Here is a 71549-nt window from a genome sequence, read left to right as displayed (position 1 = left end):
CAAGCTAGGTGAAGGACGGCTTTCACACACACTTATCTCTCAGAACTGAGCATGTGGAGAGACTTTCGTTCATCTATCACAAAGGGAACGGGTTGCAGGACAAACCCTTACTCTGGTTTCTCAGTCTGTTTCCTAGTGCCGGGTTGAAGTGCCTGCCGTTTTCACTGTAAAACCGAGTTGGAGCTTGTACCTCCCCATATATATGTATGGAGTGGAGTTTGCTTCTAAAAAGAAACTTTGTGTTCCCTTCAATCTAGTTGAAGGACGGCTTTCACACACACTTATCTCTCAGAACTGAGCATGTGGAGAGACGTTCGTTCATGCAGCACAAAGGGAACGGGTTGCAGGAGAAACCCTTACTCTGGTTTCTCAGTCTGTTTCCTAGTGCCGGTTTGAAGTGCCTGCCGTTTTCACTGTAAAACCGAGTTGGAGCTTGGACCTCCCCATTTATATGTATGGAGTGGAGTTGGCAACTGAAAAGAAACTTTGTGTTCCCTTCGAGCTAGGTGAAGGACGGCTTTCACACACATTTATCTCTCAGAACTGAGCATGTGGAGAGACGTTCGTTCATCCAGCACAAAGGGAACGGGTTGCAGGAGTAACCCTTACTCTGGTTTCTCAGTCTGTTTCCTAGTGCCGGTTTGAAGTGCCTGCCGTTTTCACTGTAAAATCGATTTGGAGCTTGTACCTCCCCATATATATGTATGGAGTGGTGTTGGCAACTGAAAAGAAACTTTGTGTTCCCTTCAAGCTAGGTGAAGGACGGCTTTCACACACACTTATCTCTCAGAACTTAGCATGTGGAGAGACGTTCATTCATCCAGCACAAAGGGAACGGGTTGCAGGAGAAACCCTTACTCTGGTTTCTCAGTCTGTTTCCTAGTGCCGGTTTGAAGTGCCTGCCGTTTTCACTGTAAAACCGAGTTGGAGCTTGGACCTCCCCATATATATGTATGGAGTGGAGTTGGCAAATGAAAAGAAACTTTGTGTTCCCTTCAAGCGAGGTGAAGGACGGCTTTCACACACACTTATCTCTCAGAACTGAGCATGTGGAGAGACGTTCGTTCATCCAGCACAAAGGGAACGGGTTGCAGGACAAACCCTTACTCTGGTTTCTCAGTCTGTTTCCTAGTGCCGGTTTGAAGTGCCTGCCGTTTTCACTGTAAAATCGAGATGGAGCTTGAACCTCCCCATATATATGTATGGAGTGGAGTTGGCAACTGAAAAGAAACTTTGTGTTCCCTTCAAGCTAGGTGAAGTACGGCTTTCACACACACTTATCTCTCAGAACTGAGCATGTGGAGAGACGTTCGTTCATCCAGCACAAAGGGAACGGGTTGCAGGAGAAACCCTTACTCTGGTTTCTCAGTCTGTTTCCTAGTGCCGGTTTGAAGTGCCTGCCGTTTTCACTGTAAAACCGAGTTGGAGCTTGGACCTCCCCATATATATGTATGGAGTGGAGTTGGCAACTGTAAAGAAACTTTGTGTTCCCTTCAAGCTAGGTGAAGGACGGCTTTCACACACACTTATCTCTCAGAACTGAGCATGTGGAGAGACGTTCGTTCATCCAGCACAAAGGGAACGGGTTGCAGGAGAAACCCTTACTCTGGTTTCTCAGTCTGTTTCCTAGTGCCGGTTTGAAGTGCCTGCCGTTTTCACTGTAAAACCGAGTTGGAGCTTGTACCTCCCCATATATATGTATGGAGTGGAGTTGGCAACTGAAAAGAAACTTTGTGTTCCCTTCAAGCTAGGTGAAGGACGGCTTTCACACACACTTATCTCTCAGAACTGAGCATGTGGAGAGACGTTCGTTCATCCAGCACAAAGGGAACGGGTTGCAGGAGAAACCCTTACTCTGGTTTCTCAGTCTGTTTCCTAGTGCCGGTTTGAAGTGCCTGCCGTTTTCACTGTAAAACCGAGTTGGAGCTTGAACCTCCCCATATATATGTATGGAGCGGAGTTTGCAACTGAAAAGAAACTTTGTGTTCCCTTCAAGCTAGGTGAAGGACGGCTTTCACACACACTTATCTCTCAGAACTGAGCATGTGGAGAGACGTTCGTTCATCCAGCACAAAGGGAACGGGTTGCAGGAGAAACCCTTACTCTGGTTTCTCAGTCTGTTTCCTAGTGCCGGTTTGAAGTGCCTGCCGTTTTCACTGTAAAACCGAGTTGGAGCTTGAACCTCCCCATATATATGTATGGAGCGGAGTTTGCAACTGAAAAGAAACTTTGTGTTCCCTTCAAGCTAGGTGAAGGACGGCTTTCACACACACTTATCTCTCAGAACTGAGCATGTGGAGAGACGTTCGTTCATCCAGCACAAAGGGAACGGGTTGCAGGAGAAACCCTTACTCTGGTTTCTCAGTCTGTTTCCTAGTGCCGGTTTGAAGTGCCTGCCGTTTTCACTGTAAAACCGAGTTGGAGCTTGTACCTCCCCATATATATGTATGGAGTGGAGTTGGCATCTGAAAAGAAACTTTGTGTTCCCTTCAAGCTAGGTGAAGGACGGCTTTCACACACACTTATCTCTCAGAACTGAGCATGTGCAGAAACGTTCGTTCATCCAGCACAAAGGGAACGGGTTGCAGGAGAAACCCTTACTCTGGTTTCTCAGTCTGTTTCCTAGTGCCGGTTTGAAGTGCCTGCCGTTTTCACTGTAAAACCGAGTTGGAGCTTGGACCTCCCCATATATATGTATGGAGCGGAGTTTGCAACTGAAAAGAAACTTTGTGTTCCCTTCAAGCTAGGTGAAGGACGGCTTTCACACACACTTATCTCTCAGAACTGAGCATGTGGAGAGACGTTCGTTCATCCAGCACAAAGGGAACGGGTTGCAGGAGAAACCCTTACTCTGGTTTCTCAGTCTGTTTCCTAGTGCCGGTTTGAAGTGCCTGCCGTTTTCACTGTAAAACCGAGTTGGAGCTTGGACCTCCCCATATATATGTATGGAGTGGAGTTTGCAACTGAAAAGAAACTTTGTGTTCCCTTCAAGCTAGGTGAAGGACGGCTTTCACACACACTTATCTCTCAGAACTGAGCATGTGGAGAGAAGTTCGTTCATCCAGCAAAAAGGGAACGGGTTGCAGGAGAAACCCTTACTCTGGTTTCTCAGTCTGTTTCCTAGTGCCGGTTTGAAGTGCCTGCCGTTTTCACTGTAAAACCGAGTTGGAGCTTGAACCTCCCCATATATATGTATGGAGTGGAGTTGGCAACTGAAAAGAAACTTTGTGTTCCCTTCAAGCTAGGTGAAGGACGGCTTTCACACACACTTATCTCTCAGAACTGAGCATGTGGAGAGACGTTCGTTCATCCAGCACAAAGGGAACGGGTTGCAGGAGAAACCCTTACTCTGGTTTCTCAGTCTCTTTCCTAGTGCCGGTTTGAAGTGCCTGCCGTTTTCACTGTAAAACCGAGTTGGAGCTTGGACCTCCCCATATATATGTATGGAGTGGAGTTGGCAACTGTAAAGAAACTTTGTGTTCCCTTCAAGCTAGGTGAAGGACGGCTTTCACACACACTTATCTCTCAGAACTGAGCATGTGGAGAGACGTTCGTTCATCCAGCACAAAGGGAACGGGTTGCAGGAGAAACCCTTACTCTGGTTTCTCAGTCTGTTTCCTAGTGCCGGTTTGAAGTGCCTGCCGTTTTCACTGTAAAACCGAGTTGGAGCTTGTACCTCCCCATATATATGTATGGAGTGGAGTTGGCAACTGAAAAGAAACTTTGTGTTCCCTTCAAGCTAGGTGAAGGACGGCTTTCACACACACTTATCTCTCAGAACTGAGCATGTGGAGAGACGTTCGTTCATCCAGCACAAAGGGAACGGGTTGCAGGAAAAACCCTTACTCTGGTTTCTCAGTCTGTTTCCTAGTGCCGGTTTGAAGTGCCTGCCGTTTTCACTGTAAAACCGAGTTGGAGCTTGGACCTCCCCATATATATGTATGGAGTGGAGTTGGCAACTGAAAAGAAACTTTGTGTTCCCTTCAAGCTAGGTGAAGGACGGCTTTCACACACACTTATCTCTCAGAACTGAGCATGTGGAGAGACGTTAGTTCATCCAGCACAAAGGGAACGGGTTGCAGGAGAAACCCTTACTCTGGTTTCTCAGTCTGTTTCCTAGTGCCGGTTTGAAGTGCCTGCCGTTTTCACTGTAAAACCTAGTTGGAGCTTGGACCTCCCCATATATATGTATGGAGTGGAGTTGGCAACTGAAAAGAAACTTTGTGTTCCCTTCAAGCTAGGTGAACGACGGCTTTCACACACACTTATCTCTCAGAACTGAGCATGTGGAGAGACGTTCGTTCATCCAGCACAAATGGAACGGGTTGCAGGAGAAACCCTTACTCTGGATTCTCAGTCTGTTTCCTAGTGCCGGTTTGAAGTGCCTGCCGTTTTCACTGTAAAACCGAGTTGGAGCTTGTACCTCCCCATATATATGTATGGATTGGAGTTGGCAACTGAAAAGAAACTTTTTGTTCCCTTCAAGCTAGGTGAAGGACGGCTTTCACACACACTTATCTCTCAGAACTGAGCATGTGGAGAGACGTTCGTTCATCCAGCACAAAGGGAACGGATTGCAGGAGAAACCCTTACTCTGGTTTCTCAGTCTGTTTCCTAGTGCCGGTTTGAAGTGCCTGCCGTTTTCACTGTAAAACCGAGTTGGAGCTTGGACTTCCCCATATATATGTATGGAGTGGAGTTGGCAACTGAAAAGAAACTTTGTGTTCCCTTCAAGCTAGGTGAAGGACGGCTTTCACACACACTTATCTCTCAGGACTGAGCATGTGGAGAGACGTTCGTTCATCCAGCACAAAGGGAACGGGTTGCAGGAGAAACCCTTACTCTGGTTTCTCAGTCTGTTTCCTAGTGCCGGTTTGAAGTGCCTGCCGTTTTCACTGTAAAACCGAGTTGGAGCTTGGTCCTACCCATATATATGTATGGAGCGGAGTTGTCAACTGAAAAGAAACTTTGTTTTCCCTTCAAGCTAGGTGAAGGACGGCTTTCACACACACGTATCTCTCAGAACTGAGCATGTGGAGAGACGTTCGTTCATCCAGCACAAAAGGAACGTGTTACAGGAGAAACCCTTACTCTGGTTTCTCAGTCTGTTTCCTAGTGCCGGTTTGAAGTGCCTGCCGTTTTCACTGTAAAATCGAGTTGGAGCTTGGACCTCCCCATATATATGTATGGAGTGGAGTTGGCAACTGAAAAGAAACTTTGTGTTCCCTTCAAGCTTGGTGAAGGACGGCTTTCACACACACATATTTCTCAGAACTGAGCATGTGGAGAAACGTTCGTTCATCCAGCACAAAGGGAACGGGTTGCAGGAGAAACCCTTACTCTGGTTTCTCAGTCTGTTTCCTAGTGCCGGTTTGAAGTGCCTGCCGTTTTCACTTAAAACCGAGTTGGAGCTTGTACCTCCCCATATATATGTATGGAGTTGAGTTTGCAACTGAAAAGAAACTTTGTGTTCCCTTCAAGCTAGGTGAAGGACGGCTTTCACACACACTTATCTCTCAGAACTGAGCATGTGGAGAGACTTTCGTTCATCCAGCACAAAGGGAACGGGTTGCAGGACAAACCCTTACTCTGGTTTCTCAGTCTGTTTCCTAGTGCCGGGTTGAAGTGCCTGCCGTTTTCACTGTAAAACCGAGTTGGAGCTTGTACCTCCCCATATATATGTATGGAGTGGAGTTGGCTTCTAAAAAGAAACTTTGTGTTCCCTTCAAGCTAGTTGAAGGACGGCTTTCACACACACTTATCTCTCAGAACTGAGCATGTGGAGAGACGTTCGTTCATGCAGCACAAAGGGAACGGGTTGCAGGAGAAACCCTTACTCTGGTTTCTCAGTCTGTTTCCTAGTGCCGGGTTGAAGTGCCTGCCGTTTTCACTGTAAAACCGATTTAGTGCTTGGACCTCCCCATATATATGTATGGAGTGGAGTTGGCAACTGAAAAGAAACTTTGTGTTCCCTTCAAGCTAGGTGAAGGACGGCTTTCACACACACTTATCTCTCAGAACTGAGCACGTGGAGAGACGTTCGTTCATCCAGCACAAAGGGAACGGGTTGCAGGAGTAACCCTTACTCTGGTTTCTCAGTCTGTTTCCTAGTGCCGGTTTGAAGTGCCTGCCGTTTTCACTGTAAAACCGAGTTGGAGCTTGTACCTCCCCATATATATGTATGGAGTGGTGTTGGCAACTGGAAAGAAACTTTGTGTTCCCTTCAAGCTAGGTGAAGGACGGCTTTCACACACACTTATCTCTCAGAACTTAGCATGTGGAGAGACGTTCATTCATCCAGCACAAAGGGAACGGTTTGCAGGAGAAACCCTTACTCTGGTTTCTCAGTCTGTTTCCTAGTGCCGGTTTGAAGTGCCTGCCGTTTTCACTGTAAAACCGAGTTGGAGCTTGTACCTCCCCATATATATGTATGGAGTGGAGTTGGCAACTGAAAAGAAACTTTGTGTTCCCTTCAAGCTAGGTGAAGGACGGCTTTCACACACACTTATCTCTCAGAACTGAGCATGTGGAGAGACGTTCGTTCATCCAGCACAAAGGGAACGGGTTGCTGGACAAACCCTTACTCTGGTTTCTCAGTCTGTTTCCTAGTGCCGGTTTGAAGTGCCTGCCGTTTTCACTGTAAAATCGACATGGAGCTTGAACCTCCCCATATATATGTATGGAGTGGAGTTGGCAACTGAAAAGAAACTTTGTGTTCCCTTCAAGCTAGGTGAAGGACGGCTTTCACACACACTTATCTCTCAGAACTGAGCATGTGGAGAGACGTTCGTTCATCCAGCACAAAGGGAACGGGTTGCAGGAGAAACCCTTACTCTGGTTTCTCAGTCTGTTTCCTAGTGCCGGTTTGAAGTGCCTGCCGTTTTCACTGTAAAACCGAGTTGGAGCTTGTACCTCCCCATATATATGTATGGAGTGGAGTTGGCAACTGAAAAGAAACTTTGTGTTCCCTTCAAGCTAGTTGAAGGACGGCTTTCACACACACTTATCTCTCAGAACTGAGCATGTGGAGAGACGTTCGTTCATCCAGCACAAAGGGAACGGGTTGCAGGAGAAACCCTTACTCTGGTTTCTCAGTCTGTTTCCTAGTGCCGGTTTGAAGTGCCTGCCGTTTTCACTGTAAAACCGAGTTGGAGCTTGTACCTCCCCATATATATGTATGGAGTGGAGTTGGCAACTGAAAAGAAACTTTGTGTTCCCTTCAAGCTAGGTGAAGGACGGCTTTCACACACACTTATCTCTCAGAACTGAGCATGTGGAGAGACGTTCGTTCATCCAGCACAAAGGGAACGGGTTGCAGGAGAAACCCTTACTCTGGTTTCTCAGTCTGTTTCCTAGTGCCGGTTTGAAGTGCCTGCCGTTTTCACTGTAAAACCGAGTTGGAGCTTGAACCTCCCCATATATATGTATGGAGCGGATTTTGCAACTGAAAAGAAATTTTGTGTTCCCTTCAAGCTAGGTGAAGGACGGCTTTCACACACACTTATCTCTCAGAACTGAGCATGTGGAGAGACGTTCGTTCATCCAGCACAAAGGGAACGGGTTGCAGGACAAACCCTTACTCTGGTTTCTCAGTCTGTTTCCTAGTGCCGGGTTGAAGTGCCTGCCGTTTTCATTGTAAAACCGAGTTGGAGCTTGGACCTCCCCATATATATGTATGGAGTGGAGTTGTCAACTGAAAAGAAACTTTGTGTTCCCTTCAAGCTAGGTGAAGGACGGCTTTCACACACACTTATCTCTCAGAACTGAGCATGTGGAGAGACGTTCGTTCATCCAGCACAAAGGGAACGGGTTGCAGGAGAAACCCTTACTCTGCTTTCTCAGTCTGTTTCCTAGTGCCGGTTTGAAGTGCCTGCCGTTTTCACTGTAAATCCGAGTTTGAGCTTGTACCACCCCATATATATGTATGGAGCGGAGTTTGCAACTGAAAAGAAACTTTGTGTTCCCTTCAAGCTAGGTGAAGGACGGCTTTAACACACACTTATCTCTCAGAACTGAGCATGTGGAGAGACGTTCGTTCATCCAGCACAAAGGGAACGGGTTGCAGGAGAAACCCTTACTCTGGTTTCTCAGTCTGTTTCCTAGTGCCGGTTTGAAGTGCCTGCCGTTTTCACTGTAAAACCTAGTTGGAGCTTGGACCTCCCCATATATATGTATGGAGTGGTGTTGGCAACTGAAAAGAAACTTTGTGTTCCCTTCAAGCTAGGTGAAGGACGGCTTTCACACACACTTATCTCTCAGAACTGAGCATGTGGAGAGACGTTCGTTCATCCAGCACAAATGGAACGGGTTGCAGGAGAAACCCTTACTCTGGATTCTCAGTCTGTTTCCTAGTGCCGGTTTGAAGTGCCTGCCGTTTTCACTGTAAAACCGAGTTGGAGCTTGTACCTCCCCATATATATGTATGGAGTGGAGTTGGCAACTGAAAAGAAACTTTGTGTTCCCTTCAAGCTAGGTGAAGGACGGCTTTCACACACACTTATCTCTCAGAACTGAGCATGTGGAGAGACGTTCGTTCATCCAGCACAAAGGGAACGGGTTGCAGGAGAAACCCTTACTCTGGTTTCTCAGTCTCTTTCCTAGTGCCGGTTTGAAGTGCCTGCCGTTTTCACTGTAAAACCGAGTTGGAGCTTGGACCTCCCCATATATATGTATGGAGTGGAGTTGGCAACTGTAAAGAAACTTTGTGTTCCCTTCAAGCTAGGTGAAGGACGGCTTTCACACACACTTATCTCTCAGAACTGAGCATGTGGAGAGACGTTCGTTCATCCAGCACAAAGGGAACGGGTTGCAGGAGAAACCCTTACTCTGGTTTCTCAGTCTGTTTCCTAGTGCCGGTTTGAAGTGCCTGCCGTTTTCACTGTAAAACCGAGTTGGAGCTTGTACCTCCCCATATATATGTATGGAGTGGAGTTGGCAACTGAAAAGAAACTTTGTGTTCCCTTCAAGCTAGGTGAAGGACGGCTTTCACACACACTTATCTCTCAGAACTGAGCATGTGGAGAGACGTTCGTTCATCCAGCACAAAGGGAACGGGTTGCAGGAGAAACCCTTACTCTGGTTTCTCAGTCTGTTTCCTAGTGCCGGTTTGAAGTGCCTGCCGTTTTCACTGTAAAACCGAGTTGGAGCTTGGAACTCCCCATATATATGTATGGAGTGGAGTTGGCAACTGTAAAGAAACTTTGTGTTCCCTTCAAGCTAGGTGAAGGACGGCTTTCACACACACTTATCTCTCAGAACTGAGCATGTGGAGAGACGTTCGTTCATCCAGCACAAAGGGAACGGGTTGCAGGAGAAACCCTTACTCTGGTTTCTCAGTCTGTTTCCTAGTGCCGGTTTGAAGTGCCTGCCGTTTTCACTGTAAAACCGAGTTGGAGCTTGTACCTCCCCATATATATGTATGGAGTGGAGTTGGCAACTGAAAAGAAACTTTGTGTTCCCTTCAAGCTAGGTGAAGGACGGCTTTCACACACACTTATCTCTCAGAACTGAGCATGTGGAGAGACGTTCGTTCATCCAGCACAAAGGGAACGGGTTGCAGGAGAAACCCTTACTCTGGTTTCTCAGTCTGTTTCCTAGTGCCGGTTTGAAGTGCCTGCCGTTTTCACTGTAAAACCGAGTTGGAGCTTGGAACTCCCCATATATATGTATGGAGTGGAGTTGGCAACTGTAAAGAAACTTTGTGTTCCCTTCAAGCTAGGTGAAGGACGGCTTTCACACACACTTATCTCTCAGAACTGAGCATGTGGAGAGACGTTCGTTCATCCAGCACAAAGGGAACGGGTTGCAGGAGAAACCCTTACTCTGGTTTCTCAGTCTGTTTCCTAGTGCCGGTTTGAAGTGCCTGCCGTTTTCACTGTAAAACCGAGTTGGAGCTTGTACCTCCCCATATATATGTATGGAGTGGAGTTGGCAACTGAAAAGAAACTTTGTGTTCCCTTCAAGCTAGGTGAAGGACGGCTTTCACACACACTTATCTCTCAGAACTGAGCATGTGGAGAGACGTTCGTTCATCCAGCACAAAGGGAACGGGTTGCAGGAGAAACCCTTACTCTGGTTTCTCAGTCTGTTTCCTAGTGCCGGTTTGAAGTGCCTGCCGTTTTCACTGTAAAACCGAGTTGGAGCTTGGAACTCCCCATATATATGTATGGAGTGGAGTTGGCAACTGTAAAGAAACTTTGTGTTCCCTTCAAGCTAGGTGAAGGATGGCTTTCACACACACTTATCTCTCAGAACTGAGCATGTGGAGAGACGTTCGTTCATCCAGCACAAAGGGAACGGGTTGCAGGAGAAACCCTTACTCTGGTTTCTCAGTCTGTTTCCTAGTGCCGGTTTGAAGTGCCTGCCGTTTTCACTGTAAAACCGAGTTGGAGCTTGTACCTCCCCATATATATGTATGGAGTGGAGTTGGCAACTGAAAAGAAACTTTGTGTTCCCTTCAAGCTAGGTGAAGGACGGCTTTCACACACACTTATCTCTCAGAACTGAGCATGTGGAGAGACGTTCGTTCATCCAGCACAAAGGGAACGGGTTGCAGGAGAAACCCTTACTCTGGTTTCTCAGTCTGTTTCCTAGTGCCGGTTTGAAGTGCCTGCCGTTTTCACTGTAAAACCGAGTTGGAGCTTGGAACTCCCCATATATATGTATGGAGTGGAGTTGGCAACTGTAAAGAAACTTTGTGTTCCCTTCAAGCTAGGTGAAGGACGGCTTTCACACACACTTATCTCTCAGAACTGAGCATGTGGAGAGACGTTCGTTCATCCAGCACAAAGGGAACGGGTTGCAGGAGAAACCCTTACTCTGGTTTCTCAGTCTGTTTCCTAGTGCCGGTTTGAAGTGCCTGCCGTTTTCACTGTAAAACCGAGTTGGAGCTTGTACCTCCCCATATATATGTATGGAGTGGAGTTGGCAACTGAAAAGAAACTTTGTGTTCCCTTCAAGCTAGGTGAAGGACGGCTTTCACACACACTTATCTCTCAGAACTGAGCATGTGGAGAGACGTTCGTTCATCCAGCACAAAGGGAACGGGTTGCAGGAGAAACCCTTACTCTGGTTTCTCAGTCTGTTTCCTAGTGCCGGTTTGAAGTGCCTGCCGTTTTCACTGTAAAACCGAGTTGGAGCTTGAACCTCCCCATATATATGTATGGAGCGGAGTTTGCAACTGAAAAGAAACTATGTGTTCCCTTCAAGCTAGGTGAAGGACGGCTTTCACACACACTTATCTCTCAGAACTGAGCATGTGGAGAGACGTTCGTTCATCCAGCACAAAGGGAACGGGTTGCAGGAGAAACCCTTACTCTGGTTTCTCAGTCTGTTTCCTAGTGCCGGTTTGAAGTGCCTGCCGTTTTCACTGTAAAACCTAGTTGGAGCTTGGACCTCCCCATATATATGTATGGAATGGAGTTGGCAACTGAAAAGAAACTTTGTGTTCCCTTCAAGCTAGGTGAAGGGCGGCTTTCACACACACTTATCTCTCAGAACTGAGCATGTGGAGAGACGTTCGTTCATCCAGCACAAATGGAACGGGTTGCAGGAGAAACCCTTACTCTGGATTCTCAGTCTGTTTCCTAGTGCCGGTTTGAAGTGCCTGCCGTTTTCACTGTAAAACCGAGTTGGAGCTTGTACCTCCCCATATATATGTATGGAGTGGAGTTGGCAACTGAAAAGAAACTTTGTGTTCCCTTCAAGCTAGGTGAAGGACGGCTTTCACACACACTTATCTCTCAGAACTGAGCATGTGGAGAGACGTTCGTTCATCCAGCACAAAGGGAACGGGTTGCAGGAGAAACCCTTACTCTGGTTTCTCAGTCTCTTTCCTAGTGCCGGTTTGAAGTGCCTGCCGTTTTCACTGTAAAACCGAGTTGGAGCTTGGACCTCCCCATATATATGTATGGAGTGGAGTTGGCAACTGTAAAGAAACTTTGTGTTCCCTTCAAGCTAGGTGAAGGACGGCTTTCACACACACTTATCTCTCAGAACTGAGCATGTGGAGAGACGTTCGTTCATCCAGCACAAAGGGAACGGGTTGCAGGAGAAACCCTTACTCTGGTTTCTCAGTCTGTTTCCTAGTGCCGGTTTGAAGTGCCTGCCGTTTTCACTGTAAAACCGAGTTGGAGCTTGTACCTCCCCATATATATGTATGGAGTGGAGTTGGCAACTGAAAAGAAACTTTGTGTTCCCTTCAAGCTAGGTGAAGGACGGCTTTCACACACACTTATCTCTCAGAACTGAGCATGTGGAGAGACGTTAGTTCATCCAGCACAAAGGGAACGGGTTGCAGGAGAAACCCTTACTCTGGTTTCTCAGTCTGTTTCCTAGTGCCGGTTTGAAGTGCCTGCCGTTTTCACTGTAAAACCGAGTTGGAGCTTGAACCTCCCCATATATATGTATGGAGCGGTGTTTGCAACTGAAAAGAAACTTTGTGTTCCCTTCAAGCTAGGTGAAGGACGGCTTTCACACACACTTATCTCTCAGAACTGAGCATGTGGAGAGACGTTCGTTCATCCAGCACAAAGGGAACGGGTTGCAGGAGAAACCCTTACTCTGGTTTCTCAGTCTGTTTCCTAGTGCCGGTTTGAAGTGCCTGCCGTTTTCACTGTAAAACCTAGTTGAAGCTTGGACCTCCCCATATATATGTATGGAGTGGAGTTGGCAACTGAAAAGAAACTTTGTGTTCCCTTCAAGCTAGGTGAACGACGGCTTTCACACACACTTATCTCTCAGAACTGAGCATGTGGAGAGACGTTCGTTCATCCAGCACAAATGGAACGGGTTGCAGGAGAAACCCTTACTCTGGATTCTCAGTCTGTTTCCTAGTGCCGGTTTGAAGTGCCTGCCGTTTTCACTGTAAAACCGAGTTGGAGCTTGTACCTCCCCATATATATGTATGGAATGGAGTTGGCAACTGAAAAGAAACTTTGTGTTCCCTTCAAGCTAGGTGAAGGACGGCTTTCACACACACTTATCTCTCAGAACTGAGCATGTGGAGAGACGTTCGTTCATCCAGCACAAAGGGAACGGATTGCAGGAGAAACCCTTACTCTGGTTTCTCAGTCTGTTTCCTAGTGCCGGTTTGAAGTGCCTGCCGTTTTCACTGTAAACCCGAGTTGGAGCTTGGACTTCCCCATATATATGTATGGAGTGGAGTTGGCAACTGAAAAGAAACTTTGTGTTCCCTTCAAGCTAGGTGAAGGACGGCTTTCACACACACTTATCTCTCAGGACTGAGCATGTGGAGAGACGTTCGTTCATCCAGCACAAAGGGAACGGGTTGCAGGAGAAACCCTTACTCTGGTTTCTCAGTCTGTTTCCTAGTGCCGGTTTGAAGTGCCTGCCGTTTTCACTGTAAAACCGAGTTGGAGCTTGGACCTACCCATATATATGTATGGAGCGGAGTTGGCAACTGAAAAGAAACTTTGTTTTCCCTTCAAGCTAGGTGAAGGACGGCTTTCACACACACTTATCTCTCAGAACTGAGCATGTGGAGAGACGTTCGTTCATCCAGCACAAAAGGAACGGGTTACAGGAGAAACCCTTACTCTGGTTTCTCAATTTGTTTCCTAGTGCCGGTTTGAAGTGCCTGCCGTTTTCACTGTAAAACCGATTTAGTGCTTGGACCTCCCCATATATATGTATGGAGTGGAGTTGGCAACTGAAAAGAAACTTTGTGTTCCCTTCAAGCTAGGTGAAGGACGGCTTTCACACACACTTATCTCTCAGAACTGAGCACGTGGAGAGACGTTCGTTCATCCAGCACAAAGGGAACGGGTTGCAGGAGTAACCATTACTCTGGTTTCTCAGTCTGTTTCCTAGTGCCGGTTTGAAGTGCCTGCCGTTTTCACTGTAAAACCGAGTTGGAGCTTGTACCTCCCCATATATATGTATGGAGTGGTGTTGGCAACTGGAAAGAAACTTTGTTTTCCCTTCAAGCTAGGTGAAGGACGGCTTTCACACACACTTATCTCTCAGAACTTAGCATGTGGAGAGACGTTCATTCATCCAGCACAAAGGGAACGGGTTGCAGGAGAAACCCTTACTCTGGTTTCTCAGTCTGTTTCCTAGTGCCGGTTTGAAGTGCCTGCCGTTTTCAATGTAAAACCTAGTTGGAGCTTGGACCTCCCCATATATATGTATGGAGTGGAGTTGGCAACTGAAAAGAAACTTTGTGTTCCCTTCAAGCTAGGTGAAGGACGGCTTTCACACACACTTATCTCTCAGAACTGAGCATGTGGAGAGACGTTCGTTCATCCAGCACAAAGGGAACGGGTTGCAGGACAAACCCTTACTCTGGTTTCTCAGTCTGTTTCCTAGTGCCGGTTTGAAGTGCCTGCCGTTTTCACTGTAAAATCGAGATGGAGCTTGAACCTCCCCATATATATGTATGGAGTGGAGTTGGCAACTGAAAAGAAACTTTGTGTTCCCTTCAAGCTAGGTGAAGGACGGCTTTCACACACACTTATCTCTCAGAACTGAGCATGTGGAGAGACGTTCGTTCATCCAGCAGAAAGGGAACGGGTTGCAGGAGAAACCCTTACTCTGGTTTCTCAGTCTGTTTCCTAGTGCCGGTTTGAAGTGCCTGCCGTTTTCACTGTAAAACCGAGTTGGAGCTTGGACCTCCCCATATATATGTATGGAGTGGAGTTGGCATCTGAAAAGAAACTTTGTGTTCCCTTCAAGCTAGGTGAAGGACGGCTTTCACACACACTTATCTCTCAGAACTGAGCATGTGGAGAGACGTTCGTTCATCCAGCACAAAGGGAACGGGTTGCAGGACAAACCCTTACTCTGGTTTCTCAGTCTGTTTCCTAGTGCCGGTTTGAAGTGCCTGCCGTTTTCACTGTAAAACCGAGTTGGAGCTTGTACCTCCCCATATATATGTATGGAGTGGAGTTGGCAACTGAAAAGAAACTTTGTGTTCCCTTCAAGCTAGGTGAAGGACGGCTTTCACACACACTTATCTCTCAGAACTGAGCATGTGGAGAGACGTTCGTTCATCCAGCACAAAGGGAACGGGTTGCAGGACAAACCCTTACTCTGGTTTCTCAGTCTGTTTCCTAGTGCCGGTTTGAAGTGCCTGCCGTTTTCACTGTAAAATCGAGATGGAGCTTGAACCTCCCCATATATATGTATGGAGTGGAGTTGGCAACTGAAAAGAAACTTTGTGTTCCCTTCAAGCTAGGTGAAGGACGGCTTTCACACACACTTATCTCTCAGAACTGAGCATGTGGAGAGACGTTCGTTCATCCAGCAGAAAGGGAACGGGTTGCAGGAGAAACCCTTACTCTGGTTTCTCAGTCTGTTTCCTAGTGCCGGTTTGAAGTGCCTGCCGTTTTCACTGTAAAACCGAGTTGGAGCTTGGACCTCCCCATATATATGTATGGAGTGGAGTTGGCATCTGAAAAGAAACTTTGTGTTCCCTTCAAGCTAGGTGAAGGACGGCTTTCACACACACTTATCTCTCAGAACTGAGCATGTGGAGAGACGTTCGTTCATCCAGCACAAAGGGAACGGGTTGCAGGACAAACCCTTACTCTGGTTTCTCAGTCTGTTTCCTAGTGCCGGTTTGAAGTGCCTGCCGTTTTCACTGTAAAACCGAGTTGGAGCTTGTACCTCCCCATATATATGTATGGAGTGGAGTTGGCAACTGAAAAGAAACTTTGTGTTCCCTTCAAGCTAGGTGAAGGACGGCTTTCACACACACTTATTTCTCAGAACTGAGCATGTGGAGAGACGTTCGTTCATCCAGCACAAAGGGAACGGGTTGCAGGAGAAACCCTTACTCTGGTTTCTCAGTCTGTTTCCTAGTGCCGGTTTGAAGTGCCTGCCGTTTTCACTGTAAAACCGAGTTGGAGCTTGGACCTCCCCATATATATGTATGGAGTGGAGTTGGCATCTGAAAAGAAACTTTGTGTTCCCTTCAAGCTAGGTGAAGGACGGCTTTCACACACACTTATCTCTCAGAACTGAGCATGTGGAGAGACGTTCGTTCATCCAGCACAAAGGGAACGGGTTGCAGGACAAACCCTTACTCTGGTTTCTCAGTCTGTTTCCTAGTGCCGGTTTGAAGTGCCTGCCGTTTTCACTGTAAAACCGAGTTGGAGCTTGTACCTCCCCATATATATGTATGGAGTGGAGTTGGCAACTGAAAAGAAACTTTGTGTTCCCTTCAAGCTAGGTGAAGGACGGCTTTCACACACACTTATCTCTCAGAACTGAGCATGTGGAGAGACGTTCGTTCATCCAGCACAAAGGGAACGGGTTGCAGGAGAAACCCTTACTCTGGTTTCTCAGTCTGTTTCCTAGTGCCGGTTTGAAGTGCCTGCCGTTTTCACTGTAAAACCGAGTTGGAGCTTGAACCTCCCCATATATATGTATGGAGCGGAGTTTGCAACTGAAAAGAAATTTTGTGTTCCCTTCAAGCTAGGTGAAGGACGGCTTTCACACACACTTATCTCTCAGAACTGAGCATGTGGAGAGACGTTCGTTCATCCAGCACAAAGGGAACGGGTTGCAGGAGAAACCCTTACTCTGGTTTCTCAGTCTGTTTCCTAGTGCCGGTTTGAAGTGCCTGCCGTTTTCACTGTAAAACCGAGTTGGAGCTTGAACCTCCCCATATATATGTATGGAGCGGAGTTTGCAACTGAAAAGAAATTTTGTGTTCCCTTCAAGCTAGGTGAAGGACGGCTTTCACACACACTTATCTCTCAGAACTGAGCATGTGGAGAGACGTTCGTTCATCCAGCACAAAGGGAACGGGTTGCAGGACAAACCCTTACTCTGGTTTCTCAGTCTGTTTCCTAGTGCCGGGTTGAAGTGCCTGCCGTTTTCATTGTAAAACCGAGTTGGAGCTTGGACCTCCCCATATATATGTATGGAGTGGAGTTGGCAACTGAAAAGAAACTTTGTGTTCCCTTCAAGCTAGGTGAAGGACGGCTTTCACACACACTTATCTCTCAGAACTGAGCATGTGGAGAGACGTTCGTTTATCCAGCACAAACGGAACGGGTTGCAGGAGAAACCCTTACTCTGCTTTCTCAGTCTGTTTCCTAGTGCCGGTTTGAAGTGCCTACCGTTTTCACTGTAAATCCGAGTTGGAGCTTGTACCACCCCATATATATGTATGGAGTGGAGTTGGCAACTGAAAAGAAACTTTGTGTTCCCTTCAAGCTAGGTGAAGGACGGCTTTCACACACACTTATCTCTCAGAACTGAGCATGTGGAGAGACGTTCGTTCATCCAGCAGAAAGGGAACGGGTTGCAGGAGAAACCCTTACTCTGGTTTCTCAGTCTGTTTCCTAGTGCCGGTTTGAAGTGCCTGCCGTTTTCACTGTAAAACCGAGTTGGAGCTTGGACCTCCCCATATATATGTATGGATTGGAGTTGGCATCTGAAAAGAAACTTTGTGTTCCCTTCAAGCTAGGTGAAGGACGGCTTTCACACACACTTATCTCTCAGAACTGAGCATGTGGAGAGACGTTCGTTCATCCAGCACAAAGGGAACGGGTTGCAGGAGAAACCCTTACTCTGGTTTCTCAGTCTGTTTCCTAGTGCCGGTTTGAAGTGCCTGCCGTTTTCACTGTAAAACCGAGTTGGAGCTTGTACCTCCCCAAAAATATGTATGGAGTGGAGTTGGCAACTGAAAAGAAACTTTGTGTTCCCTTCAAGCTAGGTGAAGGACGGCTTTCACACACACTTATCTCTCAGAACTGAGCATGTGGAGAGACGTTCGTTCATCCAGCACAAAGGGAACGGGTTGCAGGAGAAACCCTTACTCTGGTTTCTCAGTCTGTTTCCTAGTGCCGGTTTGAAGTGCCTGCCGTTTTCACTGTAAAACCGAGTTGGAGCTTGAACCTCCCCATATATATGTATGGAGCGGAGTTTGCAACTGAAAAGAAATTTTGTGTTCCCTTCAAGCTAGGTGAAGGACGGCTTTCACACACACTTATCTCTCAGAACTGAGCATGTGGAGAGACGTTCGTTCATCCAGCACAAAGGGAACGGGTTGCAGGACAAACCCTTACTCTGGTTTCTCAGTCTGTTTCCTAGTGCCGGGTTGAAGTGCCTGCCGTTTTCATTGTAAAACCGAGTTGGAGCTTGGACCTCCCCATATATATGTATGGAGTGGAGTTGGCAACTGAAAAGAAACTTTGTGTTCCCTTCAAGCTAGGTGAAGGACGGCTTTCACACACACTTATCTCTCAGAACTGAGCATGTGGAGAGACGTTCGTTTATCCAGCACAAAGGGAACGGGTTGCAGGAGAAACCCTTACTCTGCTTTCTCAGTCTGTTTCCTAGTGCCGGTTTGAAGTGCCTACCGTTTTCACTGTAAATCCGAGTTGGAGCTTGTACCACCCCATATATATGTATGGAGCGGAGTTTGCAACTGAAAAGAAACTTTGTGTTCCCTTCAAGCTAGGTGAAGGACGGCTTTCACACACACTTATCTCTCAGAACTGAGCATGTGGAGAGACGTTCGTTCATCCAGCACAAAGGGAACGGGTTGCAGGAGAAACCCTTACTCTGGTTTCTCAGTCTGTTTCCTAGTGCCGGTTTGAAGTGCCTGCCGTTTTCACTGTAAAACCGAGTTGGAGCTTGTACCTCCCCATATATATGTATGGAGTGGAGTTTGCAACTGAAAAGAAACTTTGTGTTCCCTTCAAGCTAGGTGAAGGACGGCTTTCACACACACTTATCTCTCAGAACTGAGCATGTGGAGAGACGTTCGTTCATCCAGCACAAAGGGAACGGGTTGCAGGAGAAACCCTTACTCTGGTTTCTCAGTCTGTTTCCTAGTGCCGGTTTGAAGTGCCTGCCGTTTTCACTGTAAAACCGAGTTGGAGCTTGTACATCCCCATATATATGTATGGAGTGGAGTTGGCAACTGAAAAGAAACTTTGTGTTCCCTTCAAGCTAGGTGAAGGACGGCTTTCACACACACTTATCACTCAGAACTGAGCATGTGGAGAGACGTGCGTTCATCCAGCACAAAGGGAACGGGTTGCAGGACAAACCCTTACTCTGGTTTCTCAGTCTGTTTCCTAGTGCCGGTTTGAAGTGCCTGCCGTTTTCACTGTAAAACCGAGTTGGAGCTTGTACCTCCACATATATATGTATGGAGTGGAGTTGGCAACTGAAAAGAAACTTTGTGTTCCCTTCAAGCTAGGTGAAGGACGGCTTTCACACACACTTATCTCTCAGAACTGAGCATGTGGAGAGACGTTCGTTCATCCAGCACAAAGGGAACGGGTTGCAGGAGAAACCCTTACTCTGGTTTCTCAGTCTGTTTCCTAGTGCCGGTTTGAAGTGCCTGCCGTTTTCACTGTAAAACCGAGTTGGAACTTGAACCTCCCCATATATATGTATGGAGCGGAGTTTGCAACTGAAAAGAAACTTTGTGTTCCCTTCAAGCTAGGTGAAGGACGGCTTTCACACACACTTATCTCTCAGAACTGAGCATGTGGAGAGACGTTCGTTCATCCAGCACAAATGGAACGGGTTGCAGGAGAAACCCTTACTCTGGATTCTCAGTCTGTTTCCTAGTGCCGGTTTGAAGTGCCTGCCGTTTTCACTGTAAAACCGAGTTGGAGCTTGTACCTCCCCATATATATGTATGGAGTGGAGTTGGCAACTGAAAAGAAACTTTGTGTTCCCTTCAAGCTAGGTGAAGGACGGCTTTCACACACACTTATCTCTCAGAACTGAGCATGTGGAGAGACGTTCGTTCATCCAGCACAAAGGGAACGGTTTGCAGGAGAAACCGTTACTCTGGTTTCTCAGTCTCTTTCCTAGTGCCGGTTTGAAGTGCCTGCCGTTTTCACTGTAAAACCGAGTTGGAGCTTGGACCTCCCCATATATATGTATGGAGTGGAGTTGGCAACTGTAAAGAAACTTTGTGTTCCCTTCAAGCTAGGTGAAGGACGGCTTTCACACACACTTATCTCTCAGAACTGAGCATGTGGAGAGACGTTCGTTCATCCAGCACAAAGGGAACGGGTTGCAGGAGAAACCCTTACTCTGGTTTCTCAGTCTGTTTCCTAGTGCCGGTTTGAAGTGCCTGCCGTTTTCACTGTAAAACCGAGTTGGAGCTTGTACATCCCCATATATATGTATGGAGTGGAGTTGGCAACTGAAAAGAAACTTTGTGTTCCCTTCAAGCTAGGTGAAGGACGGCTTTCACACACACTTATCTCTCAGAACTGAGCATGTGGAGAGACGTTCGTTCATCCAGCACAAAGGGAACGGGTTGCAGGAGAAACCCTTACTCTGGTTTCTCAGTCTGTTTCCTAGTGCCGGTTTGAAGTGCCTGCCGTTTTCACTGTAAAACCGAGTTGGAGCTTGGACCTCCCCATATATATGTATGGATTGGAGTTGGCATCTGAAAAGAAACTTTGTGTTCCCTTCAAGCTAGGTGAAGGACGGCTTTCACACACACTTATCTCTCAGAACTGAGCATGTGGAGAGACGTTCGTTCATCCAGCACAAAGGGAACGGGTTGCAGGAGAAACCCTTACTCTGGTTTCTCAGTCTGTTTCCTAGTGCCGGTTTGAAGTGCCTGCCGTTTTCACTGTAAAACCGAGTTGGAGCTTGTACCTCCCCATATATATGTATGGAGTGGAGTTGGCAACTGAAAAGAAACTTTGTGTTCCCTTCAAGCTAGGTGAAGGACGGCTTTCACACACACTTATCTCTCAGAACTGAGCATGTGGAGAGACGTTCGTTCATCCAGCACAAAGGGAACGGGTTGCAGGAGAAACCCTTACTCTGGTTTCTCAGTCTGTTTCCTAGTGCCGGTTTGAAGTGCCTGCCGTTTTCACTGTAAAACCGAGTTGGAGCTTGAACCTCCCCATATATATGTATGGAGCGGAGTTTGCAACTGAAAAGAAATTTTGTGTTCCCTTCAAGCTAGGTGAAGGACGGCTTTCACACACACTTATCTCTCAGAACTGAGCATGTGGAGAGACGTTCGTTCATCCAGCACAAAGGGAACGGGTTGCAGGACAAACCCTTACTCTGGTTTCTCAGTCTGTTTCCTAGTGCCGGGTTGAAGTGCCTGCCGTTTTCATTGTAAAACCGAGTTGGAGCTTGGACCTCCCCATATATATGTATGGAGTGGAGTTGGCAACTGAAAAGAAACTTTGTGTTCCCTTCAAGCTAGGTGAAGGACGGCTTTCACACACACTTATCTCTCAGAACTGAGCATGTGGAGAGACGTTCGTTTATCCAGCACAAAGGGAACGGGTTGCAGGAGAAACCCTTACTCTGCTTTCTCAGTCTGTTTCCTAGTGCCGGTTTGAAGTGCCTACCGTTTTCACTGTAAATCCGAGTTGGAGCTTGTACCACCCCATATATATGTATGGAGCGGAGTTTGCAACTGAAAAGAAACTTTGTGTTCCCTTCAAGCTAGGTGAAGGACGGCTTTCACACACACTTATCTCTCAGAACTGAGCATGTGGAGAGACGTTCGTTCATCCAGCACAAAGGGAACGGGTTGCAGGAGAAACCCTTACTCTGGTTTCTCAGTCTGTTTCCTAGTGCCGGTTTGAAGTGCCTGCCGTTTTCACTGTAAAACCGAGTTGGAGCTTGTACCTCCCCATATATATGTATGGAGTGGAGTTTGCAACTGAAAAGAAACTTTGTGTTCCCTTCAAGCTAGGTGAAGGACGGCTTTCACACACACTTATCTCTCAGAACTGAGCATGTGGAGAGACGTTCGTTCATCCAGCACAAAGGGAACGGGTTGCAGGAGAAACCCTTACTCTGGTTTCTCAGTCTGTTTCCTAGTGCCGGTTTGAAGTGCCTGCCGTTTTCACTGTAAAACCGAGTTGGAGCTTGTACATCCCCATATATATGTATGGAGTGGAGTTGGCAACTGAAAAGAAACTTTGTGTTCCCTTCAAGCTAGGTGAAGGACGGCTTTCACACACACTTATCACTCAGAACTGAGCATGTGGAGAGACGTGCGTTCATCCAGCACAAAGGGAACGGGTTGCAGGACAAACCCTTACTCTGGTTTCTCAGTCTGTTTCCTAGTGCCGGTTTGAAGTGCCTGCCGTTTTCACTGTAAAACCGAGTTGGAGCTTGTACCTCCACATATATATGTATGGAGTGGAGTTGGCAACTGAAAAGAAACTTTGTGTTCCCTTCAAGCTAGGTGAAGGACGGCTTTCACACACACTTATCTCTCAGAACTGAGCATGTGGAGAGACGTTCGTTCATCCAGCACAAAGGGAACGGGTTGCAGGAGAAACCCTTACTCTGGTTTCTCAGTCTGTTTCCTAGTGCCGGTTTGAAGTGCCTGCCGTTTTCACTGTAAAACCGAGTTGGAGCTTGTACCTCCCCATATATATGTATGGAGTGGAGTTGGCAACTGAAAAGAAACTTTGTGTTCCCTTCAAGCTAGGTGAAGGACGGCTTTCACACACACTTATCTCTCAGAACTGAGCATGTGGAGAGACGTTCGTTCATCCAGCACAAAGGGAACGGGTTGCAGGAGAAACCCTTACTCTGGTTTCTCAGTCTGTTTCCTAGTGCCGGTTTGAAGTGCCTGCCGTTTTCACTGTAAAACCGAGTTGGAACTTGAACCTCCCCATATATATGTATGGAGCGGAGTTTGCAACTGAAAAGAAACTTTGTGTTCCCTTCAAGCTAGGTGAAGGACGGCTTTCACACACACTTATCTCTCAGAACTGAGCATGTGGAGAGACGTTCGTTCATCCAGCACAAATGGAACGGGTTGCAGGAGAAACCCTTACTCTGGATTCTCAGTCTGTTTCCTAGTGCCGGTTTGAAGTGCCTGCCGTTTTCACTGTAAAACCGAGTTGGAGCTTGTACCTCCCCATATATATGTATGGAGTGGAGTTGGCAACTGAAAAGAAACTTTGTGTTCCCTTCAAGCTAGGTGAAGGACGGCTTTCACACACACTTATCTCTCAGAACTGAGCATGTGGAGAGACGTTCGTTCATCCAGCACAAAGGGAACGGTTTGCAGGAGAAACCGTTACTCTGGTTTCTCAGTCTCTTTCCTAGTGCCGGTTTGAAGTGCCTGCCGTTTTCACTGTAAAACCGAGTTGGAGCTTGGACCTCCCCATATATATGTATGGAGTGGAGTTGGCAACTGTAAAGAAACTTTGTGTTCCCTTCAAGCTAGGTGAAGGACGGCTTTCACACACACTTATCTCTCAGAACTGAGCATGTGGAGAGACGTTCGTTCATCCAGCACAAAGGGAACGGGTTGCAGGAGAAACCCTTACTCTGGTTTCTCAGTCTGTTTCCTAGTGCCGGTTTGAAGTGCCTGCCGTTTTCACTGTAAAACCGAGTTGGAGCTTGTACCTCCCCATATATATGTATGGAGTGGAGTTGGCAACTGAAAAGAAACTTTGTGTTCCCTTCAAGCTAGGTGAAGGACGGCTTTCACACACACTTATCTCTCAGAACTGAGCATGTGGAGAGACGTTCGTTCATCCAGCACAAAGGGAACGGGTTGCAGGAGAAACCCTTACTCTGGTTTCTCAGTCTGTTTCCTAGTGCCGGTTTGAAGTGCCTGCCGTTTTCACTGTAAAACCGAGTTGGAGCTTGAACCTCCCCATATATATGTATGGAGCGGAGTTTGCAACTGAAAAGAAACTTTGTGTTCCCTTCAAGCTAGGTGAAGGACGGCTTTCACACACACTTATCTCTCAGAACTGAGCATGTGGAGAGACGTTCGTTCATCCAGCACAAAGGGAACGGGTTGCAGGAGAAACCCTTACTCTGGTTTCTCAGTCTGTTTCCTAGTGCCGGTTTGAAGTGCCTGCCGTTTTCACTGTAAAACCTAGTTGGAGCTTGGACCTCCCCATATATATGTATGGAGTGGAGTTGGCAACTGAAAAGAAACTTTGTGTTCCCTTCAAGCTAGGTGAACGACGGCTTTCACACACACTTATCTCTCAGAACTGAGCATGTGGAGAGACGTTCGTTCATCCAGAACAAATGGAACGGGTTGCAGGAGAAACCCTTACTCTGGATTCTCAGTCTGTTTCCTAGTGCCGGTTTGAAGTGCCTGCCGTTTTCACTGTAAAACCGAGTTGGAGCTTGTACCTCCCCATATATATGTATGGAATGGAGTTGGCAACTGAAAAGAAACTTTGTGTTCCCTTCAAGCTAGGTGAAGGACGGCTTTCACACACACTTATCTCTCAGAACTGAGCATGTGGAGAGACGTTCGTTCATCCAGCACAAAGGGAACGGGTTGCAGGAGAAACCCTTACTCTGGTTTCTCAGTCTGTTTCCTAGTGCCGGTTTGAAGTGCCTGCCGTTTTCACTGTAAAACCGAGTTGGAGCTTGGACCTCCCCATATATATGTATGGAGTGGAGTTGGCAGCTGAAAAGAAACTTTGTGTTCCCTTCAAGCTAGGTGAAGGACGGCTTTCACACACACTTATCTCTCAGAACTGAGCATGTGGAGAGACGTTCGTTCATCCAGCACAAAGGGAACGGGTTGCAGGAGAAACCCTTACTCTGCTTTCTCAGTCTGTTTCCTAGTGCCGGTTTGAAGTGCCTGCCGTTTTCACTGTAAATCCGAGTTGGAGCTTGTACCACCCCATATATATGTATGGAGCGGAGTTTGCAACTGAAAAGAAACTTTGTGTTCCCTTCAAGCTAGGTGAAGGACGGCTTTCACACACACTTATCTCTCAGAACTGAGCATGTGGAGAGACGTTCGTTCATCCAGCACAAAGGGAACGGGTTGCAGGAGAAACCCTTACTCTGGTTTCTCAGTCTGTTTCCTAGTGCCGGTTTGAAGTGCCTGCCGTTTTCACTGTAAAACCGAGTTGGAGCTTGTACCTCCCCATATATATGTATGGAGTGGAGTTGGCAACTGAAAAGAAACTTTGTGTTCCCTTCAAGCTAGGTGAAGGACGGCTTTCACACACACTTATCTCTCAGAACTGAGCATGTGGAGAGACGTTCGTTCATCCAGCACAAAGGGAACGGATTGCAGGAGAAACCCTTACTCTGGTTTCTCAGTCTGTTTCCTAGTGCCGGTTTGAAGTGCCTGCCGTTTTCACTGTAAAACCGAGTTGGAGCTTGTACCTCCCCATATATATGTATGGAGTGGAGTTGGCAACTGAAAAGAAACTTTGTGTTCCCTTCAAGCTAGGTGAAGGACGGCTTTCACACACACTTATCACTCAGAACTGAGCATGTGGAGAGACGTTCGTTCATCCAGCACAAAGGGAACGGGTTGCAGGACAAACCCTTACTCTGGTTTCTCAGTCTGTTTCCTAGTGCCGGTTTGAAGTGCCTGCCGTTTTCACTGTAAAACCGAGTTGGAGCTTGTACCTCCCCATATATATGTATGGAGTGGAGTTGGCAACTGAAAAGAAACTTTGTGTTCCCTTCAAGCTAGGTGAAGGACGGCTTTCACACACACTTATCTCTCAGAACTGAGCATGTGGAGAGACGTTCGTTCATCCAGCACAAAGGGAAAGGGTTGCAGGAGAAACCCTTACTCTGGTTTCTCAGTCTGTTTCCTAGTGCCGGTTTGAATTGCCTGCCGTTTTCACTGTAAAACCGAGTTGGAGCTTGTACCTCCCCATATATATGTATGGAGTGGAGTTGGCAACTGAAAAGAAACTTTGTGTTCCCTTCAAGCTAGGTGAAGGATGGCTTTCACACACACTTATCTCTCAGAACTGAGCATGTGGAGAGACGTTCGTTCATCCAGCACAAAGGGAACGGGTTGCAGGAGAAACCCTTACTCTGGTTTCTCAGTCTGTTTCCTAGTGCCGGTTTGAAGTGCCTGCCGTTTTCACTGTAAAACCGAGTTGGAGCTTGTACCTCCCCATATATATGTATGGAGTGGAGTTGGCAACTGAAAAGAAACTTTGTGTTCCCTTCAAGCTAGGTGAAGGACGGCTTTCACACACACTTATCTCTCAGAACTGAGCATGTGGAGAGACGTTCGTTCATCCAGCACAAAGGGAACGGGTTGCAGGAGAAACCCTTACTCTGGTTTCTCAGTCTGTTTCCTAGTGCCGGTTTGAAGTGCCTGCCGTTTTCACTGTAAAACCGAGTTGGAGCTTGGACCTCCCCATATATATGTATGGAGCGGAGTTTGCAACTGAAAAGAAACTTTGTGTTCCCTTCAAGCTAGGTGAAGGACGGCATTCACACACACTTATCTCTCAGAACTGAGCATGTGGAGAGACGTTCGTTCATCCAGCACAAAGGGAACGGGTTGCAGGAGAAACCCTTACTCTGGTTTCTCAGTCTGTTTCCTAGTGCCGGTTTGAAGTGCCTGCCGTTTTCACTGTAAAACCGAGTTGGAGCTTGGACCTCCCCATATATATGTATGGAGTGGAGTTGGCAACTGAAAAGAAACTTTGTGTTCCCTTCAAGCTAGGTGAAGGACGGCTTTCACACACACTTATCTCTCAGAACTGAGCATGTGCAGAAACGTTCGTTCATCCAGCACAAAGGGAACGGGTTGCAGGAGAAACCCTTACTCTGGTTTCTCAGTCTGTTTCCTAGTGCCGGTTTGAAGTGCCTGCCGTTTTCACTGTAAAACCGAGTTGGAGCTTGGACCTCCCCATATAAATGTATGGAGTGGAGTTGGCAACTGAAAAGAAACTTTGTGTTCCCTTCAAGCTAGGTGAAGGACGGCTTTCACACACACTTATCTCTCAGAACTGAGCATGTGGAGAGACGTTCGTTCATCCAGCACAAAGGGAACGGGTTGCAGGAGAAACCCTTACTCTGGTTTCTCAGTCTGTTTCGTAGTGCCGGTTTGAAGTGCCTGCCGTTTTCACTGTAAAACCGAGTTGGAGCTTGTACCTCCCCATATATATGTATGGAGTGGAGTTGGCAACTGAAAAGAAACTTTGTGTTCCCTTCAAGCTAGGTGAAGGACGGCTTTCACACACACTTATCTCTCAGAACTGAGCATGTGGAGAGACGTTCGTTCATCCAGCACAAAGGGAACGGGTTGCAGGAGAAACCCTTACTCTGGTTTCTCAGTCTGTTTCCTAGTTCCGGTTTGAAGTGCCTGCCGTTTTCACTGTAAAACCGAGTTGGAGCTTGGACCTCCCCATATATATGTATGGAGCGGAGTTTGCAACTGAAAAGAAACTTTGTGTTCCCTTCAAGCTAGGTGAAGGACGGCTTTCACACACACTTATCTCTCAGAACTGAGCATGTGGAGAGACGTTCGTTCATCCAGCACAAAGGGAACGGGTTGCAGGAGAAACCCTTACTCTGGTTTCTCAGTCTGTTTCCTAGTGCCGGTTTGAAGTGCCTGCCGTTTTCACTGTAAAACCGAGTTGGAGCTTGAACCTCCCCATATATATGTATGGAGTGGAGTTGGCAACTGAAAAGAAACTTTGTGTTCCCTTCAAGCTAGGTGAAGGACGGCTTTCACACACACTTATCTCTCAGAACTGAGCATGTGGAGAGACGTTCGTTCATCCAGCACAAAGGAAACGGGTTGCAGGAGAAACCCTTACTCTGGTTTCTCAGTCTGTTTCCTAGTGCCGGTATGAAGTGCCTGCCGTTTTCACTGTAAAACCGAGTTGGAGCTTGGACCTCCCCATATATATGTATGGAGTGGAGTTGACAACTGAAAAGAAACTTTGTGTTCCCTTCAAGCTAGGTGAAGGACGGCTTTCACACACTCTTATCTCTCATAACTGAGCATGTGGAGAGACGTTCGTTCATCCAGCACAAAGGGAAAGGGTTGCAGGAGAAACCCTTACTCTGGTTTCTCAGTCTGTTTCCTAGTGCCGGTTTGAATTGCCTGCCGTTTTCACTGTAAAACCGAGTTGGAGCTTGGACCTCCCCATATATATGTATGGAGTGGAGTTGGCAACTGTAAAGAAACTTTGTGTTCCCTTCAAGCTAGGTGAAAGACGGCTTTCACACACACTTATCTCTCAGAACTGAGCATGTGGAGAGACGTTCGTTCATCCAGCACAAAGGGAACGGGTTGCAGGAGAAACCCTTACTCTGGTTTCTCAGTCTGTTTCCTAGTGCCGGTTTGAAGTGCCTGCCGTTTTCACTGTAAAACCGAGTTGGAGCTTGGACCTCCCCATATATATGTATGGAGTGGAGTTGGCAACTGTAAAGAAACTTTGTGTTCCCTTCAAGCTAGGTGAAGGACGGCTTTCACACACACTTATCTCTCAGAACTGAGCATGTGGAGAGACGTTCGTTCATCCAGCACAAAGGGAACGGGTTGCAGGAGAAACCCTTACTCTGGTTTCTCAGTCTGTTTCGTAGTGCCGGTTTGAAGTGCCTGCCGTTTTCACTGTAAAACCGAGTTGGAGCTTGTACCTCCCCATATATTTGTATGGAGTGGAGTTGGCAACTGAAAAGAAACTTTGTGTTCCCTTCAAGCTAGGTGAAGGACGGCTTTCACACACACTTATCTCTCAGAACTGAGCATGTGGAGAGACGTTCGTTCATCCAGCACAAAGGGAACGGGTTGCAGGAGAAACCCATACTCTGGTTTCTCAGTCTGTTTCCTAGTGCCGGTTTGAAGTGCCTGCCGTTTTCACTGTAAAACCGAGTTGGAGCTTGAACCTCCCCATATATATGTATGGAGCGGAGTTTGCAACTGAAAAGAAACTTTGTGTTCCCTTCAAGCTAGGTGAAGGACGGCTTTCACACACACTTATCTCTCAGAACTGAGCATGTGGAGAGACGTTCGTTCATCCAGCACAAATGGAACGGGTTGCAGGAGAAACCCTTACTCTGGTTTCTCAGTCTGTTTCCTAGTGCCGGTTTGAAGTGCCTGCCGTTTTCACTGTAAAAACTAGTTGGAGCTTGGACCTCCCCATATATATGTATGGAGTGGAGTTGGCAACTGAAAAGAAACTTTGTGTTCCCTTCAAGCTAGGTGAACGACGGCTTTCACACACACTTATCTCTCAGAACTGAGCATGTGGAGAGACGTTCGTTCATCCAGCAAAAATGGAACGGGTTGCAGGAGAAACCCTTAGTCTGGATTCTCAGTCTGTTTCCTAGTGCCGGTTTGAAGTGCCTGCCGTTTTCACTGTAAAACCGAGTTGGAGCTTGGACCTCCCCATATATATGTATGGAATGGAGTTGGCAACTGAAAAGAAACTTTGTGTTCCCTTCAAGATAGGTGAAGGACGGCTTTCACACACACTTATCTCTCAGAACTGAGCATGTGGAGAGACGTTCGTTCATCCAGCACAAAGGGAACGGGTTGCAGGTCAAACCATTACTCTGGTTTCTCAGTCTGTTTCCTAGTGCCGGTTTGAAGTGCCTGCCGTTTTCACTGTAAAACCGTGTTGGAGCTTGGACCTCCCCATATATATGTATGGAGTGGAGTTGGCAACTGAAAAGAAACTTTGTGTTCCCTTCAAGCTAGGTGAACGACGGCTTTCACACACACTTATCTCTCAGAACTGAGCATGTGGAGAGACGTTCGTTCATCCAGCACAAAGGGAACGGGTTGCAGGAGAAACCCTTACTCTGGATTCTCAGTCTGTTTCCTAGTGCCGGTTTGAAGTGCCTGCCGTTTTCACTGTAAAACCGAGTTGGGGCTTGGACCTCCCCATATATATGTATGGAATGGAGTTGGCAACTGAAAAGAAACTTTGTGTTCCCTTCAAGCTAGGTGAAGGACGGCTTTCACACACACTTATCTCTCAGAACTGAGCATGTGGAGAGACGTTCGTTCATCCAGCACAAAGGGAACGGGTTGCAGGAGAAACCCTTACTCTGGTTGCTCAGTCTGTTTCCTAGTGCCGGTTTGAAGTGCCTGCCGTTTTCACTGTAAAACCGAGTTGGAGCTTGGACCTCCCCATATATATGTATGGAGCGGAGTTTGCAACTGAAAAGAAACTTTGTTTTCCCTTCAAGCTAGGTGAAGGACGGCTTTCACACACACTTATCTCTCAGAACTGAGCATGTGGAGAGACGTTCGTTCATCCAGCACAAAAGGAACGGGTTACAGGAGAAACCCTTACTCTGGTTTCTCAATTTGTTTCCTAGTGCCGGTTTGAAGTGCCTGCCGTTTTCACTGTAAAATCGAGTTGGAGCTTGTACCTCCCCATATATATGTATGGAGTGGAGTTGGCAACTGAAAAGAAACTTTGTGTTCCCTTCAAGCTTGGTGAAGGACGGCTTTCACACACACATATTTCTCAGAACTGAGCATGTGGAGAGACGTTCGTCCATCCAGCACAAAGGGAACGGGTTGCAGGAGAAACCCTTACTCTGGTTTCTCAGTCTGTTTCCTAGTGCCGGTTTGAAGTGCCTGCCGTTTTCACTTAAAACCGAGTTGGAGCTTGTACCTCCCCATATATATGTATGGAGTTGAGTTTGCAACTGAAAAGAAACTTTGTGTTCCCTTCAAGCTAGGTGAAGGACGGCTTTCACACACACTTATCTCTCAGAACTGAGCATGTGGAGAGACTTTCGTTCATCCATCACAAAGGGAACGGGTTGCAGGACAAACCCTTACTCTGGTTTCTCAGTCTGTTTCCTAGTGCCGGGTTGAAGTGCCTGCCGTTTTCACTGTAAAACCGAGTTGGAGCTTGTACCTCCCCATATATATGTATGGAGTGGAGTTTGCTTCTAAAAAGAAACTTTGTGTTCCCTTCAATCTAGTTGAAGGACGGCTTTCACACACACTTATCTCTCAGAACTGAGCATGTGGAGAGACGTTCGTTCATGCAGCACAAAGGGAACGGGTTGCAGGAGAAACCCTTACTCTGGTTTCTCAGTCTGTTTCCTAGTGCCGGTTTGAAGTGCCTGCCGTTTTCACTGTAAAACCGAGTTGGAGCTTGGACCTCCCCATTTATATGTATGGAGTGGAGTTGGCAACTGAAAAGAAACTTTGTGTTCCCTTCGAGCTAGGTGAAGGACGGCTTTCACACACATTTATCTCTCAGAACTGAGCATGTGGAGAGACGTTCGTTCATCCAGCACAAAGGGAACGGGTTGCAGGAGAAACCCTTACTCTGGTTTCTCAGTCTGTTTCCTAGTGCCGGTTTGAAGTGCCTGCCGTTTTCACTGTAAAACCGAGTTGAGGCTTGGACCTCCCCATATATATGTATGGAGTGGAGTTGGCAACTGAAAAGAAACTTTGTGTTCCCTTCAAGCTAGGTGAAGGACGGCTTTCACACACACTTATCTCTCAGAACTGAGCATGTGGAGAGACGTTCGTTCATCCAGCACAAAGGGAACGGGTTGCAGGAGATACCCTTACTCTGGTTTCTCAGTCTGTTTCCTAGTGCCGGTTTGAAGTGCCTGCCGTTTTCACTGTAAAACCGAGTTGGAGCTTGTACCTCCCCATATATATGTATGGAGTGGAGTTGTCAACTGAAAAGAAACTTTGTGTTCCCTTCAAGCTAGGTGAAGGACGGCTTTCACACACACTTATCTCTCAGATCTGAGCATGTGGAGAGACGTTCGTTCATCCAGCACAAAGGGAACGGGTTGCAGGAGAAACCCTTACTCTGGTTTCTCAGTCTGTTTCCTAGTGCCGGTTTGAAGTGCCTGCCGTTTTCACTGTAAAACCGAGTTGGAGCTTGAACCTCCCCATATATATGTATGGAGCGGAGTTTGCAACTGAAAAGAAATTTTGTGTTCCCTTCAAGCTAGGTGAAGGACGGCTTTCACACACACTTATCTCTCAGAACTGAGCATGTGGAGAGACGTTCGTTCATCCAGCACAAAGGGAACGGGTTGCAGGACAAACCCTTACTCTGCTTTCTCAGTCTGTTTCCTAGTGCCGGGTTGAAGTGCCTGCCGTTTTCATTGTAAAACCGAGTTGGAGCTTGGACCTCCCCATATATATGTATGGAGTGGAGTTGGCAACTGAAAAGAAACTTTGTGTTCCCTTCAAGCTAGGTGAAGGACGGCTTTCACACACACTTATCTCTCAGAACTGAGCATGTGGAGAGACGTTCGTTCATCCAGCACAAAGGGAACGGGTTGCAGGGAAACCCTTACTCTGCTTTCTCAGTCTGTTTCCTAGTGCCGGTTTGAAGTGCCTGCCGTTTTCACTGTAAAGCCGAGTTGGAGCTTGTACCACCCCATATATATGTATGGAGCGGAGTTTGCAACTGAAAAGAAACTTTGTGTTCCCTTCAAGCTAGGTGAAGGACGGCTTTCACACACACTTATCTCTCAGAACTGAGCATGTGGAGAGACGTTCGTTCATCCAGCACAAAGGGAACGGGTTGCAGGAGAAACCCTTACTCTGGTTTCTCAGTCTGTTTCCTAGTGCCGGTTTGAAGTGCCTGCCGTTTTCACTGTAAAACCGAGTTGGAGCTTGTACCTCCCCATATATATGTATGGAGTGGAGTTTGCAACTGAAAAGAAACTTTGTGTTCCCTTCAAGCTAGGTGAAGGACGGCTTTCACACACACTTATCTCTCAGAACTGAGCATGTGGAGAGACGTTCTTTCATCCAGCACAAAGGGAACGGGTTGCAGGAGAAACCCTTACTCTGGTTTCTCAGTCTGTTTCCTAGTGCCGGTTTGAAGTGCCTGCCGTTTTCACTGTAAAACCGAGTTGGAGCTTGTACATCCCCATATATATGTATGGAGTGGAGTTGGCAACTGAAAAGAAACTTTGTGTTCCCTTCAAGCTAGGTGAAGGACGGCTTTCACACACACTTATCTCTCAGAACTGAGCATGTGGAGAGACGTTCGTTCATCCAGCACAAAGGGAACGGGTTGCAGGAGAAACCCTTACTCTGGTTTCTCAGTCTGTTTCCTAGTGCCGGTTTGAAGTGCCTGCCGTTTTCACTGTAAAACCGAGTTGGAGCTTGTACCTCCCCATATATATGTATGGAGTGGAGTTGGCAACTGAAAAGAAACTTTGTGTTCCCTTCAAGCTAGGTGAAGGACGGCTTTCACACACACTTATCTCTCAGAACTGAGCATGTGGAGAGACGTTCGTTCATCCAGCACAAAGGGAACGGGTTGCAGGAGAAACCCTTACTCTGCTTTCTCAGTCTGTTTCCTAGTGCCGGTTTGAAGTGCCTGCCGTTTTCACTGTAAATCCGAGTTGGAGCTTGTACCACCCCATATATATGTATGGAGCGGAGTTTGCAACTGAAAAGAAACTTTGTGTTCCCTTCAAGCTAGGTGAAGGACGGCTTTCACACACACTTATCTCTCAGAACTGAGCATGTGGAGAGACGTTCGTTCATCCAGCACAAAGGGAACGGGTTGCAGGAGAAACCCTTACTCTGGTTTCTCAGTCTGTTTCCTAGTGCCGGTTTGAAGTGCCTGCCGTTTTCACTGTAAAACCGAGTTGGAGCTTGTACCTCCCCATATATATGTATGGAGTGGAGTTTGCAACTGAAAAGAAACTTTGTGTTCCCTTCAAGCTAGGTGAAGGACGGCTTTCACACACACTTATCTCTCAGAACTGAGCATGTGGAGAGACGTTCTTTCATCCAGCACAAAGGGAACGGATTGCAGGAGAAACCCTTACTCTGGTTTCTCAGTCTGTTTCCTAGTGCCGGTTTGAAGTGCCTGCCGTTTTCACTGTAAAACCGAGTTGGAGCTTGTACCTCCCCATATATATGTATGGAGTGGAGTTGGCAACTGAAAAGAAACTTTGTGTTCCCTTCAAGCTAGGTGAAGGACGGCTTTCACACACACTTATCACTCAGAACTGAGCATGTGGAGAGACGTTCGTTCATCCAGCACAAAGGGAACGGGTTGCAGGACAAACCCTTACTCTGGTTTCTCAGTCTGTTTCCTAGTGCCGGTTTGAAGTGCCTGCCGTTTTCACTGTAAAACCGAGTTGGAGCTTGTACCTCCCCATATATATGTATGGAGTGGAGTTGGCAACTGAAAAGAAACTTTGTGTTCCCTTCAAGCTAGGTGAAGGACGGCTTTCACACACACTTATCTCTCAGAACTGAGCATGTGGAGAGACGTTCGTTCATCCAACACAAAGGGAAAGGGTTGCAGGAGAAACCCTTACTCTGGTTTCTCAGTCTGTTTCCTAGTGCCGGTTTGAATTGCCTGCCGTTTTCACTGTAAAACCGAGTTGGAGCTTGTACCTCCCCATATATATGTATGGAGTGGAGTTGGCAACTGAAAAGAAACTTTGTGTTCCCTTCAAGCTAGGTGAAGGATGGCTTTCACACACACTTATCTCTCAGAACTGAGCATGTGGAGAGACGTTCGTTCATCCAGCACAAAGGGAACGGGTTGCAGGAGAAACCCTTACTCTGGTTTCTCAGTCTGTTTCCTAGTGCCGGTTTGAAGTGCCTGCCGTTTTCACTGTAAAACCGAGTTGGAGCTTGTACCTCCCCATATATATGTATGGAGTGGAGTTGGCAACTGAAAAGAAACTTTGTGTTCCCTTCAAGCTTGGTGAAGGACGGCTTTCACACACACATATTTCTCAGAACTGAGCATGTGGAGAGACGTTCGTTCATCCAGCACAAAGGGAACGGGTTGCAGGAGAAACCCTTACTCTGGTTTCTCAGTCTGTTTCCTAGTGCCGGTTTGAAGTGCCTGCCGTTTTCACTTAAAACCGAGTTGGAGCTTGTACCTCCCCATATATATGTATGGAGTTGAGTTTGCAACTGAAAAGAAACTTTGTGTTCCCTTCAAGCTAGGTGAAGGACGGCTTTCACACACACTTATCTCTCAGAACTGAGCATGTGGAGAGACTTTCGTTCATCCATCACAAAGGGAACGGGTTGCAGGACAAACCCTTACTCTGGTTTCTCAGTCTGTTTCCTAGTGCCGGGTTGAAGTGCCTGCCGTTTTCACTGTAAAACCGAGTTGGAGCTTGTACCTCCCCATATATATGTATGGAGTGGAGTTTGCTTCTAAAAAGAAACTTTGTGTTCCCTTCAATCTAGTTGAAGGACGGCTTTCACACACACTTATCTCTCAGAACTGAGCATGTGGAGAGACGTTCGTTCATGCAGCACAAAGGGAACGGGTTGCAGGAGAAACCCTTACTCTGGTTTCTCAGTCTGTTTCCTAGTGCCGGTTTGAAGTGCCTGCCGTTTTCACTGTAAAACCGAGTTGGAGCTTGGACCTCCCCATTTATATGTATGGAGTGGAGTTGGCAACTGAAAAGAAACTTTGTGTTCCCTTCGAGCTAGGTGAAGGACGGCTTTCACACACATTTATCTCTCAGAACTGAGCATGTGGAGAGACGTTCGTTCATCCAGCACAAAGGGAACGGGTTGCAGGAGAAACCCTTACTCTGGTTTCTCAGTCTGTTTCCTAGTGCCGGTTTGAAGTGCCTGCCGTTTTCACTGTAAAACCGAGTTGGAGCTTGGACCTCCCCATATATATGTATGGAGTGGAGTTGGCAACTGAAAAGAAACTTTGTGTTCCCTTCAAGCTAGGTGAAGGACGGCTTTCACACACACTTATCTCTCAGAACTGAGCATGTGGAGAGACGTTCGTTCATCCAGCACAAAGGGAACGGGTTGCAGGAGATACCCTTACTCTGGTTTCTCAGTCTGTTTCCTAGTGCCGGTTTGAAGTGCCTGCCGTTTTCACTGTAAAACCGAGTTGGAGCTTGTACCTCCCCATATATATGTATGGAGTGGAGTTGTCAACTGAAAAGAAACTTTGTGTTCCCTTCAAGCTAGGTGAAGGACGGCTTTCACACACACTTATCTCTCAGATCTGAGCATGTGGAGAGACGTTCGTTCATCCAGCACAAAGGGAACGGGTTGCAGGAGAAACCCTTACTCTGGTTTCTCAGTCTGTTTCCTAGTGCCGGTTTGAAGTGCCTGCCGTTTTCACTGTAAAACCGAGTTGGAGCTTGAACCTCCCCATATATATGTATGGAGCGGAGTTTGCAACTGAAAAGAAATTTTGTGTTCCCTTCAAGCTAGGTGAAGGACGGCTTTCACACACACTTATCTCTCAGAACTGAGCATGTGGAGAGACGTTCGTTCATCCAGCACAAAGGGAAAGGGTTGCAGGACAAACCCTTACTCTGGTTTCTCAGTCTGTTTTCTAGTGCCGGGTTGAAGTGCCTGCCGTTTTCATTGTAAAACCGAGTTGGAGCTTGGACCTCCCCATATATATGTATGGAGTGGAGTTGGCAACTGAAAAGAAACTTTGTGTTCCCTTCAAGCTAGGTGAAGGACGGCTTTCACACACACTTATCTCTCAGAACTGAGCATGTGGAGAGACGTTCGTTCATCCAGCACAAAGGGAACGGGTTGCAGGGAAACCCTTACTCTGCTTTCTCAGTCTGTTTCCTAGTGCCGGTTTGAAGTGCCTGCCGTTTTCACTGTAAATCCGAGTTGGAGCTTGTACCACCCCATATATATGTATGGAGCGGAGTTTGCAACTGAAAAGAAACTTTGTGTTCCCTTCAAGCTAGGTGAAGGACGGCTTTCACACACACTTATCTCTCAGAACTGAGCATGTGGAGAGACGTTCGTTCATCCAGCACAAAGGGAACGGGTTGCAGGAGAAACCCTTACTCTGGTTTCTCAGTCTGTTTCCTAGTGCCGGTTTGAAGTGCCGGCCGTTTTCACTGTAAAACCGAGTTGGAGCTTGTACCTCCCCATATATATGTATGGAGTGGAGTTTGCAACTGAAAAGAAACTTTGTGTTCCCTTCAAGCTAGGTGAAGGACGGCTTTCACACACACTTATCTCTCAGAACTGAGCATGTGGAGAGACGTTCTTTCATCCAGCACAAAGGGAACGGGTTGCAGGAGAAACCCTTACTCTGGTTTCTCAGTCTGTTTCCTAGTGCCGGTTTGAAGTGCCTGCCGTTTTCACTGTAAAACCGAGTTGGAGCTTGTATATCCCCATATATATGTATGGAGTGGAGTTGGCAACTGAAAAGAAACTTTGTGTTCCCTTCAAGCTAGGTGAAGGACGGCTTTCACACACACTTATCTCTCAGAACTGAGCATGTGGAGAGACGTTCGTTCATCCAGCACAAAGGGAACGGGTTGCAGGAGAAACCCTTACTCTGGTTTCTCAGTCTGTTTCCTAGTGCCGGTTTGAAGTGCCTGCCGTTTTCACTGTAAAACCGAGTTGGAGCTTGTACCTCCCCATATATATGTATGGAGTGGAGTTGGCAACTGAAAAGAAACTTTGTGTTCCCTTCAAGCTAGGTGAAGGACGGCTTTCACACACACTTATCTCTCAGAACTGAGCATGTGGAGAGACGTTCGTTCATCCAGCACAAAGGGAACGGGTTGCAGGAGAAACCCTTACTCTGCTTTCTCAGTCTGTTTCCTAGTGCCGGTTTGAAGTGCCTGCCGTTTTCACTGTAAATCCGAGTTGGAGCTTGTACCACCCCATATATATGTATGGAGCGGAGTTTGCAACTGAAAAGAAACTTTGTGTTCCCTTCAAGCTAGGTGAAGGACGGCTTTCACACACACTTATCTCTCAGAACTGAGCATGTGGAGAGACGTTCGTTCATCCAGCACAAAGGGAACGGGTTGCAGGAGAAACCCTTACTCTGGTTTCTCAGTCTGTTTCCTAGTGCCGGTTTGAAGTGCCTGCCGTTTTCACTGTAAAACCGAGTTGGAGCTTGTACCTCCCCATATATATGTATGGAGTGGAGTTTGCAACTGAAAAGAAACTTTGTGTTCCCTTCAAGCTAGGTGAAGGACGGCTTTCACACACACTTATCTCTCAGAACTGAGCATGTGGAGAGACGTTCTTTCATCCAGCACAAAGGGAACGGATTGCAGGAGAAACCCTTACTCTGGTTTCTCAGTCTGTTTCCTAGTGCCGGTTTGAAGTGCCTGCCGTTTTCACTGTAAAACCGAGTTGGAGCTTGTACCTCCCCATATATATGTATGGAGTGGAGTTGGCAACTGAAAAGAAACTTTGTGTTCCCTTCAAGATAGGTGAAGGACGGCTTTCACACACACTTATCACTCAGAACTGAGCATGTGGAGAGACGTTCGTTCATCCAGCACAAAGGGAACGGGTTGCAGGACAAACCCTTACTCTGGTTTCTCAGTCTGTTTCCTAGTGCCGGTTTGAAGTGCCTGCCGTTTTCACTGTAAAACCGAGTTGGAGCTTGTACCTCCCCATATATATGTATGGAGTGGAGTTGGCAACTGAAAAGAAACTTTGTGTTCCCTTCAAGCTAGGTGAAGGACGGCTTTCACACACACTTATCTCTCAGAACTGAGCATGTGGAGAGACGTTCGTTCATCCAACACAAAGGGAAAGGGTTGCAGGAGAAACCCTTACTCTGGTTTCTCAGTCTGTTTCCTAGTGCCGGTTTGAATTGCCTGCCGTTTTCACTGTAAAACCGAGTTGGAGCTTGTACCTCCCCATATATATGTATGGAGTGGAGTTGGCAACTGAAAAGAAACTTTGTGTTCCCTTCAAGCTAGGTGAAGGATGGCTTTCACACACACTTATCTCTCAGAACTGAGCATGTGGAGAGACGTTCGTTCATCCAGCACAAAGGGAACGGGTTGCAGGAGAAACCCTTACTCTGGTTTCTCAGTCTGTTTCCTAGTGCCGGTTTGAAGTGCCTGCCGTTTTCACTGTAAAACCGAGTTGGAGCTTGTACCTCCCCATATATATGTATGGAGTGGAGTTGGCAACTGAAAAGAAACTTTGTGTTCCCTTCAAGCTAGGTGAAGGACGGCTTTCACACACACTTATCTCTCAGAACTGAGCATGTGGAGAGACGTTCGTTCATCCAGCACAAAGGGAACGGGTTGCAGGAGAAACCCTTACTCTGGTTTCTCAGTCTGTATCCTAGTGCCGGTTTGAAGTGCCTGCCGTTTTCACTGTAAAACCGAGTTGGAGCTTGGAACTCCCCATATATATGTATGGAGTGGAGTTGGCAACTGTAAAGAAACTTTGTGTTCCCTTCAAGCTAGGTGAAGGACGGCTTTCACACACACTTATCTCTCAGAACTGAGCATGTGGAGAGACGTTCGTTCATCCAGCACAAAGGGAACGGGTTGCAGGAGAAACCCTTACTCTGGTTTCTCAGTCTGTTTCCTAGTGCCGGTTTGAAGTGCCTGCCGTTTTCACTGTAAAACCGAGTTGGAGCTTGTACCTCCCCATATATATGTATGGAGTGGAGTTGGCAACTGAAAAGAAACTTTGTGTTCCCTTCAAGCTAGGTGAAGGACGGCTTTCACACACACTTATCTCTCAGAACTGAGCATGTGGAGAGACGTTCGTTCATCCAGCACAAAGGGAACGGGTTGCAGGAGAAACCCTTACTCTGGTTTCTCAGTCTGTTTCCTAGTGCCGGTTTGAAGTGCCTGCCGTTTTCACTGTAAAACCGAGTTGGAGCTTGAACGTCCCCATATATATGTATGGAGCGGAGTTTGCAACTGAAAAGAAACTTTGTGTTCCCTTCAAGCTAGGTGAAGGACGGCTTTCACACACACTTATCTCTCAGAACTGAGCATGTGGAGAGACGTTCGTTCATCCAGCACAAAGGGAACGGGTTGCAGGAGAAACCCTTACTCTGGTTTCTCAGTCTGTTTCCTAGTGCCGGTTTGAAGTGCCTGCCGTTTTCACTGTAAAACCTAGTTGGAGCTTGGACCTCCCCATATATATGTATGGAGTGGAGTTGGCAACTGAAAAGAAACTTTGTGTTCCCTTCAAGCTAGGTGAAGGACGGCTTTCACACTCACTTATCTCTCAGAACTGAGCATGTGGAGAGACGTTCGTTCATCCAGCACAAATGGAACGGGTTGCAGGAGAAACCCTTACTCTGGATTCTCAGTCTGTTTCCTAGTGCCGGTTTGAAGTGCCTGCCGTTTTCACTGTAAAACCGAGTTGGAGCTTGTACCTCCCCATATATATGTATGGAGTGGAGTTGGCAACTGAAAAGAAACTTTGTGTTCCCTTCAAGCTAGGTGAAGGACGGCTTTCACACACACTTATCTCTCAGAACTGAGCATGTGGAGAGACGTTCGTTCATCCAGCACAAAGGGAACGGTTTGCAGGAGAAACCGTTACTCTGGTTTCTCAGTCTCTTTCCTAGTGCCGGTTTGAAGTGCCTGCCGTTTTCACTGTAAAACCGAGTTGGAGCTTGGACCTCCCCATATATATGTATGGAGTGGAGTTGGCAACTGTAAAGAAACTTTGTGTTCCCTTCAAGCTAGGTGAAGGACGGCTTTCACACACACTTATCTCTCAGAACTGAGCATGTGGAGAGACGTTCGTTCATCCAGCACAAAGGGAACGGGTTGCAGGAGAAACCCTTACTATGGTTTCTCAGTCTGTTTCCTAGTGCCGGTTTGAAGTGCCTGCCGTTTTCACTGTAAAACCGAGTTGGAGCTTGTACCTCCCCATATATATGTATGGAGTGGAGTTGGCAACTGAAAAGAAACTTTGTGTTCCCTTCAAGCTAGGTGAAGGACGGCCTTCACACACACTTATCTCTCAGAACTGAGCATGTGGAGAGACGTTCGTTCATCCAGCACAAAGGGAACGGGTTGCAGGAGAAACCCTTACTCTGGTTTCTCAGTCTGTTTCCTAGTGCCGGTTTGAAGTGCCTGCCGTTTTCACTGTAAAACCGAGTTGGAGCTTGTACCTCCCCATATATATGTATGGAGTGGAGTTGGCAACTGAAAAGAAACTTTGTGTTCCCTTCAAGCTAGGTGAAGGACGGCTTTCACACACACTTATCTCTCAGAACTGAGCATGTGGAGAGACGTTCGTTCATCCAGCACAAAGGGAACGGTTTGCAGGAGAAACCGTTACTCTGGTTTCTCAGTCTCTTTCCTAGTGCCGGTTTGAAGTGCCTGCCGTTTTCACTGTAAAACCGAGTTGGAGCTTGGACCTCCCCATATATATGTATGGAGTGGAGTTGGCAACTGTAAAGAAACTTTGTGTTCCCTTCAAGCTAGGTGAAGGACGGCTTTCACACACACTTATCTCTCAGAACTGAGCATGTGGAGAGACGTTCGTTCATCCAGCACAAAGGGAACGGGTTGCAGGAGAAACCCTTACTATGGTTTCTCAGTCTGTTTCCTAGTGCCGGTTTGAAGTGCCTGCCGTTTTCACTGTAAAACCGAGTTGGAGCTTGTACCTCCCCATATATATGTATGGAGTGGAGTTGGCAACTGAAAAGAAACTTTGTGTTCCCTTCAAGCTAGGTGAAGGACGGCCTTCACACACACTTATCTCTCAGAACTGAGCATGTGGAGAGACGTTCGTTCATCCAGCACAAAGGGAACGGGTTGCAGGAGAAACCCTTACTCTGGTTTCTCAGTCTGTTTCCTAGTGCCGGTTTGAAGTGCCTGCCGTTTTCACTGTAAAACCGAGTTGGAGCTTGGACCTCCCCATATATATGTATGGAGCGGAGTTTGCAACTGAAAAGAAACTTTGTGTTCCCTTCAAGCTATGTGAAGGACGGCTTTCACACACACTTATCTCTCAGAACTGAGCATGTGGAGAGACGTTCGTTCATCCAGCACAAAGGGAACGGGTTGCAGGAGAAACCCTTACTCTGGTTTCTCAGTCTGTTTCCTAGTGCCGGTTTGAAGTGCCTGCCGTTTTCACTGTAAAACCGAGTTGGAGCTTGGACCTCCCCATATAAATGTATGGAGTGGAGTTGGCAACTGAAAAGAAACTTTGTGTTCCCTTCAAGCTAGGTGAAGGACGGCTTTCACACACACTTATCTCTCAGAACTGAGCATGTGGAGAGACGTTCGTTCATCCAGCACAAAGGGAACGGGTTGCAGGAGAAACCCTTACTCTGGTTTCTCAGTCTGTTTCGTAGTGCCGGTTTGAAGTGCCTGCCGTTTTCTCTGTAAAACCGAGTTGGAGCTTGTACCTCCCCATATATATGTATGGAGTGGAGTTGGCAACTGAAAAGAAACTTTGTGTTCCCTTCAAGCTAGGTGAAGGACGGCTTTCACACACACTTATCTCTCAGAACTGAGCATGTGGAGAGACGTTCGTTCATCCAGCACAAAGGGAACGGGTTGCAGGAGAAACCCTTACTCTGGTTTCTCAGTCTGTATCCTAGTGCCGGTTTGAAGTGCCTGCCGTTTTCACTGTAAAACCGAGTTGGAGCTTGGAACTCCCCATATATATGTATGGAGTGGAGTTGGCAACTGTAAAGAAACTTTGTGTTCCCTTCAAGCTAGGTGAAGGACGGCTTTCACACACACTTATCTCTCAGAACTGAGCATGTGGAGAGACGTTCGTTCATCCAGCACAAAGGGAACGGGTTGCAGGAGAAACCCTTACTCTGGTTTCTCAGTCTGTTTCCTAGTGCCGGTTTGAAGTGCCTGCCGTTTTCACTGTAAAACCGAGTTGGAGCTTGTACCTCCCCATATATATGTATGGAGTGGAGTTGGCAACTGAAAAGAAACTTTGTGTTCCCTTCAAGCTAGGTGAAGGACGGCTTTCACACACACTTATCTCTCAGAACTGAGCATGTGGAGAGACGTTCGTTCATCCAGCACAAAGGGAACGGGTTGCAGGAGAAACCCTTACTCTGGTTTCTCAGTCTGTTTCCTAGTGCCGGTTTGAAGTGCCTGCCGTTTTCACTGTAAAACCGAGTTGGAGCTTGAACGTCCCCATATATATGTATGGAGCGGAGTTTGCAACTGAAAAGAAACTTTGTGTTCCCTTCAAGCTAGGTGAAGGACGGCTTTCACACACACTTATCTCTCAGAACTGAGCATGTGGAGAGACGTTCGTTCATCCAGCACAAAGGGAACGGGTTGCAGGAGAAACCCTTACTCTGGTTTCTCAGTCTGTTTCCTAGTGCCGGTTTGAAGTGCCTGCCGTTTTCACTGTAAAACCTAGTTGGAGCTTGGACCTCCCCATATATATGTATGGAGTGGAGTTGGCAACTGAAAAGAAACTTTGTGTTCCCTTCAAGCTAGGTGAAGGACGGCTTTCACACTCACTTATCTCTCAGAACTGAGCATGTGGAGAGACGTTCGTTCATCCAGCACAAATGGAACGGGTTGCAGGAGAAACCCTTACTCTGGATTCTCAGTCTGTTTCCTAGTGCCGGTTTGAAGTGCCTGCCGTTTTCACTGTAAAACCGAGTTGGAGCTTGTACCTCCCCATATATATGTATGGAGTGGAGTTGGCAACTGAAAAGAAACTTTGTGTTCCCTTCAAGCTAGGTGAAGGACGGCTTTCACACACACTTATCTCTCAGAACTGAGCATGTGGAGAGACGTTCGTTCATCCAGCACAAAGGGAACGGTTTGCAGGAGAAACCGTTACTCTGGTTTCTCAGTCTCTTTCCTAGTGCCGGTTTGAAGTGCCTGCCGTTTTCACTGTAAAACCGAGTTGGAGCTTGGACCTCCCCATATATATGTATGGAGTGGAGTTGGCAACTGTAAAGAAACTTTGTGTTCCCTTCAAGCTAGGTGAAGGACGGCTTTCACACACACTTATCTCTCAGAACTGAGCATGTGGAGAGACGTTCGTTCATCCAGCACAAAGGGAACGGGTTGCAGGAGAAACCCTTACTATGGTTTCTCAGTCTGTTTCCTAGTGCCGGTTTGAAGTGCCTGCCGTTTTCACTGTAAAACCGAGTTGGAGCTTGTACCTCCCCATATATATGTATGGAGTGGAGTTGGCAACTGAAAAGAAACTTTGTGTTCCCTTCAAGCTAGGTGAAGGACGGCCTTCACACACACTTATCTCTCAGAACTGAGCATGTGGAGAGACGTTCGTTCATCCAGCACAAAGGGAACGGGTTGCAGGAGAAACCCTTACTCTGGTTTCTCAGTCTGTTTCCTAGTGCCGGTTTGAAGTGCCTGCCGTTTTCACTGTAAAACCGAGTTGGAGCTTGGACCTCCCCATATATATGTATGGAGCGGAGTTTGCAACTGAATAGAAACTTTGTGTTCCCTTCAAGCTAGGTGAAGGACGGCTTTCACACACACTTATCTCTCAGAACTGAGCATGTGGAGAGACGTTCGTTCATCCAGCACAAAGGGAACGGGTTGCAGGAGAAACCCTTACTCTGGTTTCTCAGTCTGTTTCCTAGTGCCGGTTTGAAGTGCCTGCCGTTTTCACTGTAAAACCGAGTTGGAGCTTGGACCTCCCCATATAAATGTATGGAGTGGAGTTGGCAACTGAAAAGAAACTTTGTGTTCCCTTCAAGCTAGGTGAAGGACGGCTTTCACACACACTTATCTCTCAGAACTGAGCATGTGGAGAGACGTTCGTTCATCCAGCACAAAGGGAACGGGTTGCAGGAGAAACCCTTACTCTGGTTTCTCAGTCTGTTTCGTAGTGCCGGTTTGAAGTGCCTGCCGTTTTCACTGTAAAACCGAGTTGGAGCTTGTACCTCCCCATATATATGTATGGAGTGGAGTTGGCAACTGAAAAGAAACTTTGTGTTCCCTTCAAGCTAGGTGAAGGACGGCTTTCACACACACTTATCTCTCAGAACTGAGCATGTGGAGAGACGTTCGTTCATCCAGCACAAAGGGAACGGGTTGCAGGAGAAACCCTTACTCTGGTTTCTCAGTCTGTTTCCTAGTGCCGGTTTGAAGTGCCTGACTTTTTCACTGTAAAACCGAGTTGGAGCTTGGACCTCCCCATATATATGTATGGCGCGGAGTTTGCAACTGAAAAGAAACTTTGTGTTCCCTTCAAGCTAGTTGAAGGACGGCTTTCACACACACTTATCTCTCAGAACTGAGCATGTGGAGAGACGTTCGTTCATCCAGCACAAAGGGAACGGGTTGCAGGAGAAACCCTTACTCTGGTTTCTCAGTCTGTTTCCTAGTGCCGGTTTGAAGTGCCTGCCGTTTTCACTGTAAAACCGAGTTGGAGCTTGGACCTCCCCATATATATGTATGGAGTGGAGTTGGCAACTGAAAAGAAACTTTGTGTTCCCTTCAAGCTAGGTGAAGGACGGCTTTCACACACACTTATCTCTCAGAACTGAGCATGTGCAGAAACGTTCGTTCATCCAGCACAAAGGGAACGGGTTGCAGGAGAAACCCTTACTCTGGTTTCTCAGTCTGTTTCCTAGTGCCGGTTTGAAGTGCCTGCCGTTTTCACTGTAAAACCGAGTTGGAGCTTGGACCTCCCCATATATATGTATGGAGTTGAGTTGCCAACTGAAAAGAAACTTTGTGTTCCCTTCAAGCTAGGTGAAGAACGGCTTTCACACACACTTATCTCTCAGAACTGAGCATGTGGAGAGACGTTCGTTCATCCAGCACAAAGGGAACGGGTTGCAGGAGAAACCCTTACTCTGGTTTCTCAGTCTGTTTCCTAGTGCCGGTTTGAAGTGCCTGCCGTTTTCACTGTAAAACCGAGTTGGAGCTTGGACCTCCCCATATAAATGTATGGAGTGGAGTTGGCAACTGAAAAGAAACTTTGTGTTCCCTTCAAGCTAGGTGAAGGACGGCTTTCACACACACTTATCTCTCAGAACTGAGCATGTGGAGAGACGTTCGTTCATCCAGCACAAAGGGAACGGGTTGCAGGAGAAACCCTTACTCTGGTTTCTCAGTCTGTTTCGTAGTGCCGGTTTGAAGTGCCTGCCGTTTTCACTGTAAAACCGAGTTGGAGCTTGTACCTCCCCATATATATGTATGGAGTGGAGTTGGCAACTGAAAAGAAACTTTGTGTTCCCTTCAAGCTAGGTGAAGGACGGCTTTCACACACACTTATCTCTCAGAACTGAGCATGTGGAGAGACGTTCGTTCATCCAGCACAAAGGGAACGGGTTGCAGGAGAAACCCTTACTCTGGTTTCTCAGTCTGTTTCCTAGTTCCGGTTTGAAGTGCCTGCCGTTTTCAGTGTAAAACCGAGTTGGAGCTTGGACCTCCCCATATATATGTATGGAACGGAGTTTGCAACTGAAAAGAAACTTTGTGTTCCCTTCAAGCTAGGTGAAGGACGGCTTTCACACACACTTATCTCTCAGAACTGAGCATGTGGAGAGACGTTCGTTCATCCAGCACAAAGGGAACGGGTTGCAGGAGAAACCCTTACTCTGGTTTCTCAGTCTGTTTCCTAGTGCCGGTTTGAAGTGCCTGCCGTTTTCACTGTAAAACCGAGTTGGAGCTTGAACCTCCCCATATATATGTATGGAGTGGAGTTGGCAACTGAAAAGAAACTTTGTGTTCCCTTCAAGCTAGGTGAAGGACGGCTTTCACACACACTTATCTCTCAGAACTGAGCATGTGGAGAGACGTTCGTTCATCCAGCACAAAGGGAACGGGTTGCAGGAGAAACCCTTACTCTGGTTTCTCAGTCTGTTTCCTAGTGCCGGTATGAAGTGCCTGCCGTTTTCACTGTAAAACCGAGTTGGAGCTTGGACCTCCCCATATATATGTATGGAGTCGTGTTGACAACTGAAAAGAAACTTTGTGTTCCCTTCAAGCTAGGTGAAGGACGGCTTTCACACACTCTTATCTCTCAGAACTGAGCATGTGGAGAGACGTTCGTTCATCCAGCACAAAGGGAAAGGGTTGCAGGAGAAACCCTTACTCTGGTTGCTCAGTCTGTTTCCTAGTGCCGGTTTGAAGTGCCTGCCGTTTTCACTGTAAAACCGAGTTGGAGCTTGGACCTCCCCATATATATGTATGGAGCGGAGTTTGCAACTGAAAAGAAACTTTGTTTTCCCTTCAAGCTAGGTGAAGGACGGCTTTCACACACACTTATCTCTCAGAACTGAGCATGTGGAGAGACGTTCGTTCATCCAGCACAAAAGGAACGGGTTACAGGAGAAACCCTTACTCTGGTTTCTCAATTTGTTTCCTAGTGCCGGTTTGAAGTGCCTGCCGTTTTCACTGTAAAATCGAGTTGGAGCTTGTACCTCCCCATATATATGTATGGAGTGGAGTTGGCAACTGAAAAGAAACTTTGTGTTCCCTTCAAGCTTGGTGAAGGACGGCTTTCACACACACATATTTCTCAGAACTGAGCATGTGGAGAGACGTTCGTTCATCCAGCACAAAGGGAACGGGTTGCAGGAGAAACCCTTACTCTGGTTTCTCAGTCTGTTTCCTAGTGCCGGTTTGAAGTGCCTGCCGTTTTCACTTAAAACCGAGTTGGAGCTTGTACCTCCCCATATATATGTATGGAGTTGAGTTTGCAACTGAAAAGAAACTTTGTGTTCCCTTCAAGCTAGGTGAAGGACGGCTTTCACACACACTTATCTCTCAGAACTGAGCATGTGGAGAGACTTTCGTTCATCCAACACAAAGGGAACGGGTTGCAGGACAAACCCTTACTCTGGTTTCTCAGTCTGTTTCCTAGTGCCGGGTTGAAGTGCCTGCCGTTTTCACTGTAAAACCGAGTTGGAGCTTGTACCTCCCCATATATATGTATGGAGTGGAGTTTGCTTCTAAAAAGAAACTTTGTGTTCCCTTCAATCTAGTTGAAGGACGGCTTTCACACACACTTATCTCTCAGAACTGAGCATGTGGAGAGACGTTCGTTCATGCAGCACAAAGGGAACGGGTTGCAGGAGAAACCCTTACTCTGGTTTCTCAGTCTGTTTCCTAGTGCCGGTTTGAAGTGCCTGCCGTTTTCACTGTAAAACCGAGTTGGAGCTTGGACCTCCCCATTTATATGTATGGAGTGGAGTTGGCAACTGAAAAGAAACTTTGTGTTCCCTTCGAGCTAGGTGAAGGACGGCTTTCACACACATTTATCTCTCAGAACTGAGCATGTGGAGAGACGTTCGTTCATCCAGCACAAAGGGAACGGGTTGCAGGAGTAACCCTTACTCTGGTTTCTCAGTCTGTTTCCTAGTGCCGGTTTGAAGTGCCTGCCGTTTTCACTGTAAAATCGATTTGGAGCTTGTACCTCCCCATATATATGTATGGAGTGGTGTTGGCAACTGGAAAGAAACTTTGTGTTCCCTTCAAGCTAGGTGAAGGACGGCTTTCACACACACTTATCTCTCAGAACTTAGCATGTGGAGAGACGTTCATTCATCCAGCACAAAGGGAACGGGTTGCAGGAGAAACCCTTACTCTGGTTTCTCAGTCTGTTTCCTAGTGCCGGGTTGAAGTGCCTGCCGTTTTCACTGTAAAACCGAGTTGGAGCTTGTACCTCCCCATATATATGTATGGAGTGGAGTTGGCAAATGAAAAGAAACTTTGTGTTCCCTTCAAGCGAGGTGAAGGACGGCTTTCACACACACTTATCTCTCAGAACTGAGCATGTGGAGAGACGTTCGTTCATCCAGCACAAAGGGAACGGGTTGCAGGACAAACCCTTACTCTGGTTTCTCAGTCTGTTTCCTAGTGCCGGTTTGAAGTGCCTGCCGTTTTCACTGTAAAATCGAGATGGAGCTTGAACCTCCCCATATATATGTATGGAGTGGAGTTGGCAACTGAAAAGAAACTTTGTGTTCCCTTCAAGCTAGGTGAAGTACGGCTTTCACACACACTTATCTCTCAGAACTGAGCATGTGGAGAGACGTTCGTTCATCCAGCACAAAGGGAACGGGTTGCAGGAGAAACCCTTACTCTGGTTTCTCAGTCTGTTTCCTAGTGCCGGTTTGAAGTGCCTGCCGTTTTCACTGTAAAACCGAGTTGGAGCTTGGACCTCCCCATATATATGTATGGAGTGGAGTTGGCAACTGTAAAGAAACTTTGTGTTCCCTTCAAGCTAGGTGAAGGACGGCTTTCACACACACTTATCTCTCAGAACTGAGCATGTGGAGAGACGTTCGTTCATCCAGCACAAAGGGAACGGGTTGCAGGAGAAACCCTTACTCTGGATTCTCAGTCTGTTTCCTAGTGCCGGTTTGAAGTGCCTGCCGTTTTCACTGTAAAACCGAGTTGGAGCTTGTACCTCCCCATATATATGTATGGAGTGGAGTTGGCAACTGAAAAGAAACTTTGTGTTCCCTTCAAGCTAGGTGAAGGACGGCTTTCACACACACTTATCTCTCAGAACTGAGCATGTGGAGAGACGTTCGTTCATCCAGCACAAAGGGAACGGGTTGCAGGAGAAACCCTTACTCTGGTTTCTCAGTCTGTTTCCTAGTGCCGGTTTGAAGTGCCTGCCGTTTTCACTGTAAAACCGAGTTGGAGCTTGGACCTCCCCATATATATGTATGGAGCGGAGTTTGCAACTGAAAAGAAACTTTGTGTTCCCTTCAAGCTAGGTGAAGGACGGCTTTCACACACACTTATCTCTCAGAACTGAGCATGTGGAGAGACGTTCGTTCATCCAGCACAAAGGGAACGGGTTGCAGGAGAAACCCTTACTCTGGTTTCTCAGTCTGTTTCCTAGTGCCGGTTTGAAGTGCCTGCCGTTTTCACTGTAAAACCGAGTTGGAGCTTGGACCTCCCCATATATATGTATGGAGTGGAGTTGGCAACTGAAAAGAAACTTTGTGTTCCCTTCAAGCTAGGTGAAGGACGGCTTTCACACACACTTATCTCTCAGAACTGAGCATGTGCAGAAACGTTCGTTCATCCAGCACAAATGGAACGGGTTGCAGGAGAAACCCTTACTCTGGTTTCTCAGTCTGTTTCCTAGTGCCGGTTTGAAGTGCCTGCCGTTTTCACTGTAAAACCGAGTTGGAGCTTGGACCTCCCCATATATATGTATGGAGTTGAGTTGCCAACTGAAAAGAAACTTTGTGTTCCCTTCAAGCTAGGTGAAGAACGGCTTTCACACACACTTATCTCTCAGAACTGAGCATGTGGAGAGACGTTCGTTCATCCAGCACAAAGGGAACGGGTTGCAGGAGAAACCCTTACTCTGGTTTCTCAGTCTGTTTCCTAGTGCCGGTTTGAAGTGCCTGCCGTTTTCACTGTAAAACCGAGTTGGAGCTTGGACCTCCCCATATAAATGTATGGAGTGGAGTTGGCAACTGAAAAGAAACTTTGTGTTCCCTTCAAGCTAGGTGAAGGACGGCTTTCACACACACTTATCTCTCAGAACTGAGCATGTGGAGAGACGTTCGTTCATCCAGCACAAAGGGAACGGGTTGCAGGAGAAACCCTTACTCTGGTTTCTCAGTCTGTTTCGTAGTGCCGGTTTGAAGTGCCTGCCGTTTTCACTGTAAAACCGAGTTGGAGCTTGTACCTCCCCATATATATGTATGGAGTGGAGTTGGCAACTGAAAAGAAACTTTGTGTTCCCTTCAAGCTAGGTGAAGGACGGCTTTCACACACACTTATCTCTCAGAACTGAGCATGTGGAGAGACGTTCGTTCATCCAGCACAAAGGGAACGGGTTGCAGGAGAAACCCTTACTCTGGTTTCTCAGTCTGTTTCCTAGTGCCGGTTTGAAGTGCCTGCCGTTTTCACTGTAAAACCGAGTTGGAGCTTGGACCTCCCCATATATATGTATGGAGCGGAGTTTGCAACTGAAAAGAAACTTTGTGTTCCCTTCAAGCTAGGTGAAGGACGGCTTTCACACACACTTATCTCTCAGAACTGAGCATGTGGAGAGACGTTCGTTCATCCAGCACAAAGGGAACGGGTTGCAGGAGAAACCCTTACTCTGGTTTCTCAGTCTGTTTCCTAGTGCCGGTTTGAAGTGCCTGCCGTTTTCACTGTAAAACCGAGTTGGAGCTTGAACCTCCCCATATATATGTATGGAGTGGAGTTGGCAACTGAAAAGAAACTTTGTGTTCCCTTCAAGCTAGGTGAAGGACGGCTTTCACACACACTTATCTCTCAGAACTGAGCATGTGGAGAGACGTTCGTTCATCCAGCACAAAGGGAACGGGTTGCAGGAGAAACCCTTACTCTGGTTTCTCAGTCTGTTTCCTAGTGCCGGTATGAAGTGCCTGCCGTTTTCACTGTAAAACCGAGTTGGAGCTTGGACCTCCCCATATATATGTATGGAGTGGAGTTGACAACTGAAAAGAAACTTTGTGTTCCCTTCAAGCTAGGTGAAGGACGGCTTTCACACACTCTTATCTCTCAGAACTGAGCATGTGGAGAGACGTTCGTTCATCCAGCACAAAGGGAAAGGGTTGCAGGAGAAACCCTTACTCTGGTTTCTCAGTCTGTTTCCTAGTGCCGGTTTGAATTGCCTGCCGTTTTCACTGTAAAACCGAGTTGGAGCTTGGACCTCCCCATATATATGTATGGAGTGGAGTTGGCAACTGTAAAGAAACTTTGTGTTCCCTTCAAGCTAGGTGAAGGATGGCTTTCACACACACTTATCTCTCAGAACTGAGCATGTGGAGAGACGTTCGTTCATCCAGCACAAAGGGAACGGGTTGCAGGAGAAACCCTTACTCTGGTTTCTCAGTCTGTTTCCTAGTGCCGGTTTGAAGTGCCTGCCGTTTTCACTGTAAAACCGAGTTGGAGCTTGGACCTCCCCATATATATGTATGGAGTGGAGTTGGCAACTGTAAAGAAACTTTGTGTTCCCTTCAAGCTAGGTGAAGGACGGCTTTCACACACACTAATCTCTCAGAACTGAGCATGTGGAGAGACGTTCGTTCATCCAGCACAAAGGGAACGGGTTGCAGGAGAAACCCTTACTCTGGTTTCTCAGTCTGTTTCCTAGTGCCGGTTTGAAGTGCCTGCCGTTTTCACTGTAAAACCGAGTTGGAGCTTGTACCTCCCCATATATTTGTATGGAGTGGAGTTGTCAACTGAAAAGAAACTTTGTGTTCCCTTCAAGCTAGGTGAAGGACGGCTTTCACACACACTTATCTCTCAGAACTGAGCATGTGGAGAGACGTTCGTTCATCCAGCACAAAAGGAACGGGTTGCAGGAGAAACCCATACTCTGGTTTCTCAGTCTGTTTCCTAGTGCCGGTTTGAAGTGCCTGCCGTTTTCACTGTAAACCCGAGTTGGAGCTTGAACCTCCCCATATATATGTATGGAGCGGAGTTTGCAACTGAAAAGAAAATTTGTGTTCCCTTCAAGCTAGGTGAAGGACGGCTTTCACACACACTTATCTCTCAGAACTGAGCATGTGGAGAGACGTTCGTTCATCCAGCACAAAGGGAACGGGTTGCAGGAGAAACCCTTACTCTGGTTTCTCAGTCTGTTTCCTAGTGCCGGTTTGAAGTGCCTGCCGTTTTCACTGTAAAACCTAGTTGGAGCTTGGACCTCCCCATATATATGTATGGAGTGGAGTTGGCAACTGAAAAGAAACTTTGTGTTCCCTTCAAGCTAGGTGAACGACGGCTTTCACACACACTTATCTCTCAGAACTGAGCATGTGGAGAGACGTTCGTTCATCCAGCACAAATGGAACGGGTTGCAGGAGAAACCCTTAGTCTGGATTCTCAGTCTGTTTCCTAGTGCCGGTTTGAAGTGCCTGCCGTTTTCACTGTAAAACCGAGTTGGAGCTTGGACCTCCCCATATATATGTATGGAATGGAGTTGGCAACTGAAAAGAAACTTTGTGTTCCCTTCAAGATAGGTGAAGGACGGCTTTCACACACACTTATCTCTCAGAACTGTGCATGTGGAGAGACGTTCGTTCATCCAGCACAAAGGGAACGGGTTGCAGGTCAAACCATTACTCTGGTTTCTCAGTCTGTTTCCTAGTGCCGGTTTGAAGTGCCTGCCGTTTTCACTGTAAAACCGTGTTGGAGCTTGGACCTCCCCATATATATGTATGGAGTGGAGTTGGCAACTGAAAAGAAACTTTGTGTTCCCTTCAAGCTAGGTGAACGACGGCTTTCACACACACTTATCTCTCAGAACTGAGCATGTGGAGAGACGTTCGTTCATCCAGCACAAATGGAACGGGTTGCAGGAGAAACCCTTACTCTGGATTCTCAGTCTGTTTCCTAGTGCCGGTTTGAAGTGCCTGCCGTTTTCACTGTAAAACCGAGTTGGGGCTTGGACCTCCCCATATATATGTATGGAATGGAGTTGGCAACTGAAAAGAAACTTTGTGTTCCCTTCAAGCTAGGTGAAGGACGGCTTTCACACACACTTATCTCTCAGAACTGAGCATGTGGAGAGACGTTCGTTCATCCAGCACAAAGGGAACGGGTTGCAGGAGAAACCCTTACTCTGGTTGCTCAGTCTGTTTCCTAGTGCCGGTTTGAAGTGCCTGCCGTTTTCACTGTAAAACCGAGTTGGAGCTTGGACCTCCCCATATATATGTATGGAGCGGAGTTTGCAACTGAAAAGAAACTTTGTTTTCCCTTCAAGCTAGGTGAAGGACGGCTTTCACACACACTTATCTCTCAGAACTGAGCATGTGGAGAGACGTTCGTTCATCCAGCACAAAAGGAACGGGTTACAGGAGAAACCCTTACTCTGGTTTCTCAATTTGTTTCCTAGTGCCGGTTTGAAGTGCCTGCAGTTTTCACTGTAAAATCGAGTTGGAGCTTGGACCTCCCCATATATATGTATGGAGTGGAGTTGGCAACTGAAAAGAAACTTTGTGTTCCCTTCAAGCTTGGTGAAGGACGGCTTTCACACACACATATTTCTCAGAACTGAGCATGTGGAGAGACGTTCGTTCATCCAGCACAAAGGGAACGGGTTGCAGGAGAAACCCTTACTCTGGTTTCTCAGTCTGTTTCCTAGTGCCGGTTTGAAGTGCCTGCCGTTTTCACTTAAAACCGAGTTGGAGCTTGTACCTCCCCATATATATGTATGGAGTTGAGTTTGCAACTGAAAAGAAACTTTGTGTTCCCTTCAAGCTAGGTGAAGGACGGCTTTCACACACACTTATCTCTCAGAACTGAGCATGTGGAGAGACTTTCGTTCATCCATCACAAAGGGAACGGGTTGCAGGACAAACCCTTACTCTGGTTTCTCAGTCTGTTTCCTAGTGCCGGGTTGAAGTGCCTGCCGTTTTCACTGTAAAACCGAGTTGGAGCTTGTACCTCCCCATATATATGTATATAGTGGAGTTTGCTTCTAAAAAGAAACTTTGTGTTCCCTTCAAGCTAGGTGAAGGACGGCTTTCACACACACTTATCTCTCAGAACTGAGCATGTGGAGAGACGTTCGTTCATGCAGCACAAAGGGAACGGGTTGCAGGAGAAACCCTTACTCTGGTTTCTCAGTCTGTTTCCTAGTGCCGGTTTGAAGTGCCTGCCGTTTTCACTGTAAAACCGAGTTGGAGCTTGGACCTCCCCATTTATATGTATGGAGTGGTGTTGGCAACTGAAAAGAAACTTTGTGTTCCCTTCGAGCTAGGTGAAGGACGGCTTTCACACACATTTATCTCTCAGAACTGAGCATGTGGAGAGACGTTCGTTCATCCAGCACAAAGGGAACGGGTTGCAGGAGTAACCCTTACTCTGGTTTCTCAGTCTGTTTCCTAGTGCCGGTTTGAAGTGCCTGCCGTTTTCACTGTAAAATCGATTTGGAGCTTGTACCTCCCCATATATATGTATGGAGTGGTGTTGGCAACTGGAAAGAAACTTTGTGTTCCCTTCAAGCTAGGTGAAGGACGGCTTTCACACACACTTATCTCTCAGAACTTAGCATGTGGAGAGACGTTCATTCATCCAGCACAATGGGAACGGGTTGCAGGAGAAACCCTTACTCTGGTTTCTCAGTCTGTTTCCTAGTGCCGGGTTGAAGTGCCTGCCGTTTTCACTGTAAAACCGAGTTGGAGCTTGTACCTCCCCATATATATGTATTTAGTGGAGTTGGCAAATGAAAAGAAACTTTGTGTTCCCTTCAAGCGAGGTGAAGGACGGCTTTCACACACACTTATCTCTCAGAACTGAGCATGTGGAGAGACGTTCGTTCATCCAGCACAAAGGGAACGGGTTGCAGGACAAACCCTTACTCTGGTTTCTCAGTCTGTTTCCTAGTGCCGGTTTGAAGTGCCTGCCGTTTTCACTGTAAAATCGAGATGGAGCTTGAACCTCCCCATATATATGTATGGAGTGGAGTTGGCAACTGAAAAGAAACTTTGTGTTCCCTTCAAGCTAGGTGAAGTACGGCTTTCACACACACTTATCTCTCAGAACTGAGCATGTGGAGAGACGTTCGTTCATCCAGCACAAAGGGAACGGGTTGCAGGAGAAACCCTTACTCTGGTTTCTCAGTCTGTTTCCTAGTGCCGGTTTGAAGTGCCTGCCGTTTTCACTGTAAAACCGAGTTGGAGCTTGGACCTCCCCATATATATGTATGGAGTGGAGTTGGCAACTGTAAAGAAACTTTGTGTTCCCTTCAAGCTAGGTGAAGGACGGCTTTCACACACACTTATCTCTCAGAACTGAGCATGTGGAGAGACGTTCGTTCATCCAGCACAAAGGGAACGGGTTGCAGGAGAAACCCTTACTCTGGTTTCTCAGTCTGTTTCCTAGTGCCGGTTTGAAGTGCCTGCCGTTTTCATTGTAAAACCGAGTTGGAGCTTGTACCTCCCCATATATATGTATGGAGTGGAGTTGGCAACTGAAAAGAAACTTTGTGTTCCCTTCAAGCTAGGTGAAGGACGGCTTTCACACACACTTATCTCTCAGAACTGAGCATGTGGAGAGACGTTCGTTCATCCAGCACAAAGGGAACGGGTTGCAGGAGAAACCCTTACTCTGGTTTCTCAGTCTGTTTCCTAGTGCCGGTTTGAAGTGCCTGCCGTTTTCACTGTAAAACCGAGTTGGAGCTTGAACCTCCCCATATATATGTATGGAGCGGAGTTTGCAACTGAAAAGAAACTTTGTGTTCCCTTCAAGCTAGGTGAAGGACGGCTTTCACACACACTTATCTCTCAGAACTGAGCATGTGGAGAGACGTTCGTTCATCCAGCACAAAGGGAACGGGTTGCAGGAGAAACCCTTACTCTGGTTTCTCAGTCTGTTTCCTAGTGCCGGTTTGAAGTGCCTGCCGTTTTCACTGTAAAACCGAGTTGGAGCTTGAACCTCCCCATATATATGTATGGAGCGGAGTTTGCAACTGAAAAGAAACTTTGTGTTCCCTTCAAGCTAGGTGAAGGACGGCTTTCACACACACTTATCTCTCAGAACTGAGCATGTGGAGAGACGTTCGTTCATCCAGCACAAAGGGAACGGGTTGCAGGAGAAACCCTTACTCTGGTTTCTCAGTCTGTTTCCTAGTGCCGGTTTGAAGTGCCTGCCGTTTTCACTGTAAAACCGAGTTGGAGCTTGTACCTCCCCATATATATGTATGGAGTGGAGTTGGCATCTGAAAAGAAACTTTGTGTTCCCTTCAAGCTAGGTGAAGGACGGCCTTCACACACACTTATCTCTCAGAACTGAGCATGTGCAGAAACGTTCGTTCATCCAGCACAAAGGGAACGGGTTGCAGGAGAAACCCTTACTCTGGTTTCTCAGTCTGTTTCCTAGTGCCGGTTTGAAGTGCCTGCCGTTTTCACTGTAAAACCGAGTTGGAGCTTGGACCTCCCCATATATATGTATGGAGCGGAGTTTGCAACTGAAAAGAAACTTTGTGTTCCCTTCAAGCTAGGTGAAGGACGGCTTTCACACACACTTATCTCTCAGAACTGAGCATGTGGAGAGACGTTCGTTCATCCAGCACAAAGGGAACGGGTTGCAGGAGAAACCCTTACTCTGGTTTCTCAGTCTGTTTCCTAGTGCCGGTTTGAAGTGCCTGCCGTTTTCACTGTAAAACCGAGTTGGAGCTTGAACCTCCCCATATATATGTATGGAGCGGAGTTTGCAACTGAAAAGAAACTTTGTGTTCCCTTCAAGCTAGGTGAAGGACGGCTTTCACACACACTTATCTCTCAGAACTGAGCATGTGGAGAGACGTTCGTTCATCCAGCACAAAGGGAACGGGTTGCAGGAGAAACCCTTACTCTGGTTTCTCAGTCTGTTTCCTAGTGCCGTTTTGAAGTGCCTGCCGTTTTCACTGTAAAACCGAGTTGGAGCTTGTACCTCCCCATATATATGTATGGAGTGGAGTTGGCATCTGAAAAGAAACTTTGTGTTCCCTTCAAGCTAGGTGAAGGACGGCTTTCACACACACTTATCTCTCAGAACTGAGCATGTGCAGAAACGTTCGTTCATCCAGCACAAAGGGAACGGGTTGCAGGAGAAACCCTTACTCTGGTTTCTCAGTCTGTTTCCTAGTGCCGGTTTGAAGTGCCTGCCGTTTTCACTGTAAAACCGAGTTGGAGCTTGGACTTCCCCATATATACGTATGGAGTGGAGTTGGCAACTGAAAAGAAACTTTGTGTTCCCTTCAAGCTAGGTGAAGGACGGCTTTCACACACACTTATCTCTCAGAACTGAGCATGTGGAGAGAAGTTCGTTCATCCAGCACAAAGGGAACGGGTTGCAGGAGAAACCCTTACTCTGGTTTCTCAGTCTGTTTCCTAGTGCCGGTTTGAAGTGCCTGCCGTTTTCACTGTAAAACCGAGTTGGAGCTTGGACCTCCCCATATATATGTATGGAGTGGTGTTTGCAACTGAAAAGAAACTTTGTGTTCCCTTCAAGCTAGGTGAAGGACGGCTTTCACACACACTTATCTCTCAGAACTGAGCATGTGGAGAGAAGTTCGTTCATCCAGCAAAAAGGGAACGGGTTGCAGGAGAAACCCTTACTCTGGTTTCTCAGTCTGTTTCCTAGTGCCGGTTTGAAGTGCCTGCCGTTTTCACTGTAAAACCGAGTTGGAGCTTGAACCTCCCCATATATATGTATGGAGTGGAGTTGGCAACTGAAAAGAAACTTTGTGTTCCCTTCAAGCTAGGTGAAGGACGGCTTTCACACACACTTATCTCTCAGAACTGAGCATGTGGAGAGACGTTCGTTCATCCAGCACAAAGGGAACGGGTTGCAGGAGAAACCCTTACTCTGGTTTCTCAGTCTGTTTCCTAGTGCCGGTTTGAAGTGCCTGCCGTTTTCACTGTAAAACCGAGTTGGAGCTTGTACCTCCCCATATATATGTATGGAGTGGAGTTGGCAACTGAAAAGAAACTTTGTGTTCCCTTCAAGCTAGGTGAAGGACGGCTTTCACACACACTTATCTCTCAGAACTGAGCATGTGGAGAGACGTTCGTTCATCCAGCACAAAGGGAACGGGTTGCAGGAGAAACCCTTACTCTGGTTTCTCAGTCTGTTTCCTAGTGCCGGTTTGAAGTGCCTGCCGTTTTCACTGTAAAACCGAGTTGGAGCTTGGAACTCCCCATATATATGTATGGAGTGGAGTTGGCAACTGTAAAGAAACTTTGTGTTCCCTTCAAGCTAGGTGAAGGACGGCTTTCACACACACTTATCTCTCAGAACTGAGCATGTGGAGAGACGTTCGTTCATCCAGCACAAAGGGAACGGGTTGCAGGAGAAACCCTTACTCTGGTTTCTCCGTCTGTTTCCTAGTGCCGGTTTGAAGTGCCTGCCGTTTTCACTGTAAAACCGAGTTGGAGCTTGTACCTCCCCATATATATGTATGGAGTGGAGATGGCAACTGAAAAGAAACTTTGTGTTCCCTTCAAGCTAGGTGAAGGACGGCTTTCACACACACTTATCTCTCAGAACTGAGCATGTGGAGAGACGTTCGTTCATCCAGCACAAAGGGAACGGGTTGCAGGAGAAACCCTTACTCTGGTTTCTCAGTCTGTTTCCTAGTGCCGGTTTGAAGTGCCTGCCGTTTTCACTGTAAAACCGAGTTGGAGCTTGAACCTCCCCATATATATGTATGGAGCGGAGTTTGCAACTGAAAAGAAACTTTGTGTTCCCTTCAAGCTAGGTGAAGGACGGCTTTCACACACACTTATCTCTCAGAACTGAGCATGTGGAGAGACGTTCGTTCATCCAGCACAAAGGGAACGGGTTGCAGGAGAAACCCTTACTCTGGTTTCTCAGTCTGTTTCCTAGTGCCGGTTTGAAGTGCATGCCGTTTTCACTGTAAAACCTAGTTGGAGCTTGGACCTCCCCATATATATGTATGGAGTGGAGTTGGCAACTGAAAAGAAACTTTTTGTTCCCTTCAAGCTAGGTGAAGGACGGCTTTCACACACACTTATCTCTCAGAACTGAGCATGTGGAGAGACGTTCGTTCATCCAGCACAAATGGAACGGGTTGCAGGAGAAACCCTTACTCTGGATTCTCAGTCTGTTTCCTAGTTCCGGTTTGAAGTGCCTGCCGTTTTCACTGTAAAACCGAGTTGGAGCTTGTACCTCCCCATATATATGTATGGAGTGGAGTTGGCAACTGAAAAGAAACTTTGTGTTCCCTTCAAGCTAGGTGAAGGACGGCTTTCACACACACTTATCTCTCAGAACTGAGCATGTGGAGAGACGTTCGTTCATCCAGCACAAAGGGAACGGGTTGCAGGAGAAACCATTACTCTGGTTTCTCAGTCTCTTTCCTAGTGCCGGTTTGAAGTGCCTGCCGTTTTCACTGTAAAACCGAGTTGGAGCTTGGACCTCCCCATATATATGTATGGAGTGGAGTTGGCAACTGTAAAGAAACTTTGTGTTCCCTTCAAGCTAGGTGAAGGACGGCTTTCACACACACTTATCTCTCAGAACTGAGCATGTGGAGAGACGTTCGTTCATCCAGCACAAAGGGAACGGGTTGCAGGAGAAACCCTTACTCTGGTTTCTCCGTCTGTTTCCTAGTGCCGGTTTGAAGTGCCTGCCGTTTTCACTGTAAAACCGAGTTGGAGCTTGTACCTCCCCATATATATGTATGGAGTGGAGATGGCAACTGAAAAGAAACTTTGTGTTCCCTTCAAGCTAGGTGAAGGACGGCTTTCACACACACTTATCTCTCAGAACTGAGCATGTGGAGAGACGTTCGTTCATCCAGCACAAAGGGAACGGGTTGCAGGAGAAACCCTTACTCTGGTTTCTCAGTCTGTTTCCTAGTGCCGGTTTGAAGTGCCTGCCGTTTTCACTGTAAAACCGAGTTGGAGCTTGAACCTCCCCATATATATGTATGGAGCGGAGTTTGCAACTGAAAAGAAACTTTGTGTTCCCTTCAAGCTAGGTGAAGGACGGCTTTCACACACACTTATCTCTCAGAACTGAGCATGTGGAGAGACGTTCGTTCATCCAGCACAAAGGGAACGGGTTGCAGGAGAAACCCTTACTCTGGTTTCTCAGTCTGTTTCCTAGTGCCGGTTTGAAGTGCATGCCGTTTTCACTGTAAAACCTAGTTGGAGCTTGGACCTCCCCATATATATGTATGGAGTGGAGTTGGCAACTGAAAAGAAACTTTTTGTTCCCTTCAAGCTAGGTGAAGGACGGCTTTCACACACACTTATCTCTCAGAACTGAGCATGTGGAGAGACGTTCGTTCATCCAGCACAAATGGAACGGGTTGCAGGAGAAACCCTTACTCTGGATTCTCAGTCTGTTTCCTAGTGCCGGTTTGAAGTGCCTGCCGTTTTCACTGTAAAACCGAGTTGGAGCTTGTACCTCCCCATATATATGTATGGAGTGGAGTTGGCAACTGAAAAGAAACTTTGTGTTCCCTTCAAGCTAGGTGAAGGACGGCTTTCACACACACTTATCTCTCAGAACTGAGCATGTGGAGAGACGTTCGTTCATCCAGCACAAAGGGAACGGGTTGCAGGAGAAACCATTACTCTGGTTTCTCAGTCTCTTTCCTAGTGCCGGTTTGAAGTGCCTGCCGTTTTCACTGTAAAACCGAGTTGGAGCTTGGACCTCCCCATATATATGTATGGAGTGGAGTTGGCAACTGTAAAGAAACTTTGTGTTCCCTTCAAGCTAGGTGAAGGACGGCTTTCACACACACTTATCTCTCAGAACTGAGCATGTGGAGAGACGTTCGTTCATCCAGCACAAAGGGAACGGGTTGCAGGAGAAACCCTTACTCTGGTTTCTCAGTCTGTTTCCTAGTGCCGGTTTGAAGTGCCTGCCGTTTTCACTGTAAAACCGAGTTGGAGCTTGTACCTCCCCATATATATGTATGGAGTGGAGTTGGCAACTGAAAAGAAACTTTGTGTTCCCTTCAAGCTAGGTGAAGGACGGCTTTCACACACACTTATCTCTCAGAACTGAGCATGTGGAGAGACGTTCGTTCATCCAGCACAAAGGGAACGGGTTGCAGGAGAAACCCTTACTCTGGTTTCTCAGTCTGTTTCCTAGTGCCGGTTTGAAGTGCCTGCCGTTTTCACTGTAAAACCGAGTTGGAGCTTGTACCTCCCCATATATATGTATGGAGTGGAGATGGCAACTGAAAAGAAACTTTGTGTTCCCTTCAAGCTAGGTGAAGGACGGCTTTCACACACACTTATCTCTCAGAACTGAGCATGTGGAGAGACGTTCGTTCATCCAGCACAAAGGGAACGGGTTGCAGGAGAAACCCTTACTCTGGTTTCTCAGTCTGTTTCCTAGTGCCGGTTTGAAGTGCCTGCCGTTTTCACTGTAAAACCGAGTTGGAGCTTGTACCTCCCCATATATATGTATGGAGTGGAGTTGGCAACTGAAAAGAAACTTTGTGTTCCCTTCAAGCTAGGTGAAGGACGGCTTTCACACACACTTATCTCTCAGAACTGAGCATGTGGAGAGACGTTCGTTCATCCAGCACAAAGGGAACGGGTTGCAGGAGAAACCCTTACTCTGGTTTCTCAGTCTGTTTCCTAGTGCCGGTTTGAAGTGCCTGCCGTTTTCACTGTAAAACCGAGTTGGAGCTTGAACCTCCCCATATATATGTATGGAGCGGAGTTTGCAACTGAAAAGAAACTTTGTGTTCCCTTCAAGCTAGGTGAAGGACGGCTTTCACACACACTTATCTCTCAGAACTGAGCATGTGGAGAGACGTTCGTTCATCCAGCACAAAGGGAACGGGTTGCAGGAGAAACCCTTACTCTGGTTTCTCAGTCTGTTTCCTAGTGCCGGTTTGAAGTGCCTGCCGTTTTCACTGTAAAACCTAGTTGGAGCTTGGACCTCCCCATATATATGTATGGAGTGGAGTTGGCAACTGAAAAGAAACTTTTTGTTCCCTTCAAGCTAGGTGAAGGACAGCTTTCACACACACTTATCTCTCAGAACTGAGCATGTGGAGAGACGTTCGTTCATCCAGCACAAATGGAACGGGTTGCAGGAGAAACCCTTACTCTGGATTCTCAGTCTGTTTCCTAGTGCCGGTTTGAAGTGCCTGCCGTTTTCACTGTAAAACCGAGTTGGAGCTTGTACCTCCCCATATATATGTATGGAGTGGAGTTGGCAACTGAAAAGAAACTTTGTGTTCCCTTCAAGCTAGGTGAAGGACGGCTTTCACACACACTTATCTCTCAGAACTGAGCATGTGGAGAGACGTTCGTTCATCCAGCACAAAGGGAACGGGTTGCAGGAGAAACCCTTACTCTGGTTTCTCAGTCTCTTTCCTAGTGCCGGTTTGAAGTGCCTGCCGTTTTCACTGTAAAACCGAGTTGGAGCTTGGACCTCCCCATATATATGTATGGAGTGGAGTTGGCAACTGTAAAGAAACTTTGTGTTCCCTTCAAGCTAGGTGAAGGACGGCTTTCACACACACTTATCTCTCAGAACTGAGCATGTGGAGAGACGTTCGTTCATCCAGCACAAAGGGAACGGGTTGCAGGAGAAACCCTTACTCTGGTTTCTCAGTCTGTTTCCTAGTGCCGGTTTGAAGTGCCTGCCGTTTTCACTGTAAAACCGAGTTGGAGCTTGTACCTCCCCATATATATGTATGGAGTGGAGTTGGCAACTGAAAAGAAACTTTGTGTTCCCTTCAAGCTAGGTGAAGGACGGCTTTCACACACACTTATCTCTCAGAACTGAGCATGTGGAGAGACGTTCGTTCATCCAGCACAAAGGGAACGGGTTGCAGGAGAAACCCTTACTCTGGTTTCTCAGTCTGTTTCCTAGTGCCGGTTTGAAGTGCCTGCCGTTTTCACTGTAAAACCGAGTTGGAGCTTGGAACTCCCCATATATATGTATGGAGTGGAGTTGGCAACTGTAAAGAAACTTTGTGTTCCCTTCAAGCTAGGTGAAGGACGGCTTTCACACACACTTATCTCTCAGAACTGAGCATGTGGAGAGACGTTCGTTCATCCAGCACAAAGGGAACGGGTTGCAGGAGAAACCCTTACTCTGGTTTCTCAGTTTGTTTCCTAGTGCCGGTTTGAAGTGCCTGCCGTTTTCACTGTAAAACCGAGTTGGAGCTTGGACCTCCCCATATATATGTATGGAGTGGAGTTGGCAACTGAAAAGAAACTTTGTGTTCCCTTCAAGCTAGGTGAAGGACGGCTTTCACACACACTTATCTCTCAGAACTGAGCATGTGGAGAGACGTTCGTTCATCCAGCACAAAGGGAACGGGTTGCAGGAGAAACCCTTACTCTGGTTTCTCAGTCTGTTTCCTAGTGCCGGTTTGAAGTGCCTGCCGTTTTCACTGTAAAACCTAGTTGGAGCTTGGACCTCCCCATATATATGTATGGAGTGGAGTTGGCAACTGAAAAGAAACTTTGTGTTCCCTTCAAGCTAGGTGAAGGACGGCTTTCACACACACTTATCTCTCAGAACTGAGCATGTGGAGAGACGTTCGTTCATCCAGCACAAAGGGAACGGGTTGCAGGAGAAACCCTTACTCTGGTTTCTCAGTCTGTTTCCTAGTGCCGGTTTGAAGTGCCTGCCGTTTTCACTGTAAAACCTAGTTGGAGCTTGGACCTCCCCATATATATGTATGGAGTGGAGTTGGCAACTGAAAAGAAACTTTTTGTTCCCTTCAAGCTAGGTGAAGGACGGCTTTCACACACACTTATCACTCAGAACTGAGCATGTGGAGAGACGTTCGTTCATCCAGCACAAATGGAACGGGTTGCAGGAGAAACCCTTACTCTGGATTCTCAGTCTGTTTCCTAGTGCCGGTTTGAAGTGCCTGCCGTTTTCACTGTAAAACCGAGTTGGAGCTTGTACCTCCCCATATATATGTATGGAGTGGAGTTGGCAACTGAAAAGAAACTTTGTGTTCCCTTCAAGCTAGGTGAAGGACGGCTTTCACACACACTTATCTCTCAGAACTGAGCATGTGGAGAGACGTTCGTTCATCCAGCACAAAGGGAACGGGTTGCAGGAGAAACCCTTACTCTGGTTTCTCAGTCTCTTTCCTAGTGCCGGTTTGAAGTGCCTGCCGTTTTCACTGTAAAACCGAGTTGGAGCTTGGACCTCCCCATATATATGTATGGAGTGGAGTTGCAACTGTAAAGAAACTTTGTGTTCCCTTCAAGCTAGGTGAAGGACGGCTTTCACACACACTTATCTCTCAGAACTGAGCATGTGGAGAGACGTTCGTTCATCCAGCACAAAGGGAACGGGTTGCAGGAGAAACCCTTACTCTGGTTTCTCAGTCTGTTTCCTAGTGCCGGTTTGAAGTGCCTGCCGTTTTCACTGTAAAACCGAGTTGGAGCTTGTACCTCCCCATATATATGTATGGAGTGGAGTTGGCAACTGAAAAGAAACTTTGTGTTCCCTTCAAGCTAGGTGAAGGACGGCTTTCACACACACTTATCTCTCAGAACTGAGCATGTGGAGAGACGTTCGTTCATCCAGCACAAAGGGAACGGGTTGCAGGAGAAACCCTTACTCTGGTTTCTCAGTCTGTTTCCTAGTGCCGGTTTGAAGTGCCTGCCGTTTTCACTGTAAAACCGTGTTGGAGCTTGGAACTCCCCATATATATGTATGGAGTGGAGTTGGCAACTGTAAAGAAACTTTGTGTTCCCTTCAAGCTAGGTGAAGGACGGCTTTCACACACACTTATCTCTCAGAACTGAGCATGTGGAGAGACGTTCGTTCATCCAGCACAAAGGGAACGGGTTGCAGGAGAAACCCTTACTCTGGTTTCTCAGTCTGTTTCCTAGTTCCGGTTTGAAGTGCCTGCCGTTTTCACTGTAAAACCGAGTTGGAACTTGTACCTCCCCATATATATGTATGGAGTGGAGTTGGCAACTGAAAAGAAACTTTGTGTTCCCTTCAAGCTAGGTGAAGGACGGCTTTCACACACACTTATCTCTCAGAACTGAGCATGTGGAGAGACGTTCGTTCATCCAGCACAAAGGGAACGGGTTGCAGGAGAAACCCTTACTCTGGTTTCTCAGTCTGTTTCCTAGTGCCGGTTTGAAGTGCCTGCCGTTTTCACTGTAAAACCGAGTTGGAGCTTGAACCTCCCCATATATATGTATGGAGCGGAGTTTGCAACTGAAAAGAAACTTTGTGTTCCCTTCAAGCTAGGTGAAGGACGGCTTTCACACACACTTATCTCTCAGAACTGAGCATGTGGAGAGACGTTCGTTCATCCAGCACAAAGGGAACGGGTTGCAGGAGAAACCCTTACTCTGGTTTCTCAGTCTGTTTCCTAGTGCCGGTTTGAAGTGCCTGCCGTTTTCACTGTAAAACCTAGTTGGAGCTTGGACCTCCCCATATATATGTATGGAGTGGAGTTGGCAACTGAAAAGAAACTTTGTGTTCCCTTCAAGCTAGGTGAAGGACGGCTTTCACACACACTTATCTCTCAGAACTGAGCATGTGGAGAGACGTTCGTTCATCCAGCACAAATGGAACGGGTTGCAGGAGAAACCCTTACTCTGGATTCTCAGTCTGTTTCCTAGTGCCGGTTTGAAGTGCCTGCCGTTTTCACTGTAAAACCGAGTTGGAGCTTGTACCTCCCCATATATATGTATGGAGTGGAGTTGGCAACTGAAAAGAAACTTTGTGTTCCCTTCAAGCTAGGTGAAGGACGGCTTTCACACACACTTATCTCTCAGAACTGAGCATGTGGAGAGACGTTCGTTCATCCAGCACAAAGGGAACGGGTTGCAGGAGAAACCCTTACTCTGGTTTCTCAGTCTCTTTCCTAGTGCCGGTTTGAAGTGCCTGCCGTTTTCACTGTAAAACCGAGTTGGAGCTTGGACCTCCCCATATATATGTATGGAGTGGAGTTGGCAACTGTAAAGAAACTTTGTGTTCCCTTCAAGCTAGGTGAAGGACGGCTTTCACACACACTTATCTCTCAGAACTGAGCATGTGGAGAGACGTTCGTTCATCCAGCACAAAGGGAACGGGTTGCAGGAGAAACCCTTACTCTGGTTTCTCAGTCTGTTTCCTAGTGCCGGTTTGAAGTGCCTGCCGTTTTCACTGTAAAACCGAGTTGGAGCTTGTACCTCCCCATATATATGTATGGAGTGGAGTTGGCAACTGAAAAGAAACTTTGTGTTCCCTTCAAGCTAGGTGAAGGACGGCTTTCACACACACTTATCTCTCAGAACTGAGCATGTGGAGAGACGTTCGTTCATCCAGCACAAAGGGAACGGGTTGCAGGAGAAACCCTTACTCTGGTTTCTCAGTCTGTTTCCTAGTGCCGGTTTGAAGTGCCTGCCGTTTTCACTGTAAAACCGAGTTGGAGCTTGTACCTCCCCATATATATGTATGGAGTGGAGTTGGCAACTGAAAAGAAACTTTGTGTTCCCTTCAAGCTAGGTGAACGACGGCTTTCACACACACTTATCTCTCAGAACTGAGCATGTGGAGAGACGTTAGTTCATCCAGCACAAAGGGAACGGGTTGCAGGAGAAACCCTTACTCTGGTTTCTCAGTCTGTTTCCTAGTGCCGGTTTGAAGTGCCTGCCGTTTTCACTGTAAAACCTAGTTGGAGCTTGGACCTCCCCATATATATGTATGGAGTGGAGTTGGCAACTGAAAAGAAACTTTGTGTTCCCTTCAAGCTAGGTGAAGGACGGCTTTCACACACACTTATCTCTCAGAACTGAGCATGTGGAGAGACGTTCGTTCATCCAGCACAAATGGAACGGGTTGCAGGAGAAACCCTTACTCTGGATTCTCAGTCTGTTTCCTAGTGCCGGTTTGAAGTGCCTGCCGTTTTCACTGTAAAACCGAGTTGGAGCTTGTACCTCCCCATATATATGTATGGATTGGAGTTGGCAACTGAAAAGAAACTTTTTGTTCCCTTCAAGCTAGGTGAAGGACGGCTTTCACACACACTTATCTCTCAGAACTGAGCATGTGGAGAGACGTTCGTTCATCCAGCACAAAGGGAACGGATTGCAGGAGAAACCCTTACTCTGGTTTCTCAGTCTGTTTCCTAGTGCCGGTTTGAAGTGCCTGCCGTTTTCACTGTAAAACCGAGTTGGAGCTTGGACTTCCCCATATATATGTATGGAGTGGAGTTGGCAACTGAAAAGAAACTTTGTGTTCCCTTCAAGCTAGGTGAAGGACGGCTTTCACACACACTTATCTCTCAGGACTGAGCATGTGGAGAGACGTTCGTTCATCCAGCACAAAGGGAACGGGTTGCAGGAGAAACCCTTACTCTGGTTTCTCAGTCTGTTTCCTAGTGCCGGTTTGAAGTGCCTGCCGTTTTCACTGTAAAACCGAGTTGGAGCTTGGACCTACCCATATATATGTATGGAGCGGAGTTGTCAACTGAAAAGAAACTTTGTTTTCCCTTCAAGCTAGGTGAAGGACGGCTTTCACACACACTTATCTCTCAGAACTGAGCATGTGGAGAGACGTTCGTTCATCCAGCACAAAAGGAACGGGTTACAGGAGAAACCCTTACTCTGGTTTCTCAGTCTGTTTCCTAGTGCCGGTTTGAAGTGCCTGCCGTTTTCACTGTAAAATCGAGTTGGAGCTTGGACCTCCCCATATATATGTATGGAGTGGAGTTGGCAACTGAAAAGAAACTTTGTGTTCCCTTCAAGCTTGGTGAAGGACGGCTTTCACACACACATATTTCTCAGAACTGAGCATGTGGAGAGACGTTCGTTCATCCAGCACAAAGGGAACGGGTTGCAGGAGAAACCCTTACTCTGGTTTCTCAGTCTGTTTCCTAGTGCCGGTTTGAAGTGCCTGCCGTTTTCACTTAAAACCGAGTTGGAGCTTGTACCTCCCCATATATATGTATGGAGTTGAGTTTGCAACTGAAAAGAAACTTTGTGTTCCCTTCAAGCTAGGTGAAGGACGGCTTTCACACACACTTATCTCTCAGAACTGAGCATGTGGAGAGACGTTCGTTCATCCAGCACAAAGGGAACGGGTTGCAGGACAAACCCTTACTCTGGTTTCTCAGTCTGTTTCCTAGTGCCGGGTTGAAGTGCCTGCCGTTTTCACTGTAAAACCGAGTTGGAGCTTGTACCTCCCCATATATATGTATGGAGTGGAGTTGGCTTCTAAAAAGAAACTTTGTGTTCCCTTCAAGCTAGTTGAAGGACGGCTTTCACACACACTTATCTCTCAGAACTGAGCATGTGGAGAGACGTTCGTTCATGCAGCACAAAGGGAACGGGTTGCAGGAGAAACCCTTACTCTGGTTTCTCAGTCTGTTTCCTAATGCCGGGTTGAAGTGCCTGCCGTTTTCACTGTAAAACCGATTTAGTGCTTGGACCTCCCCATATATATGTATGGAGTGGAGTTGGCAACTGAAAAGAAACTTTGTGTTCCCTTCAAGCTAGGTGAAGGACGGCTTTCACACACACTTATCTCTCAGAACTGAGCACGTGGAGAGACGTTCGTTCATCCAGCACAAAGGGAACGGGTTGCAGGAGTAACCCTTACTCTGGTTTCTCAGTCTGTTTCCTAGTGCCGGTTTGAAGTGCCTGCCGTTTTCACTGTAAAACCGAGTTGGAGCTTGTACCTCCCCATATATATGTATGGAGTGGTGTTGGCAACTGGAAAGAAACTTTGTGTTCCCTTCAAGCTAGGTGAAGGACGGCTTTCACACACACTTATCTCTCAGAACTTAGCATGTGGAGAGACGTTCATTCATCCAGCACAAAGGGAACGGGTTGCAGGAGAAACCCTTACTCTGGTTTCTCAGTCTGTTTCCTAGTGCCGGTTTGAAGTGCCTGCCGTTTTCACTGTAAAACCTAGTTGGAGCTTGGACCTCCCCATATATATGTATGGAGTGGAGTTGGCAACTGAAAAGAAACTTTGTGTTCCCTTCAAGCTAGGTGAAGGACGGCTTTCACACACACTTATCTCTCAGAACTGAGCATGTGGAGAGACGTTCGTTCATCCAGCACAAAGGGAACGGGTTGCAGGACAAACCCTTACTCTGGTTTCTCAGTCTGTTTCCTAGTGCCGGTTTGAAGTGCCTGCCGTTTTCACTGTAAAATCGACATGGAGCTTGAACCTCCCCATATATATGTATGGAGTGGAGTTGGCAACTGAAAAGAAACTTTGTGTTCCCTTCAAGCTAGGTGAAGGACGGCTTTCACACACACTTCTCTCTCAGAACTGAGCATGTGGAGAGACGTTCGTTCATCCAGCACAAAGGGAACGGGTTGCAGGAGAAACCCTTACTCTGGTTTCTCAGTCTGTTTCCTAGTGCCGGTTTGAAGTGCCTGCCGTTTTCACTGTAAAACCGAGTTGGAGCTTGGACCTCCCCATATATATGTATGGAGTGGAGTTGGCAACTGAAAAGAAACTTTGTGTTCCCTTCAAGCTAGGTGAAGGACGGCTTTCACACACACTTATCTCTCAGAACTGAGCATGTGGAGAGACGTTCGTTCATCCAGCACAAATGGAACGGGTTGCAGGAGAAACCCTTACTCTGGATTCTCAGTCTGTTTCCTAGTGCCGGTTTGAAGTGCCTGCCGTTTTCACTGTAAAACCGAGTTGGAGCTTGTACCTCCCCATATATATGTATGGATTGGAGTTGGCAACTGAAAAGAAACTTTTTGTTCCCTTCAAGCTAGGTGAAGGACGGCTTTCACACACACTTATCTCTCAGAACTGAGCATGTGGAGAGACGTTCGTTCATCCAGCACAAAGGGAACGGATTGCAGGAGAAACCCTTACTCTGGTTTCTCAGTCTGTTTCCTAGTGCCGGTTTGAAGTGCCTGCCGTTTTCACTGTAAAACCGAGTTGGAGCTTGGACTTCCCGATATATATGTATGGAGTGGAGTTGGCAACTGAAAAGAAACTTTGTGTTCCCTTCAAGCTAGGTGAAGGACGGCTTTCACACACACTTATCTCTCAGGACTGAGCATGTGGAGAGACGTTCGTTCATCCAGCACAAAGGGAACGGGTTGCAGGAGAAACCCTTACTCTGGTTTCTCAGTCTGTTTCCTAGTGCCGGTTTGAAGTGCCTGCCGTTTTCACTGTAAAACCGAGTTGGAGCTTGGACCTACCCATATATATGTATGGAGCGGAGTTGTCAACTGAAAAGAAACTTTGTTTTCCCTTCAAGCTAGGTGAAGGACGGCTTTCACACACACTTATCTCTCAGAACTGAGCATGTGGAGAGACGTTCGTTCATCCAGCACAAAAGGAACGGGTTACAGGAGAAACCCTTACTCTGGTTTCTCAGTCTGTTTCCTAGTGCCGGTTTGAAGTGCCTGCCGTTTTCACTGTAAAATCGAGTTGGAGCTTGGACCTCCCCATATATATGTATGGAGTGGAGTTGGCAACTGAAAAGAAACTTTGTGTTCCCTTCAAGCTTGGTGAAGGACGGCTTTCACACACACATATTTCTCAGAACTGAGCATGTGGAGAGACGTTCGTTCATCCAGCACAAAGGGAACGGGTTGCAGGAGAAACCCTTACTCTGGTTTCTCAGTCTGTTTCCTAGTGCCGGTTTGAAGTGCCTGCCGTTTTCACTTAAAACCGAGTTGGAGCTTGTACCTCCCCATATATATGTATGGAGTTGAGTTTGCAACTGAAAAGAAACTTTGTGTTCCCTTCAAGCTAGGTGAAGGACGGCTTTCACACACACTTATCTCTCAGAACTGAGCATGTGGAGAGACGTTCGTTCATCCAGCACAAAGGGAACGGGTTGCAGGACAAACCCTTACTCTGGTTTCTCAGTCTGTTTCCTAGTGCCGGGTTGAAGTGCCTGCCGTTTTCACTGTAAAACCGAGTTGGAGCTTGTACCTCCCCATATATATGTATGGAGTGGAGTTGGCTTCTAAAAAGAAACTTTGTGTTCCCTTCAAGCTAGTTGAAGGACGGCTTTCACACACACTTATCTCTCAGAACTGAGCATGTGGAGAGACGTTCGTTCATGCAGCACAAAGGGAACGGGTTGCAGGAGAAACCCTTACTCTGGTTTCTCAGTCTGTTTCCTAATGCCGGGTTGAAGTGCCTGCCGTTTTCACTGTAAAACCGATTTAGTGCTTGGACCTCCCCATATATATGTATGGAGTGGAGTTGGCAACTGAAAAGAAACTTTGTGTTCCCTTCAAGCTAGGTGAAGGACGGCTTTCACACACACTTATCTCTCAGAACTGAGCACGTGGAGAGACGTTCGTTCATCCAGCACAAAGGGAACGGGTTGCAGGAGTAACCCTTACTCTGGTTTCTCAGTCTGTTTCCTAGTGCCGGTTTGAAGTGCCTGCCGTTTTCACTGTAAAACCGAGTTGGAGCTTGTACCTCCCCATATATATGTATGGAGTGGAGTTGGCAACTGAAAAGAAACTTTGTGTTCCCTTCAAGCTAGGTGAAGGACGGCTTTCACACACACTTATCTCTCAGAACTGAGCATGTGGAGAGACGTTCGTTCATCCAGCACAAAGGGAACGGGTTGCAGGAGAAACCCTTACTCTGGTTTCTCAGTCTGTTTCCTAGTGCCGGTTTGAAGTGCCTGCCGTTTTCACTGTAAAACCGAGTTGGAGCTTGTACCTCCCCATATATATGTATGGAGTGGAGTTGGCAACTGAAAAGAAACTTTGTGTTCCCTTCAAGCTAGGTGAACGACGGCTTTCACACACACTTATCTCTCAGAACTGAGCATGTGGAGAGACGTTAGTTCATCCAGCACAAAGGGAACGGGTTGC

The sequence above is a fragment of the Vicugna pacos genome, unplaced genomic scaffold (assembly GCF_048564905.1).
Source record: "Vicugna pacos unplaced genomic scaffold, VicPac4 scaffold_111, whole genome shotgun sequence".
NCBI lineage: Eukaryota > Metazoa > Chordata > Mammalia > Artiodactyla > Camelidae > Vicugna > Vicugna pacos.
The sequence above is the reverse complement of the archived record's forward strand: the minus strand, read 5'-3'. Positions refer to the sequence as shown.